General features: G+C 37.4%; 1 protein-coding gene across 1 annotated transcript; it reads right to left on the bottom strand.

The window, feature by feature from the left end:
* Positions 1 to 25635: 25635 nt before the first annotated feature.
* On the bottom strand, positions 25636 to 56336 carry LOC141421434 (uncharacterized). The gene is made up of 3 exons (XM_074066990.1): positions 56079 to 56336; positions 27508 to 27811; positions 25636 to 27312 (listed from the first exon to the last, which is right to left on the bottom strand). The coding sequence occupies exons 1-3, from the start codon at positions 56334 to 56336 to the stop codon at positions 25664 to 25666; spliced, it is 2211 nt and encodes a 736-aa protein (XP_073923091.1). The 3' UTR covers positions 25636 to 25663.
* Between the last annotated feature and the right edge of the window lie 15753 nt (positions 56337 to 72089).

Raw genomic sequence — 72089 nt, forward strand, 5'->3', positions numbered from 1 at the left:
AGGTGGGACAAGCTTAAGGGAAATAGCAGTTAGTTGAAGGTATGTGAACAGAAGTATCTATTGAAATATGAGGAAAGAGAAGAAAAAACAAAACAAAAAACAGCATTAAAAGAATCTGGAACAACTTAGTAATAACAACTGGAATACCAGAAAAAGAATAAAAGCAAATAGAAAAAAAGGTACTTGTGTGTTATTTAATCACAGGAATATATTCTGAGAATTGTATCACTACACAGTTTTGTCACTGTGCCAACATCATGGCACACTTACCTAAAATTAACACTGTTCACTACATGATTTAATTTCATGGGACCACTGCTAACCAAAATCTCGTTATGTGGCACATGATTTTCTTAAATTATTGAAATAATTAAAGAGATCTTTCCAAATGGATGATAGATATAAAATCACAAATTCAGAAAGATCAGATAAACCAAGCAGCAGAAATAATACCACCAACAAAATCTAGATCTCAATGCATCATATTCAAACTGCACAAAGCCAAAGGGAAAAAGTCTTTAAAGAATAAAAGGGAGTGAAACCACATTGTCTATAAAAAAAGAAAACTCATTGTTATAACAGGATTCTAGAAAGAAAATAAGGAGGACGTTGAATAAAATATTTAAAGTGTTAAAGGAGAGAGAAATACCCAGAATAGTTTGAGTGAACCAATCGTTTCAAATATGAAGGAAAAATAAAAAGATAAAAACAAAAAAGCTAAGGCGATCCACTGGCATCAGACTGGCTTTACAAAAAATGTTAACAGAATTTCTATAAGGAAAAAGAAAATGTTATGAATGAAAAATTTGGAGACATGTAGGAAAGGGAGTACGTGAAAGTAAAATATTTTATTTTTCTTATTCTTAACCGAAAGACAATAACAGAACACTTGAATATAACAAAGGTAATAATAGTATCAATATGTTAGGTGAACATAGCATGTGGATAAGTTAAATAAATAGAAGCAATCTCACAGAGGATAGGAACAAAAATTGAGAACTGTGTCATAAAGCATTTGCACTATGAGCCAATCAACTCATTCTAACACCAGTGTTGTAGATGGCTTAAACGTTTGTACTATAAATTACGGAAACCACTGCATGTTTTTTAAGAAAGTCATATTATTGATTTTAAAAGAGGAAATAAGATGGAATAATATATTCAGTTGCAGCCAAAGAAATCAGAAAAGAGGAGGAAAAAGAAAGAGGGTACAGACACCTTGAAAAGAAAACAATTACAAGCATAGTGGCTATGAATCAAACTTTATGAAAAATCACTTTATACATGAATTACCTAAGTATACAATTAAAAAACAGAGATCATCAAGTCTATAAAAATATCACTTAATTCTACCTGGTCTATAAGCAGCTCACTTTATCTATAAAGACAGAGATGTGCCATATTAACACCAATCAAAGTAAAGCTGGAGTCATCTTATTATTTTTATAGAAAGAGTTTAGAGGAAAAGAAATTTTGAGTTTAAAGACAGTCATTACATAATCATAATGGAGTCACTTAAAAACATAATATTCTGTTAGAGACAACCAACAGAAAAGAGTGCACCACCCCCTCCCAAAATTCTATTCAAAAGTCAAGAGAAATGAAACCATACACACACATCAAGAAGGTATTATTACAACAAGAAGATTGTATTTCATATATATCAGAACAGCTAAAAAAAAAAAAAAAACAGCTGGCTTGCTCACAAAAAATTCTCATTTATTTTTTCCTGGTGGGAATGAAAAAGGCTATGCCTTCTTTGAAAGGCATTTCTGTAGTTCCTTACAAAGCTAGATATATTTTCTAGCAATACCCCAAAGTATTTATCTAAATTATTTAAACAAATCAAGCTCACATAAAAATCTGCACGCAAAATCTGTTAAAAAGCTTTATTCATAATGGCCCCAAAGTAATCAAGATGTTCTGCAGTAAGCAAATGGGTGTAAAATAAAGTCCAGACACAATATTCCTCAAGAAAATGAAATGAGGAACCAGACATTAAAAAAAACAGATGAATCTTAAATTCAGGGTGCTAAGTTTATGAAGTTCATAGGGTTTAAGACTAATAGAGGAAAAAGATGTTCATAAGAGATAGCAATGCATAAGAAGCTTTTTAGTGAAACTTGGACAGGTTTTCATGAATATTGAACTCTGTCACACCATGAGACTTTTCAGAAACTCACTTTCTGGCCACTATCCAGAGTGGAGAAGGTTGGAGGAACGCCTGGAGCATGGGGCAATCAGGGTGGGTCACTTGGCAACACAGCAGAGTCTCTGGGTGAGAGACCTCAAAACACAGCAGCAGTTTGGGGCCTTTTAATTCTAAGGCCCCAACCTGTTTCCATATGAAACAGCTGTTGAATGAAGTTTCATGAGTATGCAAAGCAAGCAGGCTGTCAGTGTTTATCATTCAGGTTACTTAGGCTATTTAAAAACATTGACTGTATAAAAATTTGAGTGTGGTGCTGGTAAACTTTAGGGCTTAGGAGTTTTAGCCTGCATTGAAGAAATAAACACACTAAGGGCCAATACACAGAGGCCGTCTTTGGCTCATTTGCATAGTATCAAGTTAAAGAAACCAGTCTTTATTTTATTTTTATGTGAATATATTTGTTGTAGAGGGGGTTCATTGTGACAATTCTAAATAGTCTTATATTGTATATTGGTTAGATCATCCCCCACACTCTCCTCCCAACCCCTCCCTGCCCCACCTTCAGTGATTGCAAGAGGTTTCATCATTCTATTTCTTATATGTATATGAAACCCATCAACCATATTCCTTCACTTTTGTCTCCACCATTTATCCTTCCCCCTTCTACAAGTACCCCCCTCCCAGACACTGCACCTATTTTACAGTCCTGCCTTTCATTATTAATTCCAAAGTCAGTGTTCAAATGGGTTTCTCAATGTATCCCCACTGTGAATGTACTTTACTTTGATCAGTTCAACCCCTTCCATTGCTCTCTCTTACCCCTTTACCTCCTACCTACACTATTCCACAGCTCTCAGTAAATATCATTATGTCCTCTATCTGCACAGGAGCCAGTCTTAAAAGGCTACTTACTGCATGAACTCAATTACATGACATTCTGTTAAAGGTAAAAATCGTAGAGGTTGTCAGTGCTACATGGTTGCCACAGGTATGGGGAGAGAGAAAAGAGATGACTAGGAATTTTTAAGACAGAGAAATTTCACATATGGTTCTGTGGATACATGACACTGTATTTGTCAAAAACCCACACATTTTATAGTACAAAGAATAAACTTTAATGAATGAAAATGAAAAAGAAATCAGGGGATCAGTTATTGCAAGATGGAATACAGAATGTGACAAAGCAATTTAGTTATTGTAAATGTAAAAAAAAACCCAATTGAGGAAGGAAAAAAAGTTACTGACTTAAGTAATTAAAAATGAATATATATAATTATATATATGTGATATATACATATGTGTGTATATGGATTGTGGAGATATATATATACATATATATGTATGTATGTGTATTGAATGCGGATTGTGGGAAATGTTGCCACTGTTGGTAAAGGAAGGTACATTGAAAGGAAAAGGAAGAAGCTAAAATGACTCTTGTAGTAAGAGATTAGCAGTGAGAATGTTGTTATGAATTCATCATATTTGATATAGTCTCAGGTGGCTACATTTATAAATATCCATTGGTGTGTGCAAATATAGCAGATGGGACACATCAATTATTTCTTTGCTATGTTATCTGGGAGATAGCAATGGGTTTGTCACCTACTATGCAGATCTTGCTTTTTAATACCATTTTATAATAAAATGCCTGATTCTGGAACCAGAATAGGAAATATAGTAGATAAGTCTAGAAGAAGGTACATAATAATAGAAAGTTAGGCAGCTTTGTGCTGTTATAACAGGCTACCCAAGCTATAACTAGAAAATTTATAAAGAATGGAAAGTTATTTCTCACAGATGTATTCTGGGAAATCCAAGATCAAGATTGGGCTGTCATTGGTTATGGTGACGATTAGCTTGCTAAATACTGACAGGTCAGAATGCAGCACTGCAAGCTAGCAGAATGCCCTGCAAAACCTCTTTTAAAAGATCTTACTCTCATCAATGGGGAAGAAGCCTTCACAACTGTAATCACCTTTAAAAGGCCCACTTCTTAACACTATCACATTGGCAACACTGAATGTTCAAGGAGACATATTCAAACAATAGCATTCAAATTTTGTCTAATGTCGTAAGGAGTCTGTTCCTTCATTAATCAGATTTAGACCCTAATAAAAGAGGCTCCACAAAGCACTCAGTTCTCTAGCTTGCTTTTTGCTTTCCACCATGTGAGGACACAGTAAGAAGGATATCACCAGACCAAATGTTGGCACCTTGATCTTTGGATTTCCCAGCCTCCAGAACTATGAGAAATAGATTTCTATTTTTTATAAATTACCCCATCTCAGGAATTCTGTTATAATAGCTCCAAATATACCAGAGGAAAATATTTTAAATCATGCAAACATATGCTCAAGAACCAGCAGAAAGATTTCCCAATTGACAATGCTAGAGATATTAATAAATAAATATCATTTGGTTATTATTCAAAGTATAAAAGGAATATCCATTATTTTACAGTGATTGAATATCTGCTATTTTACAGTGATTGAAGTAAATGACATAGCAAACAAATAAACGAGTAATGAAAGAAAGAAGGAGGGAAATAAAGGATAGAAAGAGTGAAAGAAAGAAAGAAAATATAAAGGAAGGAAGGAGAAAGAAGGAAGGAAGGAAAGAAAGAAAGAAAGAAATCCCTTGTGATGATGAATCCCAAATACTTGTGGTAGACATTTCAAGATTATGGATCATTTCTTAAGGAGGTATCCTTAAGAAATTAAAAGAATCAAGGACATAGTATCTTCCTTACAAAGAGCACAGTATGAAAAGAATATGAAATAGTAATTGTGCAATGGAAAATGCTGACAAATACTCATTTAGCCAGCTGATCATGGTCAACGTTAGCAGTGATAATTCATGTTAAAGGTTCATGTTCTTGGTATAATGTGATAAAAATGGTGTATGGTTTTTCTGATCTTCCTCACCAAAACATGTAATTCCAATATATGCAATCATATGTAATGTAAGCATTAGGCCAATCCTAACTGAGGAATATTTAAAAAACAAAAATATTTTCATCCAATGTACAAAAATGAATACTGAATTAAAAACACCTGTTTTTTGAGGAGATGAATTTTATATAGACACTGCATTGTAAGGAGGTCTACGTAATAAGGGTTAACCAAAATTTGAAATATGTTAATTTACTGGCTTTTTTTTTTTTAAGGTCCAGTTCTTTTTTTTTTTCCTTTTATTATTCATATGTGCATACAAGGCTTGGGTCATTTCCCCCCCCTGCCCCCACCCCCTCCCTTACCACCCACTCCGCCCCCCCCCTCCCCCCAACCTCCTCAATACCCAGCAGAAACTATTTTGCCCTTATTTCTAATTTTGTTGTAGAGAGAGTATAAGCAATAATAGGAAGGAACAAGGGTTTTTGCTGGTTGAGATAAGGATAGCTATACAGGGCATTGACTCACATTGATTTCCTATACGTGTGTGTTACCTTCTAGGTTAATTCTTTTTGATCTAACCTTTTCTCTAGTTCCCCTTTTCCTATTGGCCTCAGTTGCTTTTAAGGTATCTGCTTTAGTTTCTCTGCATTAAGGGCAACAAATGCTAGCTAGTTTTTTAGGTGTCTTACCTATCCTCACCCCTTCCTTGTGTGCTCTTGCTTTTATCATGTGCTCAAAGTCCAATCCCATTGTTGTGTTTGCCCTTGACTATCTGATCACAATGTAGTAAAAGTAGAACTCAACAATAAAAGTAAAAACAAAAAATTTACTGGCGTTTGTATTTGAATCATGTTGACTCTGCAACAGATTGCAGGGCAAGCTGACACCTAAGTGAATTGTGACACCTAAGTGAATTGGTGGAGATGTGTAAGATGCAAACTGAAACAAGGTGTTTCTATATGAAAGAATATTATGTAGTGAAAAAAATGGTGTACCAAGCATGCTACAAGAATGAACATTGACAATATTGTGATAAATAAAAGAAGCTAGTCACAAAAGAACAAATATTGTATGATTTTATTTACAATAAAGGTCCACAGTGGACAAATCTATAGAGACAAGAAGAAGTTAAGGATGTGCTATTTCAAATTGATATATGTATTATTTTAAGCTGAAATTGCTTGCAGAATTATCAATTCAGAAAAGGCCACTTGGCTTGTCTTTTCTGAAAGCCATAAAAATTCTTTCGGGTGGAATGCCCTTCACAAATCTAACCTAAAAGATAGCCTGGATCATCAAAGACTAGTAATTACAACTATATTAAACCCAAATATGCAAAATAGTTGGAGCAACTGTTATTTTCCATTAGCTTTTATGTTCACCCCCACCATCATAAATCTCTAAGTAACATCTCTAGAGTTTACAGTCCTGATACAAATATGCCCTTGTCCTGTCAGTTTAGCTAAAACATATGAAAGCATCATGCTTGGGGGATTTCTTTAGACTTTTCTCTTAGGAAGCCCTGCACGTGCATGCAAATTAATAAACTTTCCATGTCTTCTGTTTGTTTATTAGCAATTCTATTAATTGTGTCTCTAGATCCACCCAAAGATTCACATAAGAATTGAGAATATGAAAGTGTATTGGAGAGGTTCCCGTCACTGACAAAATACATGAGAAAAACAATATGTAAGATGGAGAAGGAAAGGTTCGTTTTGGTTCACAGTTTCGGAGGCTTTGGTCTTGTGGTTGCTGGATCTTGTGGCAGCACAGCACATCAGGGTGAGAGTGTGTGGAAAAGAAGGCATGATCACCTCAGGGTGGCTGAGAAGAAAAATGAGAGACAGGAAGGGATCTAGGTCCCAATTCCCTTTAAAGTCACACTCCCAATGACTGAAGTTCCTTCCACCAGGCTCCACCTCCTAGAAGTTCCACCACCTCCCATTCCGCCACAGGTTGGTGACCAAGCTACATGGGCCACATGGGCATTTCCAAATCCATAGCAAGTGGTGACAAATAGAGGTTGCCTAGGGCTGGGACGTTGGACAATGGAGGATTACTTTGTCAAGTAATTGATTTTTTTGACTCTAAACTTATTATGTTCAGTCTTCTCGATATTCTCATTTTTCTTTTTCTCTTTTGTCTTTTATAGTAATAAAAGTTCTAAACCAAGTTCTGTGTTTTATCTCTGTAATCCTGTAGTCCCTGTGCAATATCTTGCTTTATCCATTGTGATGTAGTTTCATAAGCTCTGCTTCCAAGATGCTTATTTAAATCCTGTTACAGTAACTTCAAGAGAAGCTCAAAGCTTTTCACTCAGTTAATATATTTTGACTACAGTTAAATAAATGTCAGAACCAAAAATCTTATTAGACATTTTTATCCTAATCTTTAGAAAATTAGTATCTAGTGATGATTTAAAAGTGTTCTTAGCTTTCTAAAATCCATACTTCTTATAAATCCAGACATCTGAATACTAAATAAGCTGATGATTCACACCCTATACAAAATTATTTTCTTCCTGCCCAGCTACTCACAAATTTCCTCCTGTGAGTACCTCTTAAGCCCATAAGATTTTGCCAAACTTTAATCTCATTGGTTTATATTATAAAAAGAATGGCTTTTACATGGTCTTCAAAATATTAAAACATTGGATGCATTCCCCCCAAATAACAGTTTCTAAACATATCATCCAATTCACCTCACCAGTAATTGTTCTTATGGCATCTTTCACATATTTACTCATGTCATACAAACACTTTTTCTTATTTTAAAGAAAAGTATTATAAACCCTGCTCTGGACCTTTGTTCGTTTTGGTTATGTTTTGTGGTATTTTATTTGAGTTTTTGAGACAGAGTCTCTGACTTAACCATCTTCCTACCTCTACCTCCAGAGTGCTGGGATTACCAGTATGCACCACCTAGCCTGGCTTGTTGTTGTTTTTTTCACCTAAATGTATTTTAAAAATTAACTATGACATTTTATTATCTTTTCAAAGTCCACTTTGTGAATACATCACATATCATAGAACTAGCTTTCTACTGATAGCCATTTACAATAATTCCAATGTTTTCCTGTTTCAAGCAGTATGATGAAAAATATCATTGGTGTTACATGTTTTTAAATGATTCCTGTGATATCTTCCAACAACAGCAACAACAATAACAAAAAAAGCCCCGCATGAACAAAAGCCTTTTTGAACTGGGTGAGCTCCTATGAGGTAAAAATAAAGCCAGTCTTGCAAATGAGGTCTTCCAGTTGAGCAGTGAAATAAAAGTTGTATGAGAATGAGGCTTCAAAAAAGTCACAGTCATATTTTGTCCCCACAGCTGACTACCAGGTGGCAGCTTTGCAGGATTGCTAGGCTGTGGGTTTTTCAAGGGGAGAGGGTAGGAATAGGCCAAGTTAAAATGTTAAAAAACTTGTCCTCACCAAGATTCACTTGCTTTTTTAAAAGAACAATCTGGGTTTAATTTCCAGGGTCTGAAAATGTTGGTGCTGACAATTTCTTGCTAAGGTTTGTTTTGCTTCCATGGAGAAGAGTTTCCCAATTCCTCCCTTGGCGCTTTCGCTGACACTTGAGAATAAATTGATGTTTATATTGACTTTGCATCCTGTGTTCTCACTATCAACTATTACTTTTACTAGCTGTTTCATAGTTTCTTAGTATGTTTTACACTGGCAATCATTTCATCTGCAAGTAAGGACATTGTACTTCTGTTGTGCCAATCTGCAATCCATCATGTCTCCTTTTTGCATAATTGCAATGGCTGGGACCTCTAGTATAGTGTTAACTGGACATAATAAGGGAAAGCAACATGGTCTTTCCCCAAACTTAGGAGGAATGCTTTGTCTTTCACTGTTAAGTATATTTCAAGATGCAGTTTTTCTTCAATGCTGATTATCAGGGCAATAGAGTTCCTTTTGATACCAGGTTTTCTCAGTTTTATGTTTAGCATGAATAGTCATTAAAGCCAAAAGCTTTTCGCCACATTTATTTAAACCAGGAAACAGCACACTGTAAGGTACAGATAGAAAACATTTCCAGGCCATAAACTCTGTTGTAGCAACACTATTATTGTAACACAAATGTGAGTGTTGGGCTAAATTTGACCCACACTTTGGTTGGCCAACCTAAGATAAAGATGATTGATTTTTTCTTTTTAATCTGTTCTTTTAATAGGCGAATTCCACTGAATTATTTTCAAGTGTCAAATTAGTCTTTATTCTTGGTATGAATACCACTTGGTAATGATATGCAATCATTATTTCGTTATAGCTGGATGAGATGTGACCCTATATTTGTATTTTTGCAACGTCACAAATTATTTTTCCTTCTCATATTTGCCTTTCTATCTCTTTTCTCCAACAAGGATATTTATAATCTTTCTTAAACCTAAAATGCATGTAAAATAGTTTTGATTTGCTGTACCTATATTATTACCAACTATACACTTTAGAAATTAATAAGTTAAAATCAACAAATAACTTGGCATGTACCAAAGATCATGCCTAATGACCCAATAGTTTTATTCATCTGAAAAATAATCACTGGAGCACTTTTCCTAACTTCCTAAGTGATGAAATAGTGACAAAGGCACATGTTACACTTTGACATGGCTTCATTTAATGCATCTTTTTTTCTGCTGAGCTATTAGTGAATAAAGCTAGATTAGTCTAATAGGAATGATACTTCCCAAAAAATGCTTTTTTGGTGTACTTACAGAAAAAAGAACAAAGATATTCACACACATATGAAACAAAACGTAGAAACTTTTGGTTCACCTAGTTTCTGTTTAATTAATACTGCCAAATGAACAAATCTCATTGTCTTAATTAAGTTGCTATAAAATTATTCTGTAACATATTATTAAGCCTAAATTTATTCTAATTTTCATAAATACCTAGCACTAAATCAGCAAATATGACTATCCTATTAATAGTTTAGATGCTTTTGTTGTATTTGGCTTCTAATAATCTTAGTAAGGGATTCAACCTAACCACTGAGCTTACACTCTCTGGAAATCATGCTTGCAGGTGTTTCTCACAGAGATACAGAATGGTGCACATCCTTTAGCTTTGCTTTAGTAGAGAACCCATTTGTAACAATGAATTTCACTAACTCTCTTCAAAATTAATTACATTAGAAAATAAAATGGAGACATGCACAGCCTAGTGATGTTTTGCTCAATGGTGTACCACGTGCACGATGGATCCTTTAAGATTACATGAAGTTGAAAATGTTCTATCCCTAGTGATGTCATAGGACAACACATTACTTATGTCTGGTGATGTTGGTGCAAACAAATCTGTTGCAAACCAACCCTATAAAAGTGCAGCATATGCAGTTAAGTGCATTAAATAATTCTTGATAATAATAGGCAATGGCTGTGTTACTAGTTTATGTGTTTAATACACTGTCTTTTTCTCTTTTTTTTTTTTTTCGGGGTACTGAGTATGAAATTAGAGCCTCAAGCTTTCTAGGCAGGCGCTTTACTACTTGAGCATTCCACCAGCCCCTCTCCTTATGGTTATTTTAGAGTGTGCTCCTTCTACTTTTGAAGAGATAAGTTTACTGTAAGACGGACAGTGTGCTATGTCATGTGAGCAGCAGCCACATACGCTTCCTATGGAATTGAGGGTTCACATCCAGTCATTTGCCAATGCCATCTTGGTTGGCATAGTGCACTCCATGATGCCTGCGCAAGGACAAAATTATACAATAACACATCTCAGAATGTAGCCCTGCCATTAAGTGACAAGTGACTATAATTGTTCTTTTTGGCAGTATTGGAAGTTAAAGTCACGGTCTCCTGCTTGCTAGGCAGGAACTTCACCATTCCAGCCACTCTGCCAACCTAGTGACTGTAATTGCTTAATTATGGTAATTATGTTAGTTTTCTTTGGACGAGAGAGAGAGAGAGAGAGAGAGAGAGAGAGAAAGGAGAGAGGTGGTGTATAGCACCAAAATTTATTCCTTCCATCTAACTGGCTTTTGGCACCTTTATCTAACCCCCTACCTTTCCCCAGTACCCCACCTGCTCTCCATCTTTCCCATCCTCCAGGAATCAGTAGTCCATTTTCAGGACAACTTCTTTAAACTTCCACAAGAGAGAACGTGTTAACGTGTATACTTCTCTTTCTGTGGCTGGCTTATTTCATATAATATAATGTCCTCCAGTTCTGGCTTATTTCATATAATATAATGTCCTCCAGTTCTGTCCATTTTGCTGCAAATGACAATATTTCATTCTTTTTATGCTAAATGAAATCACACACATACACACTGTTCTTTACTCTGTTGTTTGTTTCCTTTGCTGTGCAGAAGCTTTCAGTTTGATATACATTTTTCTATTTTAGTTTTTATTTCATGTGCTTCTGAGGTCTTATCAAGAAGCCCTTCCCTATAGCAATGCCTTCTAGTAGTTTACCAATTTTCTTCTAGTGGTTTCATAATTTCAGTCATACATTTAGGTTTTTGATACATGTTTAATTGATTTTTTGAATATATTGAGAGAATAGGGTCTAGTTTCAATTTTCTACCTAGGAATATCCAATTTTCCCCAATCACTTATTGAAGAGGCTGTTCTTTCTCTAATGTTTGTTTTTATGCATTTTTGAGAATTAATTGGCTATAGATACATGGTTTTATTTAGGGAACTGTGAGATCTCAGTTTTGTTCCATTGGTCTGTGTGTCTGTTTTTATACCAGAACAATGTTATTTTGGCTACTACAGCTTTGTGGTATGTCTTATTTGAAATCCCGTATTGGGTTGTCACCAGGTATATTCTACTTGTACAAGATTTTGTGCTTTATCACTAATTTTGTGATGGGTTTTTCTAGTTTTGTGAAGAATGCCCTTGGTGTTTTGATGGAAATGGGATTGAATCTGTAAATTACTTCAGATAGTATGTACATTTTAACAATGTTAATTTTTATAATACATGAATATAAAAATTTTTTGTGTGTGTGTCTTCTTGAATTTCTTTAAACAAGTTTTTGGAATTTTCATTGTCATGGTCCTTCCTTCACTTCCTTGGTTAAACTTATTCCTACAGTTTGAGTTTGTTTTTTTTTTTTTTTTTTTGGAGGGGTAGATTGAGATCAATATTACTTTCATGACTTATTCCTCATAAATTTTGTCATTGGTGTATAAAAATGCTACTAACATTTATATGTTGATTTTATATTCTGCCATTTTTTTTCTGAATTTACTAATAGTCTTGGTGGAGTTCTTAGGTTTTTCTTTATATAGAATTGTATCATCCACAAGCAGAAATAATTTGATTTCCTTGCATTCTTTTTGTAAACGATTTATGTCCCTCTCCTACATAATTACTCTGGCAGAAAATGCCAGTACTATATTAAAAAGATAAGTGAGTGGTGAACACCCTTGTTTAGCTCCAGATCTTAGAGGAAATGTTTTCCATTTTTCTTCCTTTAGTATTATGTTTCACGGGGTTTATCATATATAGCTTTTATTATGATAAAATCTCAGGGATTTTATCAGGAAGGGATTTGAGCTTTATCAAATACATTTTTTCCATCATTTGATTTTTATTCTTCATTTTGTTGATGTGATATGTTAAATTTATTGACCCATGTTTACATCTCTGGGATAACCTTCACTTCATCATGGTGAATAGTCTTTTTAATGTGCTACTGGGTTTGATTTCTTAGTAATTTATTGAATTTTACCTCTGCATTTCTTGAGGGTAAAGTTCTAGAGTTTTCTTTTTTATTTTATTTTATTTATTTATTTTTATCATTGTGTCCTTGTTTGGTTTTTGTATTAGAGTAAGCTGTCCTCATAGAAAGATTTCTCTCCCTTTCAGTTTTTTTGGAATAGTTTGAGAAGGATTGCTGTACTTCCATAAAAGCTGTCAGAACTCAGCAATGAAGCTATCCAGTCTTGGCTTTCTTTATTGGGAGACTATTTTTTTTATTGCTGATTCAATGTCATTACTGATTATTGGTCTGTTCAGGTTCTTTATGTCTTCATGATTCAATTGTGACATGTTATATGTGTCCAGAAATTTATGTATTTCTTTTAAATTGTCTAATTTGTTTGTAAATAGCTGTCCATGATAGTCCTCAATTATCCTTCATGTTTCTGTGTTATAAGTCACAATATCTCCCTTTTCCACCTTTAATTTTATTAATTTGGGTTCTCTCTCTTCCTTCCTTTCCTTTCTTTCTTTCTTTTTATTTTTTGTTGCTCTAGCTAAATGTTTGTCAACTTTATTTTTTCAAAAAAATAACTCTTTGTTTCATTGGTCTTTTACATTATATTTTTAGTCTGCTTTTTCTCTGTTTTGATCTTTACTTCTTCCAATTTTGAAGTTAGTTTGTTCTTACTTTTGCAAGAGCTTCATTTTAGGTATTTAAGTTATGATTAATCTTATCAAAAACTGTTATTTTTTTAAAGAATTTCCAAATAGTGACCCACTATTCTTTTGTTGTTGTTGTTAGCATTGTTGTACTGGGTGTACATTGTGACATTTACCAAAGTTCTCACAATCTATCATAGTTGAATTCACCCCTTCATCATTCTACTTTGTCTCTCCTCTCCCCATTCCTGGAATAGTTTCAATAGGTGACCCATTATTCTTTATTCTTAACCACTGTCATGGTCTGAATGTGTTACCCCAAATTCACATGTTGAAACTTTATTGTCAATGTGATAGTAATAAGAAATGAGACCTTAAAGCAGTGATTAAATCATAAGGGTGGGAGTATCACGAATGAGATTAATACTTTATAAAGGGCCTTGAAGGGGTGGATCCCTTCCTCTTTCCCATACACTATGTGAGGACTATATTGTTTGTCTCCTCCAAAGGACGCAGCAAAAAGGAACCACTTTGGTAGCAGAGAGCATCCCTCACCTAGCACCAAATCTGCCTGGACATTGGTCTTGAGCTTCCAAGTCTCCAGAACTGTGAGAAATAAATTTGCATTATTTATAAATTGTTCAGCCAGTTATACATTGTTGAAACAACACAAATGACTAGGACAATGACCTTTCAGTTTAAAACTTCTTTATCGGTCTAATTCTTATCTTATCTCAACTCAGGATTTTGACCTTAGGTACAGTAAATACAATTCTTTGTATATTAATTTAGAGGGTATTTTTCAGGGATAATGTCTTACCTCTATGAATTTTCAATTGATAATTTTTAGGTTTGAGAGAAAAATTTTGAGTCAAAAAAGCCCCAATATTTTAATAAAAGGCCTTAACTTTAAAAACTCCTATGTTGTACTCACATAAATCCATCGTGACTTTTGCACATGTAGTTCTATTATATTCACAATCCTTTTATGAGCCAGGAGGATGTTGCCAGTGGTATTTTACAATAATTAAAAACAGGTAATAGACTAGTTCAGTTTTAAATCATAGAGTTTTTGCTTATTTTTATGGTGTGTGTTCCCACATTTTATCATCTGTAGCTGAGTGTAAATTTACATCAGTGTCTGAAACAAATTGTCAGCTGGACAACGCTTATGCAGTTTTGTTTTTTTTTTTTTTGCAGTGCTAGGATTTGAACTCAGGGTTTACTCCTTGAGCCATTCCACCAGCCCTATTTTTACGATAGGTTTTTTTCTAGATAGGGTCTCGCAAACTACTTGCCAGGACTGGCTTCAAACTGTGATCCTCCTGATCTCTGCCTCCTTAGTAACTAGAGTTAAAGGCGTGAGCCACCACACCCAGCCTGTGCAATATTTCTTGATGCATGTACATGTGAAAATTTGGAAAGAAATGCCTACACTGTTATTAATTTTGAGAACTATGTATGAGTAGTTGTACAAGCATTTGGCTTAATTGTAATTTAATGTGTTAAATTATAATAAAATTCAACATTGGACTAAGGTAAATATGGAAAGAATGCAGAATCTAAACAAAACATATAAGCAATTAATTTAATAAATATCCATCATATGATCACAAATATATACTGATGGTAGATCAAAACTCAAATGCTGTAAAGGACCTAAGAAAATATGTTCCAGTAATAATATTATGTACTGTTATGAAAATATTGCAAAAAATAGCCTATTATATTATATCAGATATAAATGAAAGCAGGAAAAAATTGACAAATTATTTATAATAGATATAAGAAATCCATTGCAAGGAAAGACTTGTGTGATTGAATCACACATGATGTAGTACTGTTTTTAAAGCATTGAACATTAATATTTTAGAAATTTCCTATCTATTTTGACTAGAAACTATTTAATTTCTAATGAGAGTTAAATCTAGGAAAAATAAAATACACAGTTTTTGACATGCCTTAACATTTTTATGTCAGTGCTCCAAAGATCTAAATCATGAATGCCAATTACAAAAAGCAGCCTGTCGTTGCAAAGTTATACAAAGTTGCTGGTCACTTGTGGGGAACAGATTATGAGAAGCCTGTGAGAATCTGACATAAGCACAACTGTGCCCAATAATGAGCAGTCTGAGTTTGGCATGGCCCCAGCTGCAGAAGAGTGCAGGATGCAGCACAGCTGCTTTTCCTAAGTTGTTCAGAGAAGCAGGAACACAGGCTTCTCTTATTACAATGTCATGCCCCCCCCCCCAAGAACTGCTGCTCCACCTCCTTTTCTTCCACTGGATGTAAAAGTCTGGCTGAAAGAGGACCTGAGGTTTTTGGATGGGGGTTTTTGATTGGCTGCTGCTGCCACTGGTTGTAGCTCCACAAGAACAGCTTTGTGCGCTGAGACCTTTATACATAGGCTTTAGAAAAGCTAAGCTAAAGAAAAGCTAAAGAGAACATGGGACAGTGCAAGTCTGAGGACTGAGGCTTTAAGAAAACTAAACAGAGAACATGGGACAGTGCAAGCATAAGCACCAAGACTTTAAGTTATGCTAATACAGTTTTTAGATACAGCTGCTGTTTGTCTCCAAGACTGAGGGCAAAGACTTTAAGAGAGATTATGCTAAAAAACGTTAAGAGAAAACATGGGACATGGGACAGAGCGAGTCTAAGGAAAGAGACTTTAATGAACAGAAAAGATTTTAGAAGCAAGATTTTAAAGAAAGACTTTAGAAGCAAGGTATTAAAGAATAAAGATAGAGGGCTGGGATGTAGCTCGGTGGTACAAAACTTGCCTAGCATGCGCAAGGCCCTGGGTTTGATCCCAGCACCAAAAAAGAAAAGGTTAAAAAAAAAAAAAGAATAAAGATAGAGAAAAGAAGCAGAGTAAAGAGAAGAGAAGTAAAAAGCACTGAGGCTGTTGTGTGTCTCCATCAGAGCACCCAGTACCCTGGCCCAGCATTATGCATGTTTGTCTATCATTTGTCTTTTTTTGCATCTCCCTTCACCCCTAGTTAGCCCAGTTAGGTAGGGAGAACAAGGGAGCAAGAAAAAGCTTGCTCCAGTCGCTAACAGTTCCTTGCATATTTGATTTTAACTTGTAAATTAGATCAAAAAGAATTAATTAACCTAGAAGGTAACACCCACGCACAGGAAATCAATGTGAGTCAATGCCCTGTATAGCTATCCTTATCTCAACCAGCAAAAACCCTTGTTCCTTCCTATTATTGCTTATACGCTCTCTACAACAAAATTAGAAATAAGGGCAAAATAGTTTCTGCTGGGTATTGAGGCGGGGAGAGGGAGGGGGCGGAGTGGGTGGTAAGGGAGGGGGTGGGGGCAGGGGGGAGAAATGACCCAAGCCTTGTATGCACATATGAATAATAAAAGAAAAATGAAAAAAAAAAACAAAAACAATTCCTAAGAAGGAAATCTTCCTCAATTACTTTCTTACTGTTATGCATGCTCTTAAACTTGAATGTGTGTCAGGTAAGTAGAAGGACAACTGGCTAAAAGTTACATAGAAAGGAGACCATCAAACTTTATATAAGCTACCTAGTATTTTGGTTCTAAATGCAGTTCATGGATATGCATCTGAGAAGCTGAAAAATGAGTGAAATGAAAAAGCCTGGTGAATTGGTTCTGCTTCTGGTGACTTATGTGGCCAGAGAGCTGCTAGGCATACCAGTTAACAGAACTGTGTTAGTCAGCTTTCAGTCATTATGACAAAATACCTGAATTAATCAAATTATAAGGTAGAGGGGTTTATTTTGATTCATAGTTTCAGAAGTTTCAATCCATGGTGGCTTGGCCTCATTGCCTTTGGTAGGAAATGTGGTTTTCTGGGTTGAATATGAAATATGTCCCCAAAACCCATTTACTAAAGGCTTAGTAAATGCAGTGTTCAGAGGTGGAACTTTTTGGGAACTAAATGGATCTTGAGGGTTCTGATCTAATTAAGGGTTAATGTGTAGCTAGATTCTTCATTTGATGGCATTATTGGGAAGTAGTAGAAATGGGGAGGTGGGGCCTTGCCAACCATCGAGTCCTGTCCCTGAAGGGTATCTGTTGTCTGCTGCCTTTCCCTTTCACTCTGCTTCCTGGCCACTGTGATGTGAGCAGTCCTGCTCCTCCACAAGCTCCTTGTCATGATGCTTTGCATCACAACAGCCCAGGGACAATGGAGCCAAGTGACCAGGGACTGAAACACCTGAAACCATGAGTCAAAATAAATGTTTCCTTTGTAAACTTATTTTCTCAAATATTTTGTAACACTGATGTAAAGTGACTAACATAATAGACATTAATGACTTTGAATTAATGACCTACAGAAATGAGTTGGAGTCTAAAAATCAAGGTGGCATAGCTTGATCATTTTATTTATAATTTCTTTTCATATATTCATACAAGTGATATGAAAAATATCTATGTTTAAATAAGTATACAATTAAGAAAATTCATAAGTATAAAAAAATAAACAAAAATAACAATGTAATTTATATTGTTTTTCTTTTATAACATTTTTATCAGTATATGATAGCAATACATGGGGTTTTGTTGTGATATTTCCTCATATGCATATTTTGTATCCTTGTTTGGTTCATCCCCTCCATTATACTCCTTTTTCTTTCATTCCCCTTCTAGAAATGACTTCAACAGGTTTCAGTGTTCCATATTACATTATTTTTCTTAATAATATCTTAAATAATACTAAATCTTATAATAGATGACATTTTATATTAAACAACATGGTGGTAATATTGCCATCCTTTTGTTATAGGAGATTCTAAAAAATTCATATATTTCAGGAAATATTTTATATTATACCTGAGCATAAAGGAAATGGCACTAAGGGTTTTTTTTGGTATGTGTCATAAAATAATTCCTTAGTTGTAGCATAAGTATCCAATAAAAAAGAGTACAAAAACATAGAAATAGGAATAGACGCATAATAAAGTTAGCCTGTGGCTGCCTGGTTCCTGTGAGTCTTTAAGTAACAAACTGCAGTGTAACTTAGTATATAAATAAGCAGCCTAACTGTGAAGTACATCTGTTTTTAACAACTGGCTGATTCTGTCAATCATAGCAGTTAAGCTCCAGCCCATCACAGGTTATCAACTAGTTATGTCCAATAAGGCAGATGTGGAGCTGTAACAGATCCAGCTGTTCCCGCACCTCACTTCCATTTTCTATATAAATGTGGTCTGCCTCTTTTTGTTCTGAAGAATGCCCAGTTTGCAAATCATTTTTTGCTCAATTAAAATCAGTTAAATTTAATTTGTGAAAGGTTTTTTTTTTTTTTTCTGACATTGGGGTTTCAACTCAGAATCAAGTGCTTTGCCACTGGAGCCACACACCAGCCCTTTCTGTGCTAGTTATTTTTCAGATAGAGTCTTGCACTTTCTGCTCAATGACCTTGACCTTCAATCCTCCCAAATTTTGCCTCCCAAGTAGCTGGGATTATAAGTACAAACCACGTCACCTGGCCCTAAAAGTTGTTCTTTTAAATAAATGTGTCCATGTGTTTGTATCTGTGCTTTTAGAAAGCTGTTAGGCTCCCTACAATAGCTTTTTGTCAGTTTTCTCTCATTTTCACTATTGTTTGAGAGAACACAGGTAAGAACGCACTGTTAAGGAGTGATCTGCATTTCCATAGCATTGCACGATATTTCTCCATTTTATGGCATTAGTTAAAATGTGAGCTGAAAAGGTATTTTTTCCCTCTCTTATGAAATAATTTCTCCCATTCACACAGTTTTTAAATTCAGGTTTAGTGATTGCTCATATCAATTGTTATTTCTGATTTTAAAGAGATAAAGCAAAATGGTGTTTCTACAAATTTGTAAAGTGTTAGTGAAAGTTAAGTGCACATTGTCAGTACCCATTAGGTGTCATTTTTAAAAATACAATAAATAAAAAGTGAGAGAAAATCAATTCTTTTCATAAAGAGCTTATGTTCTTGGACTGCTACCTTGGCTGCAAGTGGATTTTATGAGAAAAAAATCTTTATACCAAGTGTTACCAGCTTCTTGCTTCCTGTTTGTGAATCCACTCTACATTTATAAAAAGCCTACAATGTAGTAGGTGCCCTACTGGGTACAGAAGACACAGAGATGAGCAAAACATAATTGCTATACCCAAGGGGTTTAGGCATGCTCTCAACACAAACATTATTAATAAATAATTACACTGCACTGCATATTAAGATATACTTATTAATACAAATATGTTATTGTTAGGACCCGGAATCCTATTCCCCCGAGAGACAGAGAGCCAGGCGAGAATGCAATCAACAAAGCAGAGTTTATTGGGCTGGCTAGCCAGGGTCGAGCTCCCACACGGACACGCAGGACCGGTTAGGAAAACACGACCCTGAGCCTCTTTAGGGGAAATCTTATATAGACTGCGGTGGCATGCATATTTTCGTTATCAACATTGGGCAAGCAGGCAGAGCACATCTTGCGCGTACTTCACATCTTGCACGTACTTCACATCTTGCATGTACCCCCCACTCACATTCCCCACATTCTATATGCCCTAACTGAGCCCTGCCGCATTGCTTATCTTATCTACATGGGATGTTTGGTACTGGTTTCTCCAACAAGGGGGTTGGAGCCCGCTGAGACCTCCTATTCCTTTCATTCCCCCCTTTTCTTACGGCCTAAATTGAGGAATCATTCTCAAGGGGATGAAGAGCCTGATATTGTTGGCGGAGGACCAGAAGTTGGATGGTATTAATTCGACTTTTGACAAAAGTCATAAGTCGGTTTAGAATCCAGGGTCCTATGGTAACAAGTAATAGGATGATTATTATTGGCCCTGCCAATGCAGATAAAAGGGTAGCCAACCATGGGGACTGGTTAAACCAAGACTCGAACCAGCTTTCCCCGGCCTCTCTTTCTCGTTTTCTTTGTTCCAGGCTCTTTCGAAGTTTAGACATGGAGTCACGAACAACTCCGGTATGGTCAGCGTAAAAACAACATTCTTCCCCTAGAGCAACACATAGTCCCCCCTTTTGGAGGAACAACAAGTCCAGACCTCGTCGGTTTTGAAGTACTACCTCAGACAGGGAAGTGAGGGATTTTTCTAGGTGGCTAATGGAGGTTTCTATTCTCTCTATATCTTCGTCTATGGCTGCACGCAGCGAAGACATCCCTTTCTGCTGGGTGGCCAAAGAAGCTATGCCGGTTCCTGCTCCCGCTAACCCTAGGCTGAGTAGGGTAGCAATAGTTACTGTGGAAATAGGTTCTCTCTTTTTCCTTTTTTCAACCATTTTTGTATTCCAGTATGAATATAGACTCTCTTCCGAATGATAGAGGATGCGGGGCAGCACAGTCACTATAACACAGAATTCTTTAGAGCTGTTAAACACCTTAGTTGATAGGCACGGGGTGAGTCCAGACCGCGAGCATAGCCACCACCCATTGTCCTTTGGAATTACCCATTTAATAGCATTTTCCCAGGTAGAACTGGCATTAATAACAGTACATAAGTCCCGTCTGTTCTTTGGCACTTTTCCTAAGCAAGTTCCTTGTCCGCTTACCTGCTGTATGGTCAGACCTCTCTTACGGTCTCCCCAGGAACATTGAGTAGGGTTTTCCTCAGATGAGGTATCGTGAGTGGTGTTTAGCCCTATTGCCTCATAGAATGGGGGCCTCACATCATAACATAACCAACAGGAGTTAGTCATGTTAGGGTTGGTGTGGTTTAACGTCAGGAAGGCAGCACCCACTAGCTCCCAGAGGGGGTCTTTAGATGCGGTCATGAGACTGGGCCTCACCAGGGGAGGGCTGGTTTCTGATGGTCTTGGAGTTGTAACATTAGCCCGGGCTATGGTTGAGGGAAGGTGATGAGCTGTGGGAGGTTGGGGAGGTGGCTTTACATAGGGTGGCCTAAGTACCTTATTAGGGCCTATTGTTAGAGTAGAGACTGGTTGTTGCACACGCCGCAAAGTAAAAAGGGCTCCTGGATGATTTGTTTTGTAGAGTCTGACTCCCCAGGATTTACCCAATTCCCAATTCGTTGCCTTTTTTCCTAAATCAGTGAAATTTATCATAATGGGATTACAATTGGGGGGAGTTGGGCATCCCTTATTTATAGGTCTAGGTTGGTGGTATGTAATGCCAGATTGAGAGACTCTACTTAATTGAATAAGGTCCCCCTGTTCGGGGGGTGGCCACCATATATCCCCTGAGCTCTCACAACCCCATGACTTACAATAATAGTCTGCGATTCCTCCACATTTTTTTCTGTGGTTGGGTTGGGGAGCGGGGCAGACATAGAAGTAACTTTGGCGCAAATCCCATTGTCCCCTGCCAGTGAATAAGGCCCTTAAGTCAAAGTATAATTCTGGGAACCAGGTGCTGGGAGGGGTCACCTTGGAGGTCTGGTTAAGAATGTCTCCTGTGGACACATCTACAATCATCCAGGTCAGGTTAAAAGGTTGATGTGGATTTGTATGCCCCCAGCAAGTGGTGGACAGGGTTAGAAAAAGGAATAAAGTTACCGAGGTCCAGTATGAAGTTTGAGTTTGAAAAAATTTTCCTTGTGGTGGGACACCCTTCTTGTTGGCAGGAAGCCTTTCTTCATAGCTACCGGATCTGCCGATCTGATGTGGGTGTAGTGGACCCAGGTGATAATCCCATTCTAGGAGGGCTGCAGAGCATCTGGAGTGTTCTCGTTTTTCGGAGCATCCCGTATCAGCCGGAGCTTGAGTGGGTTTGTTGGGTGCTTCCGTGCGGACCAATTTTCCTGTTTTTTCTCTGGAGGGTGAGCCCGTCTTACATGGGAATGGTGTACCCATGCTGCAATCCCGTCGACCTTGAGGGCGGTAGGGGTAGTAAACAGTACAACATAAGGTCCTTTCCATCTAGCCTCTAGGGTTTTGGACTGATGCCTTTTAACCCATACCATGTCACCTGGGACTATGCCATGTTCCGGAGCCGGGTCCCTCTTAACAGCGTGGTATGCTTGAATTAAGGGCCAAATCCGTTGTTGCACTTTAGCTAAAGCCTGCAACATGGTCAGGTAATTTGGGGCCAGATCACCTAGTTCTGGGCTTAAGGTCCTCTGAATGATGGGGGGTGGAGCCCCATACAGGATCTCAAAGGGAGTTAGCCCATGGACATAGGGGGAGTTCCGGACTCGGAAGATGGCCAAGGGAAGGAGCGTCACCCAATCACCACCAGTCTCCAGGGCCAATTTGGCTAAAGTCTCCTTTAGTGTCCTATTCATCCTTTCTACTTGCCCTGAGCTCTGGGGGTTATATTCACAATGTAGCTTCCAATTGGCCCCCATAGTCTGGGCTAGTCCCTGCAGGACTTTACTAACAAAAGCCGGACCGTTATCTGACCCAATTGCCTCGGGCACCCCATATCTGGGTATGATTTCCTCTAGCAAAGCCTTTGCCACTACCTGACTCGTCTCCTTCTTTGTAGGAAAAGCCTCCACCCAGCCTGAAAAGGTATCTATGAATACCAGCAAATATTTGTACCCAAACTTTCCCAGTTTTACCTCAGTAAAATCCACTTCCCAACTTCTTCCCGGAGCCCTCCCCCGTTCCCGAGTACCTGTATGGTGCCCCTCCCTTCGTCCTGGTTTCATGATTGTGCAGCTGGCACAATCTTCCACAATTTGGCGGACTGCTATGGTCTGGTTCGGAAATCGGAGCTGCGCAGATGTCAACAAGTCTAGTAATTTTCTCCGCCCCAAATGGGTGGACTTATGTAAGTTAGCCAACAGGAATCGTCCGAGTTTTTCAGGCAGAATTAACTTGCCTTCCAAGTCGCTTTTCCATCCGTCTTCCCCTTCTCTAAAGGGGGAGTGGGCTCTCATCCAAGTGAAATCCTCTGTGGAGTATTCTGGTCGGGGGGGTAGCGGAGGGAGCTCTGGGACCGGCACGTCTATCGCCGCAACCGTGGAAGGTTGCCCTGTCTCCATGGGAGGACTCACCATTGCTACTCTCTTTGCTTCTTGATCTGCTCTGTTGTTACCGACAGCTTCCGGCGTCTTGGCAGACTGGTGGCCTGGGTCATACATCACTGCCACTGCCTTCGGTTTTTCCACTGCCATTAATAGACGCTGGACTTTGGCTAGGTTCTTTAGATGTTTTCCTTCTGCTGTGCGGAATCCTCTTTCGCGATAGATGGCCCCGTGGACATGGATGGTACTGAAAGCATAGCGGCTATCGGTGTAGATATTGACTCGCTTTCCTTTTGCCCTCTCCAGGGCCTCTGCCAAGGCAATTAATTCCGCTTTTTGGGCTGATGTTCTGGGTGGGAGGGCGCTGCTCCATACCGTATTTCCTTCTTGGTCGACTACAGCTGCCCCTGCCCTTCGGGCTCCATCTTGGAAAAAACTGCTTCCATCCGTGTACCAGTTTAATTTGCAGCCGGACAGGGGGGTATCCTTTAGGTCAGCCCGTACCTGTGTAACTTCGGAGAGGAATTCTTTGCAGTTATGGACAGGTGTCTGCAGTTCCGGGTTAGGCAACAAGGTGGCAGGGTTCAGGATTACGGGATCTGTGAATGTGATCCGAGGGGAATCCAACAAGAGCCCCTGGTAATGGGTGAGCCTGGCATTCGTCATCCATTTCCCAGGGGGTTGTTTAAGGATTCCCTCCACCGGGTGAGGGGCCGTTACCCAGAGGGCCTGTCCAAAGGTTAGTTTATCGGCTTCTCTCACCAGCATGGCAATGGCCGCTATGATGCGGAGGCAGGGGGGCCATCCTGCCGCTACTGCGTCTAATTTCTTGGAAAAGTATGCCACTGGTCTCTTCCAGGGACCTAGCTGTTGGGTCAAGACTCCTTTGGCTACCCCCTTTTTCTCATCTACAAACAGAGTGAATGGTCTTGTAGGATCTGGCAAGGCTAAGGCAGGGGCCTGCAAAAGAGCGTCTTTTAGCTGATCAAAGGCCTGTTGTTCTCTCTCTCCCCAACTCCAATCTGGAGCTTCTTTGGTGGCCTCATATAGGGGTCTGGCTATTTCCGCAAATCCTGGAATCCAGAGTCTACAGAACCCCGCGGAGCCCAGGAATTCTCTCACCCCCCTAGTGGATGTCGGGGATGGGATAGCCAGAATAGTCTGTTTCATGGCATCAGTCAGCCATCTTGCCTCATCTGCAATCCGATAACCCAAATATGTCACTGACCTTTTACAGATGTGAGTTTTCTTGGCACTTGCCCGATACCCCAGCTCACCTAATTCCGTTAGCAGGTGTTCAGTAGCCTTGATGCACTCCTCTCGGGTTTCTGCCGCTAACAGTAAGTCATCAACATACTGTAATAGAGTGACTCGTGGGTGGCTCCGACGAAAAGGTTCCAGGTCCTGGCTCAGGGCCTCATTAAACAGGGTGGGAGAATTTTTAAATCCTTGCGGCAGTCTGGTCCAAGTGAGCTGTCCGGATTGGCCCCCATCTTCTTGCCATTCGAAAGCAAATAGCGGCTGACTAATTTCTGACAATGGAATGCTGAAGAAAGCATCTTTCAAATCAAGGGTTGTATACCATACTTGCGAGGGGGGTAGGTGGCTGAGCAAGGTATAGGGATTCGGAACGGTGGGATGAATGTCCTCCGTCCGCTCGTTTACCTTTCGTAGGTCTTGCACAGGCCTATAGTCCCCACTTCCCGGCTTTCGGACGGGGAGCAGAGGAGTATTCCAGGCAGACTGACAAGGTCGCAGTACTCCTTCCTTTATTAGCCTGTGGATATGAGGGGCTATGCCTCTTCGGGCCTCCTCAGGCATAGGATACTGTTTCACCCGAATGGGGAGAGCAGAAGCCTTCAATTGTATAACTACGGGCGGGAGGTGTTTGGCGAGGCCGGTTCCCGCAGTCTCCGCCCAGGCCGTGGGAAATCTTTTTACCCAATGAGTCATGTCCCCTCCTGGTTCCTGTTGACTCTCAAACAGACGATGCTCGTCAGCCAATGATAGGGACAAGACATGAATCGGGCTCCCTTCTCGATCAGTCACAATTATTCCATCTGGTTCAAAATGGATATGGGCCCCTATTTTGGTGAGTAGGTCCCGTCCGAGCAGGGGAGCGGGGCTCTCAGGGACGACCAAGAAGGAGTGTGTGACCTGGTGTTTTCCTAAGTTCACCTTTCTTTTGGTAGTCCATGTACATAACTGCGTACCGGTGGCCCCCTGAACAACACTTGTTCGTGCCTTGTTCAAAGGTCCATGTGCCTTGTTTAAAACCGAATATTGGGCGCCGGTATCCACCATGAACCCCATCGGCTTCCCCTCCACATGCATTGTTACCCAGGACTCGGGGAGGGGGTCTGAGCCCTGTCTCCTTCAGTCCTCTTCTCCGGCTAGAAGGACTCTGGCCTGCTCTACTGCTCGTTCCCTTTCCCTGTTTTCCCCCAGTCTCCTTCCAAACCCTCTTCTTCCCTTTAACTTAGGACATTCTCTCTTCCAATGCCCCGTTTCCTTACAGTAAAAACAGTGTTCCTTATCCGGGGTCCTGGCGTGGCCCCCTCCCCTGGGTTGGTCCCGGACACCCGCTAGGAAAATACGAGCCATTTCTCTCTGTTGCTTTCGGTTTTCCTTAGCCTGGAACTCCCGGTCCTCCTTTCTCAATTTCTCCTGGGCCTCCCTGTCTTCCTTTCTCTGTCTTTCCTCCCTTTCTTCTGGAGTTTCCCTAGCGGTAAAGACCTTTTCTGCTACCTGCAGCATTTCCCTTATAGTCATCTCCCCTAAGTTTTCCTGTTTATTGAGTTTTCTCCTAATGTCTGGAGCTGCCTGATTAATGAATGAGAGTACCACAGCAGACCGGTGGAGGTCCGCCTCAGGGTCAATAGGGGTGTACTGACGGTATGCCTCATAGAGGCGCTCTAAGAAACCGGCTGGGCTTTCGTTTTCCCTTTGAACGACTGCTTTCACTTTTGCAAAATTGGTGGGCCTTCTGGCGGCCGCTCGGAGACCGGCCATAAGAGTCTGGCGGTAGATCCGAAGACGCTCCCTACCTTCTGCGGTCCCGAAATCCCAATCAGGGCGGCGTAGGGGAAAAGCCTCGTCTATGGCCGGTTGGAGAGTTGTGGGTCTCCCATTATCCCCCAAGACGTTCTTCCTCGCTTCGTTGAGGATGCGCTCTCGTTCCTCCGTCGTAAAAAGAGTATTGAGCAGCTGATGACAGTCATCCCAAGTGGGGCGGTGTGTATGCATGATGGACTCCAGGAGATCTATGAGACACTTGGGGTCTTCAGAAAAGGGCGGGTTCTGCGTCCTCCAGTTATATAGATCACTGGAGGAGAAGGGCCAGTACTGAAACTGTTGCCCTCCTCCCGGTCCCCCTTGGCCCACCATCCGGACTGGAAGTGTAGGGACAGTTTCCTCCCCCTGTGTTGATGAGGGGGGCCCGTCTTCCCCCTCCCTTTCCCGGATCCCTCGGGGGCGAAGTCTTCGACCCATTCCTCCTCCTGCTGCCAGTCCTGTTGAGGAGGATGAGGAAATTTCCTCCTCCGGGGCACTGGCTTGGCCAGGGGGAGTCACGTATGGAGGCGGCCGATCTTCCTCTGCCCCTGCGAGGGATGGGTAAAGGGGGGAACTCTCTGGTAAGACCGGAGATGGTGAAGGAGATGCCCTAATTTGAGGACCGGTCAAGGTGGGAAGAGGAAGTTTTTCCTCCTCCTTTATGACCAAGGCGGGCGTGACTGGGGTTTTAGCCCCGGGGGCCGAACTGGAGGGGTGGGTCAGAAAAACTGTTAACCAAGGGGGAGGGTTCCTCACCAGATCCTCCCAAACCAAAATGTAAGGAACTTGGTCTGGATGGCCTCGATTGTCTGGCTGAAAAATGACTGCTTTAACCTTAGTGATCAGGTCTAGGGAGAGGGAACCTTGAATGGGCCACCCGACTCCAAAGGTGGGCCACTCTGCAGAACAAAAGGTGTCGAACTTACCTTTCTTGATGACCAGACCTGCATTTAAGGCCCTTTCTTTAACTTCTGGAAAGTGAGAAAGGATCAGAGACTTTGGGGTTGTTTGTCCCTGTCCCATTGTGGAAGGAGACTCAAACACCAAGAGAGATAGAACAAAAAGGGTAAAGGCAACAATAATTCCACACACACACAACACTCTCCAGCACTCGCTCGGACCGGTCCTTCTCTCACACTGGTGCGCACCCCATTCAACCTCCTCACCGTCCAACTGGGATATCAGGCCGAAAGGCGTCCACTTGACGGGTGGTCGGTCGACTAGCTCAATTAGTTCTTCACCTGGCGCCAGGGTTCCTAAAATGCTCGAGCCCAAATGAGAGGAAAGCCTCTCCCAATAGGACCCTGTGGTCCTCCTTGCGAGATTCCCAGAATGAATCTCCCTGGGGATTGGCCGAATCCCCGCCGCGGCCCAAATGGAACACTCAAGTTCCTCCAAATGAGGGTCTGGGATCCCCTCCCAACGCCTAGGACTTGGGATCGCCCCTGCTTTGTCGCAGGCAGGTTCTGTCTCTCGAGAAAATGAAATCTCGGTGGAACCTCCAAATGTTAGGACCCGGAATCCTATTCCCCCGAGAGACAGAGAGCCAGGCGAGAATGCAATCAACAAAGCAGAGTTTATTGGGCTGGCTAGCCAGGGTCGAGCTCCCACACGGACACGCAGGACCGGTTAGGAATACACGACCCTGAGCCTCTTTAGGGGAAATCTTATATAGACTGCGGTGGCATGCATATTTTCGTTATCAACATTGGGCAAGCAGGCAGAGCACATCTTGCGCGTACCTCACATCTTGCACGTACTTCACATCTTGCATGTACCCCCCACTCACATTCCCCACATTCTATATGCCCTAACTGAGCCCTGCCGCATTGCTTATCTTATCTACATGGGATGTTTGGTACTGGTTTCTCCAACAAGGGGGTTGGGGCCCGCTGAGACCTCCTATTCCTTTCAGTTATGACATGCACTGATGGTATACCTAGTAGAAATATTATTTGCATGTATTAGACAGTGTTAAATGCTTTCCATACATTAAAATACTTTCTCCCAACAGAATCTGATGAGGTAGTTGTCACATTATTTTCACCATATTCTGATGAAGAAATTGAAACAGATTGATAACTTTATTGGCTTAAGCTAACACCGTTGTTCTGGAGTTTGAACTCAGAAAGTCTACCTCCAGAATAAGAATAGTTATTGTAATAGGATAAACAAGGTTATAAAGAATGACTCCACTTCAGGAAATTGGAAATGGCATAATAAGGAAACCAAAATTAAGAATAAAAAGAAATCTACACATATTCATTTTCCCAGTTATGAGACTGTACTATAGATCAGAGCTTCACACATATTGCCTGGAAGCAATATTAATTTAAGATCCCAGCTAACTCTGTTAACATCCTTGTGCTCCCAGAATGGTTACTGTGAAGTATCTACTAGCACTTTATGTGTTAAAAATGGTTACTAAACAATAGCATGCAAACGAACACTTTCAATTCTGTGCTTCATATGCTTCTATGCTAGCATTTTATAGTTATGGTTACCATATGTCTGAGGTTTAAGAAATATTACTACTTCAAATATCCATTTTGTTACTCCTCTTAATATTGTAAACTATTAATCACATGCAACATTTTGAGCTATATGTTAAATACATGATCATTATAGCTATGTATCTGTAAGGGTGGAGCATCACATGCTATCTTGCCTCCCACAGGGCAATTTAACACTCAGAATTCTTTCTTACTCACTTGCATGGTGACCTATTATCACAGGGCCTTTGGTTCAGCCCAGGGTTTTCATGATCATCTTCGAAAGTAAAGTTGCCTTTTTGTACTGGAAGTGTTCCCTTTCTATTTCTATAAATAGATGCCTCTGAAGGCAGAACTCTCACATTACATGTCCTTATTTCAGAATTTCAACTGAGTAGGCCTCACTTCCAATACTTATCCAAAAAATTCTGGGAAAGTCAAGACACTTCTCCGTAAACTGATTATAAGTCGCATTTCTTCTTTAAAATAATAAGATTACAAGAGTAAACCATAAATGTATGTGATTTGACTCTCCACGGCTTTGTGAGAATGTGGTGGAACAAGAGTGCATTGAAATCACATAATTTAAACTTAATCAAAATCCCCACGAGACAGAGGGTAAAAGAAGGAAGTTAGGAAGGTGAATATGGTTTATGTACTTTCTCTTCAACAATGAATGTATAATTTTTAAACCTGTTGAAATCACTATAAGACAGGGAGTAAAGGAGAGAGGATGTACCAATTTGGGTTATAATACCTATATGCATGAAATTGTCACAACGAAATGCCTTATAAAATAGCTATCTTAAACAAAAATGTCTTTTTTTTTTTTTTTAACAAAAATGGAGAACAGGCAGGCAAAACAGGTCCTGTCTGGGATTTTGATACTGTTGGAGGGAGAATGTAAGGAAAGTGTATATAGTGGAAATATTATGTACACATGTAGGAAAATGAAAAAAAATGAAACCTATTGAAATTACTCGGGAATGGGGGAGGGGAGATAAAGGAGAATGTTAGAGGAGGTGAACTTAACTATGGTATATTGTAAAACTCTTGTAAATGTCACATTGTACTCCCAGTGCAGCAATAATAATAAAAAAGAATGGATGGAGTCATGGGGTCAAGGTCATTGGTCACTGTAGTAGCTTAAAACATCACTATTGACCTAAAAAAAACACACTGTAGAAAGAAAAAGGGATAGAATCTTTGTATTTCAGCAACAGATCTGATTGAATCTGGTGTGAATTCGGGATGCTTCTGTTACTTACTAAAGATAACAGAATAGAAAATTGTGTGCTTTGCTTTTTAAATTTCAAAATGTGGCAGCAGCCCTGACTGGCTTGATAATTATTTAAGAATTCTAAGTTGCTGGACAGCAAAACAAAATTATCTTATAAACGTACTAAACTGAGCTAAAATTCTTGACCAGTATGCATTAGATCAAAAGTTCCCGAGTCCTTTGGCTAGTTTAAATATTAACTCCTACACAGATTGGCAATGGGAATGGCTTCCCACCCTCCCTCCAGTTGATAATGACTGGACCCTGAGGCTTTGGTTAGTAAAACTGAGGCAGAATGAGGCTCAGTATTGGGCAGTGTTAAAGAAGGAAAAAATGGCTGAGCAATGAAAGGCAGACTCCCTATGCTGTGCTTGTCACCATGACCCTCACCTCATCCTTGTATTGTCCTAGTGTACAACCAATTTTCTCCATTGATTTGAAGGAAAAAAAAACCTATTGAAAAGATTTTTTTCCCCTGTGGAAGAGAATTAAATACGACAATCGATGTCTGTAAGAAAACATTCTCTTAGGAGAAAACAAATGTCATGTTTTTTCTCATTTAAAATAAAACAATTGGAGTTGGGGTGAGGATCAAATGGTAGGCCACCTGCCTGGCAAGTTTAAGACCCTGAGTTCAACCTCCCATACTGCCCATACAAATAAAGTAACAAATACATAAATAAATATAATGAAGCAGGTGTATGAATAAATAGAAACTCTGCAGTGTCATATGCATAGGGTGATTTGATTTTGGATTTTCAGTCACAGGGAAATGAAAGCCATCAAGCAAAGGCACTTCCCATGTATTTACCTTGGTTTCCCTTTTCTAGTTTACAGTGTAACAATATTTGGATGAGCAGAATTTTTCTCCCAACTTGAGTTTCTTAAATTGGATTTAATATCAGAAGATTAGATGTGAATACGCCTGTTACATAAGGAATGGAAAATGATGCTCTAATAATCTGGTAATTTGAATGATCTGAAAGATCAAATGTTTAAGAAAAGATAAGGGTGGATTTTTTTCCTTCAAAATATAATTCTCACCGAAGGTATTGCTCAAGCAGTAGAGCAGATGCCTAGCAAGAGTGAGACCCTGGGTTCAAACTGCAGGAGTGCCAAAAGAAAGAAAAGAAGGACAATAATTCTCAAACTGCTGTCAAATGCAACAAAAGACAGTGAAAATGTGGCCATCACATTCAGAGGCTCACCTTACCCAGCATTAGCTCATGGCTCTCAAGCTACCTTTTGTAGATACTGTACCTAGAGAAGAGGGAAGACAAGGTTACTCTTAGCAGAGTGAATCACATGCATCACAACTGGTTATAAAATATATGCTTTAAAACTTACTTATTTTATAAAATGATATATACATTTTATCATTTATACATTCAAACAATTATTGAATTGGGGAAAATGTTGTTGTAAAAAGTTACACAATGTACAAAATTGAACTGTGTCAACAGAGAACACAGATGAAACTGTTTTTAATTCATAAGAAAATGGAATGATGACCAGAAGTAACCCCAACTACTTCTTACTGAAGAGTGAACACAGCTAAAAATATAGCTTCTCTCAGCAACCTCTGAAAGATTTGCAAAATTTACATAAATTCAGCAGGTGACCACACAAGTGTGTTTCAGTCAACAGAAGTGTCCTGTATTTTATGGCTTTCTCTGATGTAAATATGTTCCTTGGCAGATACATTTGAAGTTATATGAATCCTAAGAAGTACAGTGCCATTTAAATATCAGAGGTGAATGCACAACTCTATCTATAGATTATACTTTTTTCAGCTTTATATTTTATTTACTTTAAAATAAATACTACTTTTCAAATAATTTATAACAAAGACAGTTTATTATTTTTTCAAGTAAGTAGAAATTCCACAACATTAATTGCAGTAATTTATTCAACTAATATCTCAGGGGAATGTCCTTGAATGTAAGGAAAGGAGATCCTACTTTGTTTTTGCTTAAACAATGAGGGAATCAATTGTCTCTTAAACAAGCACTAGATGTAGACCTGCTTCTGTAACAGTAGGACCAAGCTCCACATCCTCTTCTCTGCATATTTGATCAGTTCCATCTGATATGACCCTAAGTTTCAAGCAAGAAGACTTTTGGAGTTCCAAGCACCAAGTCCATTGACAATGCAGGAAGCATGGCGAATGGTGTTAATAGCATCCCTAGGAGATCTTCTTATAGGCTTGAGTCATTCCTTACCCTGACAATATTCAGAGGAAATGAATGATGAAGAAAGGGTCAATGTGAGGATAGCATAGATGTTGAGAAGCCAAACTTCATAACTTGAACAAGTGAGATTGGAGCACCTCTTAGGAGAAACCAGGGGCTATGAACATACTAGAAATTTAATAATCACTGAAGACATGCTTTGTTTTTAAACTATTAATTACTTAAAATAAAGCATTCTCTTTTCCAAAAAAATGGAAACACCAAATTTATATCAGTAGTAAGCAGTAGAGTTTCAAAGACAAAAGTACATTTCCATACTCTGGACTCATTTCGTAAAGCCTACACTCCAAGGCATTGAATACATTGTGTAAGACATGTCTTTATTTACGTGTGTATTGTAATAGTCAGTATAATCAACTGCTAACAAAGTCATTACATTTTGCCCTGCTATATATTTGTATCACTCCATGTAGAACACATACTCTCAGGTTTTGAGACAGTGAACAGGGAAGTTTTAGAAAGTGAACAAAATGTAATTAAAAGACTTCTTCATCATAATATTGCTTGTAATAAAAGTATGATATAAAAATATTCAGGGTACAGAGTTTTTAATCAAATAGCTTATGAGATTCCACCTGTGTCAACAGAGAAACAATCAGGGATTAACCTTTTTCTTAATTCATGAAAAAAAAGAATAATGATGACCTGAATGTTCTGAACTATTCCTTCCTCAACAGTGAACACAGCTGAAAACACAATTTTCCTCAGGCATCTTTGAAAGATTTGTGAAATTTACAGAAATTCTGCAGGGAATCATATCAAGTTTGTTTCAGTCAAAAGGAATCTTCTGTATTTTATCATTTTCTCCTATGCAAATATATTTCTCAGAAGGTATATTTTAAGTTAGGCAAATGATTTTTTAAAAATACAACTTCCATGTATGTATTAGAGTTGAGGGTGACTGCATGAAAAATTGATTATAATTTTAAAGGAAACCATGCATTGACAGCCATGTTCCTCCCTTTTATGGGAAGTAATGAGCCTTGATTATAACTGAGGATTTGATTTACACATCCTTCTTGCCTTTTAGTATTGAAGCAATATTTCCAACCTGTCACCTGAGGAGCAAAACCAGAAAAAAAATGAAAGAATGAAAATAAGAAAGATATTTGTTGTATGTGATAGGGACAGAAATCTGTATGACAGGATGTATGGCATGGCACAAAGCAATGATTTTAAAAACAAACACCAATGTTGCTGGACCGTATGCAACATCCAGCACTTTTAATTTAGTGGCAGCAGTAAGAGTAGAAGAAAAGAAATAGAAGGCAAAAGTCATCTCAAATTTGGTGTTGGAATCCTGAAGAGGTTAGCAGATGATTTAATGGTCTTAAATTAAATGCAGCAATGTACAGTTCCTATCAATGCACTGGCTTGGATCATTGTTTTCCTATCAACCTGGCTTTCAAATTACAGGCCACCCTTGGAATCCTTGGGATTTACAAGTAGTTTGTCTGGGAGATGAAACATTGCAGAGTTCTGCTTTAGCTTTCTGGAGTGTAACTAATGATGCTGGGAAGATCCAAATGCCTTAAAATTCTTCCTTGCTAAAGGGCACTGAATGGGAAAATTTGCAGCAAGCATTTCTGGTGGCGTACACCTTGATCCAAACATCTCTACCCAAAAATGTTGAAATATATTAAAAGTTCACTATGTGTTTGCATATTTAATACTTTGCAAATTTAGTTTCTAACACAAAGTCCATTGACAATTGTGTCTTCAGTAAATGAACCTCCTATTACTAGGTTTGGGAAGAAATAGATTCTGGGTCTGCAAACTGATTTAAAAGGGCTACTGCTTTCAAACATATGTGTTAATACTATAAAGTCCCTGTAAGAAAACTTTGAACTTGGGGACAATTAAGCTTTCTTAAAAAGACACACAAAAACATAGGCATAAATGAAATAAATAATAAATCAAACTTCATTCAATTTACAATCTGCTTAACAAAAAGCACTATTGAGAAAATGAAAAGGTAAGCCACACTCTGTGGGAAGATACTTACATACCTATAAAAACAAAGTTGTATCAACAATGAAAAATAAAAACCTTATAAAATGATAAAATACAAAATAAGAACAATAAAAGAGCAAATAACTAGAGCAGACACCCTACAAGCAAAACTATAGTATGGCCAGTTACACCTGAGTTCAGGACAATTAGTGAGAAAATACAAGTTAAACCCACAGTACAGTACTGTGAAGTGGAGGAACCCAAGTAAGAGGACAATGGTTAAATATGACATGCTCACAGAGCGATCGGAAGCCAAGCATTACTGATAGGGATGGTTTCATAATTTCTTTGTTTTGTTAAAACACAATCTCATTACATAGCCCAAGCTGGACCTGAACTCAAGATGGTCCTTCCTCTACCTTCTGGGATTATATTTGTGTTGCTATGCCCAGAAGTGTCAAACCTTTTTCAAAAAGGGGTTGATATCCACCACCAGATGACAAAGGTAGTCTCCAGCACACAGGGCACTACAGACAGCTCTGCAGGCACCAAAGACACATGCTTCCAGAGCCAGGCTGTGCCATGGGGAAGCCCTACTCTATGCAGTCCACCACAGTGTCAAGAACCATCAACCTAAAACTGCATTACTTCTATTTTTTGTCCACAATTTTTTCAATAACTGTTAAATCAAATCAATGATCAGAAAGCTCTATAGTTAAGGATGGATTTTAAATCACTATACAAATGAACGTTTTATAAAAGTAGCTTCCTGCCAGGAGTGACCATTTATGCTTCTAATCCAAGCTCAGGGGAGTCTAAGAGATGACAATTATGAGTTTAATGCCAGCCTGGGATACCCAGCAAGGTCCTGTATCCCAAAATTAACTTACTAACTAACTTAATTAATTAATTATAGTAGTTTTCTAAGTACACCAATAAAACTTTTCATACAAAATATACCTAGATAGATCCTTAGAAACTACTGAAATAAATTAATACTTTATAAGATAGAGTGAATATTATATTATTTATGTCTTCAATGTCAAGCTTATTTCTGTAACTACCTGCTGAAGTTCTTAATTTTGAGTGCCATGTTTGAAATTCCACACATTCCATAGAGAAATTGGATAATACATATTGAAAAGAGATGCATATCTCAGCATATCACCTATAGACTTGCCCTCTTGCCGAATTTCTTTTTTGTTAGTAGTGTTGTCTATTTCTTATTTCTGGTACCTTCACCTGCTACTAAATGTTCTTGACATTTAAATTGAGCTTACCCTTACATTTATAAAATGAGATAAAAGTATATTAACTCATGTGGTTTTAATGAGGATTATAACCTGACTGATGAATAAAAATATCCATAGGAAACAGCATATAAGTACATTCCTAGAAATTGCTACCTTTTATTATTTCTAGACTCATGCAACCACCCCACCTCACATGACATCCATCATAGACATAGATCTTCTATGCGATTAAATTCTAATAAGAACTCCTTGTTGCTGTTGAAACAAGAAAATCTTTTTCTATAAAAGGCAGTTAATATATGCCACAAGTAGGTGAAGAACTTGCTCTTAAAATAAGAATCAATCAAAGTATCTAAAAAAAACTCTGTGCTTCATAAATTCAAGATTCTCTGACAGAAAAGGAAAAAGTAAATTCCATGAAAAAATCAGAAACTGATGAATAAGAGCAAATGTTAGACAAGAAAATTTGCTACAAAAACAACCAAGTGAGCACTTAGAAATTAAGCAGTAAGCAATAAAGTATAAATTGTACAATAAATTTGAAATTGCCTAAGAAAAATTACCAGAATGTTGTCCCCCCCAAAATGGGGAATTAGAAAGCAAGATTTGGATATCATAGGAAGTTAAGATTTAGAGACTAAGGAGGAGAAATTAAGAAAACTGAAAACAGACTGAATGCATGAATTTAATGAAGTTTCTTAACAAAAGAAAACAGAGAATATAGTGAATAGGCAATATTTTAAGGCTGTTTTGAGTAGTGTCTGCAGAGACTGAGGCATGAATTCTCATATTGAAATATGCTTTGGAATAATTACCAAGATATATTAAAGATGAAAATGAAATGTGTACTTAGGCAAGCGGAAGGCAGTCTACTGAAAAAAATGTAAAGAGTTAGGTTGGGTTGACTGAAGTCCCGATATACACAGCAGGTGATAAATCAAACAGGATTTACTTATCTCCAGGAAGCTGAAGAAAGCCGGCATTTTAAGGATTTATACCAGGAAGTGAAAAAAATTATTCTAGAGAGAGAACAAGCTTCCAGAATGTAAAATGTGTACAAGTTACAGAGTTTTGAGAGAAAATGCTTAGTGACCAGTTGTCAACCTAGACTATCAGAGAGTTCAGTAATGCCTCTCAAGGCACAGCCATGTTACACACACACACACACACATATACACACACATGTGCACACACGTACACACACGCACACATGTATACACGTACACATATACACATATACATATATGTACACGTGTACACATATACACACATACACACATGTACACACATACCACAAGCACACACACACGTACACTTACACACACACAGTGACTTGAACATGTCTGTGAGTAGGCTTGTCTGCAGATGTCCAGGGGAGCTCTTGTGACTTCATTGACTTTGAAAGTAGGCAAGAAAAAGATAACTACAGAGAATATTACCGAACAGGTTTACAGGTAGAGGCAGTCCTCATGCATCATTGTCAGCTTTAACTGTTCTCATAGATATAAATAAGCCCAATCCTTAATTTAGACTAGAATCAAATGCCCACCATCTCTGTGAGATTGTGGCTATTGGATGCCTGAAAATAACACACTGAAAGTACAGAATTTGATCATTAAAAGCATAAAACACTAACCATTCAGGGTCAATTGGAATAAGAGCACTTGCTTCACAACTGATAAAATGCCAAAAGACATTATAATAATATCTTTAAAATGTGAAGGGGTTGGGGATTTAGCTCAGTGGAAGAGCGCTTGCCTGGCAAGTGTAAGGCCCTGAGTTCGGTCCCCAGCACCGGAAAAAAAAAAAAAAAAAAAAAAAAAAAAAAAAAAAAAAGGAAATGTGAAGTGAAAACTGCAATCTATTTAAGATGATATACTAATATTTTTGCCAAACAAAAATTCAAAAGTAAAACTAAAATAAAGGCACTTTTAGAAATTAAAGAGCAAAGAAAACTATGTATATAACATTCACCAACAGAATCACTAGCTCAAGGTTAATAAAGCAAAGCAAAGATCATACCAGAAAAAAAATAGGAGTAAAACATCGTTAAAGCATTCCCCAAATGTTAAAAAATGCTGAAAATAATTGCAGTAACACCAGCAATTATGTATGCATATTTATTTTAAAAATAGGACTGTAGAAAATATATCATAGAAGCTGAAAGAAGTAATCATTAAAAGGCTGTTTCGTATTTTAAAAGAAAACAAAGCTACAGATTAATGTAAGGTTAAATGAAAATTATTTATCTAAATACATAGTAAATATTTGCAGATAACAACTTTCCAAATGCATAGTATAATATTCAAATCTGTGGAATAAAAAGAAGTACCTCTAATCAAAACCAGCAAAGCTTTAGATCTTGCTTTTTCATTTGCCATTTATTTGAAATTATAGTTCAAGTTTCTCACACATGTGATACATTGATTTATGGCATTAAAGGGAATAAGTTATAAACAACTTTTAAATATTTTATTATTTTGTAAATCTTTAGTATAGTCTGAAAATTAACTTAATCTTCATAATATTTTCATAAATTTTAAGGCACCAAGATTTGAATTTCCTTTTACTAACTATATTGATTAAGAAAAATGTTTTTCATTTTATTTACTGTTTAAAGTATTTTTAATTAATACACAAAACTATAACAATTATACACATTCATGAAGCACCATGGAATGTTTTGACACATATACTCAGTGTGTAGTATTCACCTCAGGTTAAACATAGTCTCCTCAAATACTTATTTTTATGGTGAATATACTCAAAATCCCTTCTCTAACTTCTTGAAATGCATGCATGGCACGCGGTTGTTTTTACAGTCACCCCTCTGTGCAACAGTGCATTAGAACCTCTCACTTCCGGGCTCTCATCCATCAAACTTTACCCATACCCCTTCCTGCTACTGTCCATTGCCTCCAGCTAACCACCACTCTACTCTCCACTTCCAGGATATCAACCCCCTCGTAATCCACATAAAGTGATCCACATAAAGTGAGTTCACACAGCACTTGTCTTTCTGTGGGGAATGTGATCTTTGGGAATCTGCCAATTTTGTAGTGCTTTGTCTCCAGCAACTCATGAACTGATCTCTGGGTGACTCACTAAGAAGACAAGAAAAGCAATCTCCCTGAAACCTGCCCAGAGTCTTGTCACAAAAAAAGTCCTACCCTGAACTGGAGGTGTGACTCTGGACTTGCATAATGTCTGCCTTGCAAGTGAAAATCCCCAAGTTCAAATTCCAGTCCTCTCTCTGCGCCTTTCCACAAAAGTCCCATCCTGCAGGAGAACTACTACCTTTCTTTAAATCTGGCAAAAGCATTTCTCAAAGTCTAGCCACTCTTGCCTTACTGTCTCACATAAAGAGAGAAAAAAAAAGTCTGTATCAGAGGAGAAACATGAGGGAAAGTTAGAGCCCAGTGCCCCGAACCCATGGAGAAACAGACATTTAGTCATGGATTAATCTTTTCCTCTCTCACACCTAACCACACCACCAAGAGGCTCCCAAACAGTAATTGTGGTCACAGCTGAAAGGGCTGCAAGGTGAACTCTAATCCACATGCAGCACAATGAAGTTAGGCTCCCCACCTCACAGTTGGGAGTTTATCTATATATAAACTCAAAATAACTAATGGACTTAAGAGTAAGTGACAAAAACATGATAATTTTGGTGTAAGATATAAAAAAAAATACATGACCTTAGCTAAAGTGGTGGCTTCTTAGATGTAAGGCTGAAAGCCCAGTAATGAAAGAAAAAAATAGGCAAACTGAACTACTCGAAGTTAAAAACTTTGTGCTGCAAGTAATTTTATTAAGAAAATGAGCAGATAAACCATAGATGAAAGTAAATATTTACAAATCTTATGTTTGATACGGCTGTATCTCTTGAATATATAAAAAAACTTGTACAAATTAATAATAAAAGACAAATAACCAAACTTTAAAAAAAAAGAAGAAAATAGACATTTCGCAAAATAAGATAAACAGGCAATCATGAACTCATGGAAAAAACAGATAGATAGCACCATTATTCATGGAAAAAATGCAAATCAAATCCATAGTGAGATTCTGCTTTTAACTACAAGAGTGGTAACAGCTAAGAAAACATACATAGTAAGTGTTGGCTACCACAGGAGAAAATGAGAACTCTTATACCTTGCTAGTGGTGATGGAAAATGATGAAGTCACATGAAAAACATGTGAGCAACTCCACAAACTCTTAAATAGTTAGCATATGATTCAACAATTCTTCATACATATATACTCCCAAATAATAACAATTACATGCAAAACTCATACATAAAGGTTCACAGCAGTATGTTTTATAATAATCCCCAAGTGGAAACAGCCATAAAGTTCAACAATTGATAAATGAATAAACACACTGTAATGTAGTCACATCAATAAAAATATGAAATACTAATACATGATACCACAGGGACAATTTTTGATAGAAGTTGGTTCCAATAGACTACACATTGAATAATTCCAATTTCAGAAAACATAGAGTAGGCAAATCACTGGTGACAGAAAGTAGGTCTGTTGTTGCTTAAGTCAAGATGTTGAGGATAAAATGAGAATTCACTTCTAATAAGAATTCCTTTAGGTTCATAATTTTCTAAAATTAGATTATGGTGATGAATGCACAACTCTGTGATCATACTAAAGTCTGTTAAATTACATACTAACAATGCAATAAAACTCCATTGACTATTTCGCCAATGTTAGGAATTTTTGTACTGGTAAAGTGCTGCAATTTCTTTTTGAGTTTGTTTGCTTTTTATGTGTGTAATTTATGTATCAAATTTGTAGCAATTGTGCAAAAGTAGCTAATGCTCAAGGGTGAAGTCAGCTCTTTTGAGTATCCTGGTGAATTTCTTTTTCTAGTCTAAGCTACTTCCTAGGTTATCAAGAATGATAGAGATATTAAAAGTGAAGTTATTGAGAGCCATAAGCAAACTACCGACCAAACTTTCTTTTCAGTCTGAAACTCTATTCATTTAATAACTATGAAGTTGATAAAATTCCCATCAATCACTAAAAAAAATATGGATACATCACAAATCAATACACAGTTCTTATTGGTTTAATTTTTTTCTAGCTATGAGATATTGTTAACCAGTGGATGCCTATATTTGTTAATAATTTTCCTAGACAGATATTTTAAATCACAAAATATTATATTCAACATAAGTATACATAGGTATAAGATTGTTGTAAAACCTAAGTTATTGGGAGCAAAGTTGCAGATTATTTTTGCAAATAATTAAATATAATTCTGGATGTGCAAAACCTTTTCTTCAAGCGTTCCTTATGGAACATCTTGTAAACTATAATTAACTAATCCTCTGTCTTTGGATCATAATTCTAAATGTTTGGAATTACACTGTTACTTTCTGCAGTATAATTGCAAATTCCTTACACTAAATGTATATTTTAATTTTGAGAATTAGAGGCAAGACAGAAAGGGAGATCCCACAATTCTTGCATTATAGTCACTAAAATGAGATGCAGAAAAAAAAAAGAAATGACAAGGGATGAATACTATTACGTAGATATGTTTTGCAAGTGAAAAAATAATCTAAATAGGAGAATTAAGTTATTTTGAGAAAATGAATTATTTAAAAAGCTTTTTTTTGATGGCATTGGAGTTTGAACTCAGTGCCTGCTTCACACTTGCTAGACAGGCACTCTACTGCTTGAGTCACTCTGCCAGTATTTTTTGTGCTGAATTTTTCAAGATAGAGTTTCAGGAACTATTTGCAAGTTCTGGCCTCGAACCCAAAGATCCTCCTGATCTCTGCCTCCTGAGTAGCTAGGATTACAGGTGTGAGCCATAAGCACCTGGCTATTTGTTTTAATTTTGGAAAAAAAATGACAAAACTGAAAACACTATTATCACTGTTCTTTTTCTGCTTCTATCTAGGAAGAAGAAGAAAGAAAAGGCAAGGAAAGCTGTTACTTTAATTACTCCCTACAATCAAATAATGATGGAGAATTGTCCATTTTTGACCAAAAGTAAGATGTAAAGCATTTGAATAGTGACTGGCACATAGGGAGATTTTTATGGTAGTGTGGTTTTGTTATTTACTATTAAAAACTTTATTATCTTTACAAGCATAATTAAACAATATTATCATGCTTATTGTTTTCATTATTATTGTTGTTACTTGATAGATGCAATGAAGATGCAGGATTTTTTCTCCCTGTACTACTGGAGTTTGAACACTCGGAGCCTGGCATTTGCTAAGTAGTCACTCTACCACTTGAGCTACATACTAAGCCCAAGATGCAGAAAATGTTGAAAAACTTCTAATATGTAAGTTAAACTATGCATCAGTTTTAGAAAACCTACAAATTAATAATGTAGAAGTTTCCATTTAAACAAATGGTTGCTGAACCTTGTTCTAACATACATATGATATATTGATGCTCTTACTTGGAGTTATAAGTAGTTTCATTGTTTAGACATTAAGAAGGTTCAAGGACTTTTGTTAGCTATGCTTCAAATAACATGGAGTCAAAAGAAACAGTTCAGAGTATTAGTAATCTTTGTCTTCAATAATACATTTTATTTTTCTACTATCTTTCTTCTGCAGCTTTTAACACTAGCAAATATACATATACATTTATGGAGCAGAGTGAAGGAGAGAGACTAGATTTAAAGGGGAGAAGAATCATCTATGTTTATTTAATAAATTTGGAAATAAAGAAAATATAAACATAGATCCATAATCTCATAAAACAAACTAATTATTCCAATATAAATACACTTAGTTCTGTATTATCATAGGTCCTGAATTTGCTGTTTGTTTCTATTTTGATATTCCATAAATCAGAATTAATATTTTTGTAAGACCATTTTCATAGTTATGGATGAAGTTATTGAATTAAAGTCCTGGATAACTCTCAAAATCACATAGGATGTTAAGTGGTGGAGCAAGGACTAAATAGCAAGAATGGTTTTAAATTAATGTTTTTAACCACTCTATCTTACTTCATGTCTTCCTATCACACATCACTCACACACACACACACACACACACACACACACACACACACACGCCCATGTGGCTTTATTTAACTTTGTTTAATGTTCATCCTTCTCTAAAACAGGTAGCAATCAAATCTTTTCCTTTCCTTTCTCTTAGATAATATCCCACGGGGTCTCTGGTATACCGTGATGTTTGGTGAAATGACTCAATACAATTAAAATTATTGAATGACAGGTCTGTCCTTAGAGATCTTCTGTTAATTTGGAGTGAACCAAAGAAAGACAGTACTTTACAGTGGCCATAAATAAGCCACGAACCACATCAGTTTGTGTACCAGCTTAAAACTCTCCACAAATACTGGTGTGTACTTTACTATTGTGGCCATTTTACTAAACTTACTCAACTTAGCAAGTTTGATCAAACAGTTATTAATAAGGACAGCCTCACATTCAGGCATGACAATTCTTGGACACTTTGGTATCAAGGCAATAGTCAAGACCTGAGTTAAAAATTCATGTTCATGGCATCAAGCATTTTGATAATAGGTGAAACCAAAGAAAAATACCAACTTTCTCAAGGAAAGCAAAAAAACTAAGAACAAGCATGGAATATATAAGCATTGAAGACATAGGTGGAAAAAGAAACAGAAGGAAAATGTGCGAGGTAGGGTATATTAAGCTATGGGTGCTTGCAGCAGGGATGGAGTAGCCCACAGCCGAAGGGTTGCCACCTGCAGTTTCAGAATGGAAGGTGAGGTATTGCCAAATTTGTAACTATGAGTTTCAGTGAGGAAATTAGGCCTTGAATTGAATGCAAGCACCCATGGAAATCTAGAATAGTATTAGCAAAGTTTTGGACTTGGGAAATAAATTTTAGAGGTAGAGGTTTGAGGAGGAATTCTGTATAATGAAATGGAGATAGTGGTATAAAACTTTTTGATATATATAAAGTTGGAAAAATAAAAAGAATAACTTTCAAGTGTGAGACAAGGTCAAAAGTATTTTTTTCCTCCATTGGACTGACAGAAAAGTAAGAACTTTATATCTAGAGGTGAAAAGTTCTAGTCAAGAGAATGAGGTTAAAAATAGAAGTGAGAAAAATGAAGTATCACTACTAGAAGGAATTATTGGGAGACATAATAAAAAATAACAAAATACAAAATAATGTATTTTTGGAAACTGCATTGTTAACTATTGAGTAAGAAACTTGACACACACACGTGCGCACTCTCACTGAGAACAATTAGAAAAGGCAGTAAGATGCCAGAAGTTGTTTGAAAGAAATTAGAAAATTTCTACCATATCTAGGACTTAAAAGGTGAGATCCCAAGGAAAAGGATGGCTTACACAGGAGAGTGTGAGTTTATGAATGCCACATTTCCCCTTAAGTATTTCCCTATTTTTAGTTACAGGAAATTATAACAAGCAGACAGAGGACAGATGCTAACAGGAAGAGAAATCAGCAAACTTTGAGCAATCTCATAGTAGGAAGAATAAAATATTAGAATATGTAGGTCAAGATGATCAAGAGGAAAGGGGTCAAGATCTTAAAGAATAGGGTGGAACACAGATATGAAAGTAATATTTACATCTTCTGTCCCATCAACCTATATAGTGAGCAGCATGACAGTAATCTACATAGTGAAGCGAATAATAAGCAAAACAAAAGATGAATTGTTAGAAGTCCAAATAGTAGCATTCTTTGGGATGAGTAATGAGCAGATGGGGATACAGGAAGGATTTATAAAGACATTTGGGGGTCATCTCTTTGATGCAAATCACATCCTTATAGCCTACCTTTATTTTCTTTCATTAATTCCTGTGTATAAATTCTTGCTAACAATCCTTTGTCTTAAACTCTGCCTTTTGAAGAAACTGAAGCTAATCTTATTGGTACTTTTGGGAAAAGTTTCTCAGGATAGATTCTGGAATAGGACCACTGATCAATTAGAAGAAAATCAAATATTACTGCAGATGAAATTAGAGTATTGATAATCACTCAATGTATAATAACATTACAGTTCCTAAAAGCTGACCAGTGGTTGACTATGACAAGGTAGAAATTTAAAATGAAGCATTGGTTTAAGCACTAGTGTGGCATGTGATTGTTAAGATGGCCTAACAATTATCTGGCTTTGTTCAAGATTTTATAATCATTGAAGAAGATAATAGCACACCCAGATTAACCAACTATCAACTCAATTCACCCTAGGAAAAAACAAAGATCTCCCACAGCAACATTTAAAGGGACTTATATCTTGCAACTAGAGGACAGAATGTACTAAAAACGAGATCCAGAATATAATTGTAAGAGGAGCCAAGTACAAGTAGAGGTAAAAGCCTGCTTTAATAGGCCTCCTATGGCAATATTAGAGAACTGATAAATTTGCACAAGCTAGGCAATAGTGCTTAATGACAGAAACAAGATGGGTGCAATGACAGCTCTAAGGGATGCAGGTGCTCTGGACTAAACATTTGTGTCCATCACTCCAAATTCACATTTGAAGTCCTAAATCCCACAGTGATGGTATTCTGAATAGACTAAGACATCAAGTGATCAAAGTAAGCAAATATGGTATTACTTGACTTGCCCAGAGGAAAATAAGATCAGCTTTAAAGCAAAAAATTTAATTGAACAAAAACAATGGAAAGATGCAATTCTTCCCCCACCTGTCAAATTTAAGCCAGTACACTGACCAGACACTTAAAAGAAAAAGGACCAAAATAATCCCATATGGGAAAAGATCTTAAAAAGCACTTTGCATATTCACAATGAATATCATCCCAATCTTTACCAAAGGGAACTAAAGCCATTTTCCAGAATATAAAGCAATATAAAATGTTGGCTCTATTCACCAATGTTCAGAGATTGAACATTGTCAATGTGTGTGTCAAACCAATGATCAGAGGAAGCACTCACAAAATGCTTGTTGGAAGGCAGGACGGTATCTCCTGTAGATGATAAGGGTAGCTCTTCAAGTTAGTCATTCCATGCCTGCACCTTGGCCTTTCCAATAGAGTGGTCAGAACAACAGTGTAGAGCCTATAACTGGTCCAAAAGTATGGACACCATCAATACAAACTAATTGCTATGGGACCTAGACTATTGTAATTTGTTCATAGAGAAAAACAAATTTAAGGAGTTATGGAAAATGCTTAAAATATGCACTTGACTTTCAGATTGGGGGCCATGGGAGTTGCTGGTAGGAGATGAGTATGCAAGAAAATACAGCTGATGGCAGGAGGTCATAGACTTTGTAATAAAGCAGTAAAATTAAGTGACCACACAGCTCAATGTCAATTAATTAATGTAGACCTCTCCTCTGAACCAATTCCATCTTCAAACACCGGAGGCTGTACATTTTCCTAGGGTTGTTGCACAATCACTGTAAATGCCAAGAGTCCAAAACTAAATTCATCGTCTTCCCCCAGCATATTCCTGAGATATTTTTTGCTTCTTAAAATCTCCCCACCATCTACACAGAAATCAGAAATATCTGAACCACAAAAAATAAGTCTTCTAATTTTTATGTGGTATCCACTCCTATAACTCCATATACTCCCTTCTTCAAATTCAATCAAACTGTTCATTTTAAAAGCAAATTCGATGCAATGGCCCCACCTTCCTCTTGCTTCCTTCAGTTTCCACTCCACTGGGATGAAATATTTTCTTTTAGGATGAAGTCAAATTACTTATTACAATATCTCCGAAGTACAACCGGACTTTTTGCCTCTCAGAGATGCTCTCATTCCTGGGTCTTTTGACATTGTATTAATCAACTTTCTGCCACTGTGTGAGAGCACTTCTAAGGAGAAAGGGTTTATTTTTTCTCACAGTCTCAGAGGTTTCAATTCATGGTTTCCTGGCCTTCTTTCTTTGACCCTGTCACGAAGCAGTATATCATGGAAGAAGAAGTGGATGATAGAGGAAGTCTGTTCACCTCATAATATCCAGGAAACTGAGAGAAAAAGAGGAGGAGCCAGGATCCCAATGTCTCCTTCAAAGGCACGCTCTCAGTGAACTAACGTCTATCCACCAGGCCCCACTTCCTAAATGTTCCACCACCTCCTCATACTACTACAGGCCCAGGACCAAGCCCTCAGTACATAGGCCTTTAGTGGACATTCAAGATCCAAACTATAGCAGAGATGCTATTTTTTCTGCCTTACGGATTTTTCACCAACTCTGATTCACTAACTCATTTTCTGTACCTGAGGTCCAATGTTACCCTCTAAGGGGTGTTTTCATGAACTTAGATTGATGTCTATTGCTGTGGATCCCTATACTTCTCCATTTGTAGAAAGCATAGTTATAGTGAATAGTTGTTCAATATTTGTATAATATATTGAAAAGTAGATCCTTTGAGGAAAAAAAATCTTTCATTCATTATTGTCTGGTTCAAGATTTGTTAAATGGATTCAAGACTTGTGTTGTCTCCCACAGCCCCCTTCTGCTGCTCCATAATCTTCTAATCTGGTGAGCTGGGTTGGAAAAACAGATGGAAACCTCAGTGACTGAAATCTTTATACCAAAAAAATATGAATTTTCAAAATCCATAAGTAAGCGCTACAAATAAGTTATTGTGGGGATACATGAATGTAGTGATTATGCAGGGTACTGCTTCAGGGACGATCTAAGTGTTGAGATAGGTTTTATAGAAGGAGAGAAACTTGATCTGACAGGAAGAATTAGGATCAGAAAATCCCCCAAAGAAAAAAATTTTCAGACTCATACACTCAGCAAACATAGTTACAGGCATACAAAGATAAATATCCTTAAGCTCTTCTATCGGATGCTAAAAACACACAGGAGGGAAGAAACAACACATCACACTAATGAAATGTGAGCAGCTCTCTGCACACAGTTTTACACTGTATTATACTGCATTTGGCTGAATACCTGCATAAAAAGGCCAAAGCTACAAGGGTTCATTTCTTCCTTGTAATGAGAAATCTAGGCTAGATGAGTCTGGAGCTATTTAGAGAGTCAACGTCAAAGGTTTCAATCTGCCACCATGTGATTTTATACGCTTTTGGGTCCTGATTGTACAAACACAGCAGCAATGCTAGGAGTTTTTTCTGACATAAAAATGCCCACAATGTGCATGCCTCTTGTGGCTCGTGTATGTTGGGCAGGTAGGGTGAGAGGTGCAAAGGTTTGCTAGGAGTCTCTGATTAACATGGAGTAACACAGTCATGCTTCAGTGTGGAGCAGACTGTGAAGGTAACTGGCATTTCCTACCCTGAGAACTGGCGAACCTCTATAAGCAAAGAAATGCAACACCCATGGGTGCTGAGGTCTATCAAGAGTGTGTGAAAATTCATATATCCCACTTTTATTATTAGCTCTGGTTGAACAAGGAGCACCAACAATTTGCTATGAAACACAAAGCTGTTCCTGGAACTGGGAAACACTGAATAGAATGATGGAAAAATAAACACAGTATATGTATTATATATATATCACATTTATATATATAACTCCATTTTGTATATGTAAATACATATATATGTGTGTGTGTATATATATATATATATATATATATATACACACACACATATATATACTCACCCATAAGAAAGAATGAAACTATGTGGTTTGAAAGTAAATGGATACAATTGGAGGACATCATGTTAAATGAAGTAAGCCAGGCTCAGAAAAACAAAGGCCTCATTTTTTCTCTCACATGTGGAAAACAGATCCAAAAGATAAACATATGCACAAAAACAAACATGATCGTAAGCAAACTTATATGATGAATATGTTTGTAGTAGTGGAGCTATTCTATGGAGCTCGGGGAAGGAGGGAAAGGGAAAAGAAATGATAGTACATCAGTAATATAATATATAACATCTGTGAAGGCAGAGGATATAACAGTATGTACTGAAGGCTGGTGAATAATGGTGGTAGGGAGGGAAGGGTGAGGGAGAGTAAGGGAAGGAGTTGACCTGACCACAGTAAAGTACACCCACAGTGGGGATACATCAAGAAACCCCTTTGAACATCAACTTAGAGATTAATAACGAAAGCCACTGTACAGCGTGAGGAGGTACTTGTGGGAGAGGAGAGGGTGAACAAAGGAGATTAAGATGAGGGAGTATGACTGATGGACTTCATATACCTATACAAAATAGAATAATGAAGCCTCTTGGAATTGCTTTGAGTGGGGTGAGAGGCGATTGGGGAGGAGATTATGGGGGCAATCTAATCAATGTACAATGTGAGGCTCTCCAGAATTGTCACAATGAATCCCTCCTATACAGCAAATATATCCTTTAAAAAAGTCAAGCAACAGTTTGAGGTTAATAAACTTAATGTTTATAGCTCTTAAGAAAACTATTCCAAGTCTACCTGGACAGTGCAGACTAGCCATAAAATGTGTGTTCATATTCAAGGCCCTCTACATATTGAACTTTACCATCTCCTGTTCCATTTCCCATTATTTTGCAGCTATCAATACATTGTTTACATATTTAAACATAATTTTATTTCACATTATTTACTCAAAATTTGAACTCCCCAGTGCCCTGTCAACCTATGAAATTATCTTCTAATCAAAAGGAAACATGCCTTCTATGATGGTTTGAATAATAGCACCTAGTTATAAAGCTATACTAACCAGGAAGAAAGAAAAACAATAAATAACTAACTTTTATTAACATAGAAGCAAAATTGTAAATAAAATGCTAGCAAATTGACAATTTTTAACGTAATAATGTACCACAATTGAGTAACTTTGTTTTAAGAAAAAATATTTACAATGACAAGTTTCACTAAAGGAATACATTCAAAAATAGCAAAGGAGAAAAGCTTTATTTACTCGATTGTGCCTGAAATGGCATTTGAGATAATACATTTCTTGCTAAATATCTATAGTAAGCACAAAAAGGAAGTTTAATTAAAAGAAAATGTCTTTAAAAAGCCATCAATATTATGCATAACAATAAAGTCAACATAAGACTTATTTTCACATAACATAAATGTCAGCATGAAAAAAACCAAGTTCCTTGCATGTACCTCCAAGAGCAGCACTGCATTACTGTGACTTTTTCAGAACATACTCTTATGGAAAAGCCATTTTTTTCCTCTTTGCATCATCTGTACCGTTATGGGAAAGAGGCCAAGGAAAGACACCAGACAAAGTAGGAAGACATAGTAAAGGAAGTCCCTATTAAATAAGCAGAGAAAGGAAATGCTGTGCCTTCCTCTTGCAAAGGACTGTGGGAAGGAGATGCAAGCAGCAGAGAGAGTCCAAGGCTGAAATTGTGGGTTTTAACCTCCTCCTGTCTGTGGGACTGTAATGAAGAGGAAGGGCGAGAACAATGAAATAGGAGATGTCTAAGTAGGAAGAAGGAACTGTGGTTCACTTTCTATTTGGACATAAGGTTACGTCACTTCATTTCACAAATGTTACTTAGTTTTTAACAGATTTTAGGTCTTTACAGGTGAGCAAAAATTGAAGCATGAAACATCAGAAAACCTTCTCCATCAGCAGCTCTGCACAGCCCCTCGGTTGGAGTGGAGGTTACCCATATTTTAAAGAAATACAATCCACTCTGTTCTGGTGGGATCCTAGCAATTTGAAGTCCAAGGTGAAATTACTGTGTGCCAAGTGCACCTCATGTACCAGACAGAAGTTTTCTTTCCTCACTTATTTGGCATTTTCTTAAAAGTATCTTTTTGATTATAACCATCGATTCACATTTTGCCCCAGGCTCCCAGCTCTTATCTGTAAAACTACTTTGTTAGGAGAGACAGGAGCATTGTGGCCTCAGTATCTGTAGCATGATTATGTAGAGGGCCTCTCAACGCTTTCCCTTCTCTTTATCATACCCATTGGGAAGCACAGTGGAGAGTCTGTGTGGGCTGGCACTCTACGTGAAATGCCCCTTCACTCCTGTGTGGCAAAGGAAAAAGCCAAAGCTTGCCCAAAGTTCAAAGAGGGAATGAGCAAGGAACATGATAGGAAAAAGGTGCCAAAATGGGAAGAAATTAGCCAGTAACCCCCTACTCGAAATTAAGGTAGACTATCCATAAAAGACCTGCCCATGGATACAGGAACCCATCACTCTACTACCCACGTGTCCGGTCTCTCACACACTCAGGTCATCCTAAAGAAGATGGAAAAACACAAAAACCATCCTGTTTTCCCTCCTAATTGGCAAATCATCCAAAAGAAAGTGTTTTAGTTGACAGAAACTGAGATAATACTGAAATGATATGAAATAGACACCTTTTCTTTAAAAATTTTAGGAGCTTTTAAAATAATGTGGCTAAACAAAAATTTAATATATTAAATTGTTTTTCTACACAACATAGAAAATAAAGACACTCATCATGTGTGCATATAACCCTACTATTAAACGTATCAACTTTCCAAACAATAGCCTACAAATCAATCAAGAGCAGAAAAATATTAAGTAGGAGAAACTCAGTAATTTTTAATTCCAGCTACTGAGGAGGTGGAGGCAGCTAGATCACAAGTTCAAGGCCAGGCTGGGCAAAGTTAGTGAGATCCTATCTCAAAAACAAAAAGCGTAGTTCAAGTGGGAGAGCACTTGTGAGCTTGGATTCAATCTCCATTACCAAGAAAAAAAATTAAAACCTCTTACCATGGCATGTCCACAGCAGCCAAGTTATGGACTCAATCTAGGTATTCATCAATGAGTAAAGGAAAAGTGGTATATGTGCACAGCACAGCATTATTAGACATAGAGAAGTGCAAGATCACGCAGTTCTCAGGGAAATATGTGGGCCTAGAGAGCATTGTGTTAGGAAAAATAGCTAAATTAAGAAAGAAAAATACCATGTTTCCTCTCATAGGTGGAATTTGTAGGTTTTTTTTAATAAAGAAGACATGAAAGTAGAAATTAGAAGGTAGACTGTTTGGAAAGAGAAAGAAGTCTAGGGGGAGGAGAGAGAGGGAGGACAAGAACTGGTAATGGAGGATGATAGGATCAATGTACATTATATGTATGTATGAAAATGTCATAATGAAATCCATTACTTTGTACAATTAATTTATACTAACTTTGAAATTATATTTTTGTCTAAAAAAAGAAGTAAATCCTCAATAATTTCTCATGTTCATCTAAATACATAAAATTTATAGGTTATTAGGAAAGTGTATATTTTAAGATACAATAAATAATTCAATAAGTATAAAAAAGGAGGTTATTAACCTTTCTATAGATGGGTAGATAAAGTTAGAGAAGGATAGTTAATATTATGCGGGAAATAATTTTTAAAGAGGTTTTATATATTTCTTTTGAGATACTGGGGTTTGAACTCAGAGCTTTGAGCTTGCTAAGCAAATGCTCTACTGATTAAACAATGTCTCCAACCATAAGGAGTTTTTAAATTTATCTGTTGGAGACATTAAATGGAAATCTCACTAAACACAGAATTTTGCTTGCATTTACCTCTGCTTATATTGTGTGTGTAGCAAGAGTAGCTGTGTACACAGATTTTTAGCACTACGCATGTGCACACAATAGAAAATGTCAAGCTGTAAGTTATTTTTACTCATTTGGTGATCCAGTAACACTTTGTTTCTGTTATGGAATTGTACCATTGCCTTATATTTCTTTCTATGTACACATACAATTCTCACTTGGGTATTATCTACATAGTGTTTATTCATCTTCCTCATTTTTATTATTATAATTTAACCCAATTTAGTGAATACTTCTTTGCTTTGATAAACCTGTGCAGGCGTTTAACTGTCAACACCAGATATAGAACAACTGCAAAGCCAAAACACATTGCCTTTTGCTTTTTGTTGTCAAGCCCTCCCCACTCCTCCAGCCCCCGGCAGCCATGGGTATGTTTCCCCTCGCTATAGTTTTGCATTGAAAGAATGTCATATGTGTGGTACAGCAAAAGGAGCTGGAGGTATATGGAGCCTATTGCTTCTACAGCCACATTGAAAAAACAACAGGAGCTCAAATCAAGAGAGAGAAAATGATACAATCAAGAAATGTGGTAGATATGAGATGCACTGGGCATGTTGCTTTAGAGTCAACAGTTTTTTAACAAGCAGAAAGGGACACTGCAATAATAAAAGTATAGTATGATACTATTCATGGTAACACAGTCATTGTTATTTTGTAATGTACAAATTGCATGTGCTATCCTTTTATAGGACCGGAAATGCAGCAAGCTTATTGACACGAGCATCATTGTAAACGTGAGTGATGCATGGGACATGATGACAGCTGTGTTGACACTAGGTAACAGGAATTTTCCAGCTTCATTATCATCTTATGGGACCACTGTCCACCATTTTATATGCAGTTCGTCCTTGACTAAAACCTCTTTACATAGCATATTGAGCCCTGAGAGCATTCCTCTAGCTCATAATTACCACGCTTGTAAGAATATATAACCGAGAACAAATAAAAAAGAAGTGATTCCTGATCTCTGAGGATGAGGGAGGTATATTCCTCTAGAAGGGAAGAATAATCTGTATAAAATGTAATCATGTTCATTCCAAAAATGCTCTCTGCTGTCTGGCAGGGAGAGGTTTGCAAATAAGCTGCCTTTAGGAAAATGGTTTTTGTCTTCAATATAGATTTAAGCACAGTGACAGTGAAAATTCTGCTTTGTCCTCCTAGAGGCTCTTGTCTGTGTGTGTACCGCTTTTGGTTCAAGGAGGGCCACAGACTGGACAGTGAATTTGAAGACAACCTTCCTTTCTCTCCAGTGCCCAAACTTTGAAAAGAGCCACTTGACACTATGCTGTTTCTCTTAGACTGTTTTATTCATCCTTCTTTCCCATCCCACTCAAAACACTGATTTTTCTGAAATTACCAATTTAGAAATCTAGGAGTATCTCAAGGTGAGGAAAAGAAGGGAACCTAAGATGAAACTGACCTCTGTGGTTGGGGTGGGGGGTGGGTCACAACTCCCCACATTTAAGGAAAGGGGTTCTGCCCATGCTTGTGACCTTGTGTGTTGTAAATGTTGCCAGTTTTATGTGGTCACTGAGCACTCTTAGATTCTGCTTTCAAACTCATTAACGCCAGGAGTGTGTTTTCAACTAGTTCTTTAAAAACAGGGCATGCATTTTCTGAGTCTCTCCAGACCTGAGAGAATTATTCTATTGACTTCAATCACCACACACAAATTGCAGGGAACAGTCTGGACTTCTCACCCCTCTCTAAAGCCTTTGGATTAGTTTTGATGGAAGCCTGTGTGGGCTGACTTCACTGACAAATCTATGTACCCTTTGTTCAGAATATACAGCTCTATTTTCAGGGCAGAAATGCTTTCAATAATATCTGTTGTGTTGTTGCTTCAGCTTCATCTGTCAAAATATCTCCTCAGATCCACTCCTCCTTTTAATTTTGCTTCGATTCTATTTCTTGTACAAGGCCTTTCCCCCCTGGTTTTGATAAGGGTTTCCTGGGCATTGCTCCTGTCGTTCACTGGCAGGCTGTCAGTCACAATGGACCAATGGTGTACCTGGAACATGCTGTATGCCCTTCCTTGGACATTCTAAGCCATCAGTCGACTCTTTCTCCACTGCCCTTTACCTATGGAGAGTCCATGTTCAAGTTCTTTAGTTTTGCTCTGTTTGCAGAGCGCACTACAATGACTGAACAAATCTTGGGGCTCCTGAGCTAAAACATAAGTGTTTAATAATATACCTAAGATCCACATAAATAAGAAAAACCAAAATACACATTCATTTCGGGGTTCAGAAACTTAATTTTCTCTTTAATGGTCAGTGGAATTAGGTACATAACACATATCCTGCAAACCGGCTTACTTGACCTGTCGCAAAGCAAGGAGGGAAGTCATTATCCTTCTATTGTCTGTCTAGACTCAGACATCTAAGAAAGATTTTAATCAGAAACCTAAGCAGGCATCTCCTTCCTGTGCCTTGGCAGCAGTTTCAAGGCACTGGCGTCCTTTTTTCCTCTAGTCCTCCCCTTTTACATCCTTACAGGCCAAACTCCTCCTGAGAGCAGCTAAAGCACAAGTTAGTTATCTCCTGAACTCATTTCTCTGGATGTGAATGAAATAAAGACCTCTGATCCATATTATTCCCCATAGCACATATCAATTAATTTATTCTTTTAGAGCACTCTTCCATGATCTTACACCTCTGCTCATTCTGTTTCTGCTCTTTCTTCCTTCCTTCAAATAAGTTGCTGCCTGAACCTATGTTTCAGAGACATCTGTTAATACCTACTTAGTCCCATCCAAATTCAAGGATGTGAGAAAGACATGGTTCCTTTTTACTGATCTCATTCCTAAACCATTTCCAACAATAAATCAAGCAGATGAAATTAGCCTCTTAGAAGATTTTTCTAGACATACCCTTTCTGAAATATGACAGTCAGAACTTGCTTACTATATTGAGGTTTTGAACATTTATTGAGCTCATTTAATTATAAATTCTTAATACTGCTTAGTAAAGTAATATACTTCTACTCTAAAATATGCATTTCCATGTATCAGGCTAGTCAGTTACTTTTGTATGTTCAGATGCATAAATGTACCATTTTATGAGAATTTATATTAATTTTCTCAATTGTCAATGGCTCATGCTTGTCATTAAAATATCTTTTTTCTTACTTCACATTTATAAAGTTTCAGGTTTTGTTAGGGCAGGTATCTTTTGTTCTAAGTTTAGAATAGTGTTGTAAAGTATGAGTTTAATAATTCATGAATAAATGAATGTTCAGACAGTAGTCAGGAAATGTCATGGCCATTTTTCAGGTTGTTTAAATTTATTCTCAATGGTTAATGAATTAAGTCTTGTCCTTGAAATGTCTTATTTTATTTTCATGTTCTTAAATGAAATATTTATTAGTGAATTCACTTGGGCTATCACTTTAGATTGGAAACTTGGAAACAATAACAGTGAGATGCAACAGTTCTTTTATTGTGCTGGTGACTGTAGAGTGACCATGTAATTATGTAATGCTTATCTGAAAAGTTTAAGCAATTAAAATAGACAGCTAGAATTTCCTGCTAAGAGATTGATGACTAACCAATAGTGATGGCATTTTCTAGAGAGATAAAGCACTATTATAATAGAATGACTGGATCATTTGCAAAAATACCCCGATTTACCAAAGATAAGGAGAATAATTTAATGATGTTTCTTTGTTTAATGTCCATGGACAATCTTTTCAGGGGATCATGCTTCTCTTTAGACAGACCCATCAATAATGACTCTTTAATTAAAGGCACTTTATCAGTTCATTGAATAGTTTCAGACTATTCCGAGGTAAATGGAGAAATCGGAAAGTTAGGAACTCAACAGAAGAATAAGCTGTCATCCCAAGAAGTCAGATGTCCAATAACATGTGAAAACTTTGAGTTGCAATGGGACATGTTTATTATGCAGCTTTGAAATGATTAGGAACAATGATTTGGACTTTTGCAAACTTCCCCTTCGCTTCCAGAATGTGATGTCTTACAAGCTGCTTCTCTCATGGGAGATATTGATGTCTTACAAGCTGCTTCTCTCATGGGAGATATTGACCTGACCACTGACCTTCAAATGAGATCTCAGGCTGCAAGGTCCATTGTCTCTCTGAATGCAGGGCTCAGACTTTAACCTTAGAGCATATTCCCCAAAGCCCCACAGGGCACACTTGACCACCTCTAGCATGAAGGATGTCATGCATCCCAAAGAATCCTCAGAGGGTGGCCGTGCAGCATGAGAACTGTACCTGTCCAGGTCTACCACAGTGTTAACTGTGCTTTCTGTCCAAAGGGCCTGCTTCCATCCCAGCAGCTGGACTTTAATCATTTTGGAACTTACATACTGTTAATATACCTGTCTACAGAGTCATTCACTGTGAAGCTAGTTCTCTTTATTCTCACCTTCTTAAAGCATTGTAAAGCTAAGAAAAAAATCTCTTTGTGTGGCAATAGAATATGTGATTCATGAACTCATGCTTTGGAAATCTCCTTATTTCCCCATATCCAACAAAGTAGAATGGCCAAAATGAAAATGCTTAATAATCAGGCACTCTAGTTTCAACGGACTATAATAAATACTCAAAGAGAAGCTAGTATGCATTAGGCACTGGGGGGTAGGGACACAGAGACGAATACAACACTGGCCAGTTTTGCTTCAGGAAGCTTCCAGTGACCTAGAGAGAAGAGATATGGATATCAGTGAATGCCCTCTCCCAAGAAAGAATTTAAGGTGGACACACTGAGGAGTTTTGACAAAGCAGATTTATTTAAGCAAAAGCTAGATTTTATTAAAGCAGAAATGATTATTCAGCAATAGTACCCCACCCCCGCCAAAGGAAACTGGGGGTAGTTTGACCAAAAAATCAAGTGAAGAGCCCTCAGTCTTTGACATTTTTATGGATGGAGTTGAATGATTATGCTAAGGATATGAACCTAATTGTGGAGTTTTCTAAGAAATGGGAAGGCACCTAGTAAGGTGGCCTCAGAGCCAAGATGCTAACTTAAAGGGGGAGTTGTGCATGGAACTGCAATTTTAATGAGATGTAAATGAGGCCTCTGATCTCTAGAGTTGGGAAAGTCCCCATTAGGGACTTGGTGCTGGGGACCTTTGGTCAATATACCAAGAAGTAGCTTCAATCATACTCAATCTTTTCCTTTAGGCAATTATGGAGCAAGGTGTTTGACAAAATGTACCCAGATACAGTTCTGTACCTGTTCCATGGTGACTTTGTGTTGTAATTTTTCTCTTTCTCCTTGCCTATCCCATTTTAGGATAAATGAGGCACTTTGTTAGCAATGGTGACTCCCTGTGGAACGCAGTCACTTTAACCACTGAGACCCTGTCTTTACCCCCCAAGGTAATGACAGAATCTAGAAAGTGCAGCCATAGTTTTCCAGAAATAAGGGGAAAGCTCAACCACAGGGATCTCTCAGCCACCTTGTACCCATCCAAGCATTGGAATGCCTCTCTTTCTTTGTTGCTCTAGACGTCTCATCGTTTATTGAGTTGATGTCAGTTATAGCCATCAAAAGAGAACCAGCCCTTGAAAATAGACTGAAATGCAAGTCCTTTTCTTACTCCCTTCCCTGAAGTCATTAGCCAGATTGAACCCAGGACAGCCAGAAAGTACCCCACATGTGCCTGACCAAAAGATTAAAGTATGGCATATTAATGGGTGAAGTATCATGGAAAACCCTTTTGAACAATGAATATATATTTTTAAAATGAAGGACAGGAATGTAAAACAGGTCCTGTTATGGGGTGGGCACAAATGGGAAAGAGAAGATGAATGGAGAGAGTAAAAGAGGGTGAATATGATCAATGTACTTTATATACTTGTATGAAAACACAACAGTCAAACCTGCTGAAATAGTTTTAAGTAGGGGGAAGGGAATGAAGGAGAGTGTTGATGGGAGATGAACCTAACCAAGGTACATTGTGGGCAAATATGAAAATGTCACTATGAAACTCCCTGTACCATTTAAATATATGATAATAAAATATTAACCACAAAATAAAAAGAAACAGAGGTTATAATGCCAAAGAATCTTGTGTATATTTAGCCTTTAGATAGCATCCAGAAAAACAAGTGATGCCTGAGGCTTGTTGATTTGCATTCCCCTTTTCCATTTGTTGGTGTAAGATGGAGAAAGTTATTTATCCCCTTTTGTACTTGCATAATCTACATGATGGATATATTAGTAATATCAGTTTTCTATAGTTACTATTAGGATTAAATGAGATAAACACCAAATTATATATTATGTTACCTTGCATCCAGCTGATAATTTATATGTGCTTGAATAATTTTCCATAAGTAGTTCCCCTGTGCTTTAAACAGGTGTCATTACATGTGATATAAAATCAATCATTTTAAAAGTGTGTACCTTAGAACCTGGGTCCTCTGAAGTGGGAGAGGGGAAGCTGACATACAACATTAGCCATTAGTCGCCTGTGGCAGTTCTGAAACAGTGGCATCTGGCTGCCAGTGTTTAAAACTCTTCTAAGTTATTACATCTTTTGGAATTATGGACATCTGAACATTCTTATAATCCCTGCACTGCAAAAGCGTTGACTTTTCTTGAGAATTTATGTCAAAATGTATGTATCTAGAGTTTACTCAACTTTATATTATGAAATAATTCTTGCATATAGCTAATCTCATTAAATATTGCAAAATCCCGTGGAGCATTCTATGATCATTTTGTAGGTGGAGAATTCAGAATCAAAGAGAATACATTCTTACTGTCCCATTGCTTGCTGATGTGCCAGAGTTCAAATATATATTTATTGATTCCATATCCAAAGCAATGTTTTATTTTACATTAAAATGCTTCACTCTGAAATACTTGCAGATTAACATAGAATTGTGAGAAATAATACAGAGACATCTCTATACACTTACCCAGTTTCCCCCATGTTAACATCTTACAAAGCACAAAGGCGAGAGTAGGACATTCATATTGGCACAGTAACAGCTTTCTTCCTGGTTTCTTCATGCTACCCTTTATGGACACAGCCGGTCTCCCTGCCACAATTCTCCTCACATGTGTTCACTGACAACAGCCAGTCAATTTCCCATTGCTACATTCTAGCATTTCATGAATGCTTGCTAAACAAATATAAACTCACAGAGTTTATAACTTTGGGGACATTCATGCTTTCTCTCAGTATAATTCTCTGGAAATGTATTTAGGTTTTCACATGCATTGACACTGTTCATTTTCATTGCTGAGTAATTCCATGGTATGGTTGTAGAACAGTTCCTTTATCAATGTTGAAAACATGTTAAAAAGATGTGATTTTTGCAGTCATAATAAAAAGTAGATATTTTTTCTGCCTGAAACCATAGTACATATTTTGATTAGAATCATGTATAGGTTCAATTTTTTTTTTTCAGTTCTGGGGCTTGAACTCAGAGCCAACACCTTTAGTCACTACCCCAGCCCTATTCGTGATGTGTTTTTTCGAGATAAGGGTCTCACAAACTACTTGCCTGGGCTGGCTTTGAACCTTAGTCCTACTGATCTCTGCCTCCTGAGTAGCTAGGATTATAGACGTGAGCCACCGGTGCCCGGCTGAGTTCAACTTTTTAACAAGTATCACAAATAAGATTTTGTCCTACATGTTTTAATATTTGGCCTCTAATTTACCGGAATTGTAATAAAATTCAAAATCCCATTAATCTCACAATTAAAAGTTCTTTTTTATTCCCAACTAAAAATTTTTTCATTCCCCGTTTGACTCTTTGTTAGCTAAGAAAAACTTTTCTAAGTTTATTTCCATGTTTTGAGAGCTATATAAGACTGGTGTAATCACCAGTGCTTTAATTAAAAGAATTGGGCAGAGAGGAAAGACCTTATCCCAAATCTCAAAATTTTTGATCAAATATATCGCCTAATATTTTTATTGAACCTATATTAAACTTTTTAATATCTAAGTTTAAGTTATGAGCTCTTTTTTCTGATTATAGTAAAGTGGTTTATAGTTTTCTTTCATGGGAAGAAAATATGCAAGAAGGCTTCAGCAACTCTTACCTAAGCAAATCTCACAATAATGTTTTCTCTCCTAGTGACCATTGGCAAATGTTGCCCTAAAAACTTACAATGAACTTTGGAGTTTTCAAAATACCACCCAATGGGTTCATTGAAAGATAAACATGGAGTAACTGTTGTGCTCCAAACGTAATGGTGGGTACTAGGATATACCTATTACTAGTGTAGTGTCACCTGAGCTTTAAGCCACACATAGTCCAGTAGGTGAGTGGACCAAGGCTTAACAACAGGGCTCAATGTTATGAGAACTACCTGTCATTCTCAGTGCAGGGTCTTATCTATCTCACCCAAAAGCACAACTCCAGCAACTAGCACAGAAATAAGCACACTTGTAGACTCTGAAAACATTTGTTAGACTGATTGATTGAATAGATAAATTATGGACGTAAAAGGGCTCATGAAATCCTTTAAATTTTAATATAAAATTACATAGATTAGGTGGATAGCCTATACTAATAAATAAATGTTCTTATATTTTTTATAAAAATGAGAGCAATAAATGCACATGTTGGGTTATTTAAACAACTTAATGCAAAACTAGACAAAATGTGCCATCTGTATTCTCAGAATTCAGACATGTAATAAAATTCGTGATGTATTCTCTTCCAGGTATATGAAGTGAGATTTCTCAAACAAAATTAGTATCAAACAAAACTGTATTTAAACTTCTCCCCTTTTAATTAACATTATATAGTGAATAATTTCTTAGTGGCTTAAATTCTATGTTAAAGCTCTGTGATGTCTTATTCTGCATATCACTATATGAATTATTGATAATTTCTTCAGTACACAAGTAGATTATTCTCAGTTTGTACCATTAGTAATACTGTTATAGAGAAAAATATTGTTCAGTGTGTTTCTTATTATCTCCCAACTGCATTTTGTTTGGCTTGTTCTTGTTTTTCTTTTATCAGTCTACTGTTAAAAAACTGCCGACATTTTTTAAAGACTAAAATGGAAGGATTAAAGATCAATATAAAAAGTTTTAGTTGCTCATAGAAAGGATATTGTTGTTTCTGAATAATAGAGTGCTATGACAAGAAAAAAAGGCTCATTCATATTAGAGATCACTGAAGCAAATTTTTATTCAATTTCATCAACTCTTGATTATTTTCAATAATTATGGGACCCAAGCAAAGTAGCTGGAGTTGTCAACAAAAATTGATAAATATAATAACACTGATGAACACTATTAAACATGAGACAAGGAGAAAAAGTAGTGCGATTTACCAAACACTAAGGATCTAGAACAGAAGCTCCTTGGTATCCATGGGTCCATGGTTCCAAGCAGACTGCTGTTTTGAAAGAAACAAAACAAAACAAATCACATACTCAGGATACATAGAGTCCGGTGATGCTTGATTCTTCATGCACAATGCCACCCAGTAAAAACATGTCGCCCTTCAACAAATCTAAAATTTCCCTTTTTCACTTCAATTAAATACATTCTTTTTTACCTTGCTTCTGGGTCACCATTTGCTTTTGGGAGGCAGATTTTTCACAACGTTAAGGACAGAGAAACATCAGCAGATCTCATAATGGTTTAAACTGATGATATCCACATTTATGGAGCTGTTTAATGCACATGCAGATTTTAAAACTCCTGTCTCCAAATTCCTTTTATGCTTTTCTTTTTTTCTTTTTTCTACACTTGATCAAATCCTCATGTAATAAAGCCATGAATAAGACGGGCTTACTGTGCTGAGGTGTGCTATGAAATGACTACCTACAGAAGACAGATGCTCCAGAGGCCAAGCTGGGCGACTGCTGTGGGGCAGGCCCAAGGCATTCCTACAAATACCTCTCCTCTCTGCTCTTTTAAGGATCCATATGAGGAGTTTAAAATCACAAACAGTAGCTGGGCACTGTGCCTGGTCAAGAACTATGGAAGACAAACAAAGACTGTTCCATTCTCCAGGCATTTTCAGACCAGCATTGCAGTTAGTTAAGTGCACAAATGACTGCTGAGCAGGGTTATGGCTGTACAAATAACACACACACACACACACACACACACACACCCAAAAAAACCCCAAAAAAACAGAGGGTTTATTCATACTGGGGAATCCAAGTATAACTTGTGGGCAGCAGATAACTTAATTCAACATCTTTCCAACAAATATTTCTTGAGTGTTTATTATATTTTCTAGACAAAAAAACTTATCAGTGAACTCAATGAAAATCTTAATCTCGTATAGTTTATGCACCAGAGGAGTAAGACAAACTAAAAACAAATAACAGTAGAAACAGAATTATCGTTTACTGAGATGAGCAAGACAAACAGAGGCCTACCTGGTGGGACAGTTTAACAGAAGCTTAGTTTAGCTCAGGTTAAGTTTAAAACTAGAAAGCAAAGAATAGTCAAGAGAGTAAGAGAGAAGATTCATATTAAAGGAGACTCTTGCAATCAATTTTCATGACTTTGGAATCCTATCCCAAACTGAAAACGGCCAGAAGATTTCTTAAAGAATGAAAAGCACTTTGTCAACTATCTCATATTCTCCAACCAATGGCAGTGGTCTTTGCTGGGAGTTGGTGACTCGTGTTCCTGGTGAGGCTTGGTTTTTCCAGGGAGCACCTTGTTCTCACAAGACTGCTGTTCTTAAAATGTGTGTTACTAAAGTACTAAGTTTTGACTTTTCTGTGCTTTTGTGAAAGACAAGAGGCTGACCTTCATTTGCTTTTCTCTCCCTTTCTTGGGTGACAGTGACTTTCCATGTAGTGTTCCTGGGCTGTGGGTGTAAAGACATAGAAACATGTTCTTTCTTTGCTCACCTGTAGCAACCAAAACACAGTGAGATATCACTTCATTCTCACTAGGGTGATAATTAAGGAAGGAAAGAAGGAAAAAAGGAAGGCAAGAAGGAAGAAGGAAGGAAGGAAGGAAGGTAAAGGAAAATAGCCAGTGTTGGAAAAGATTTGAAGAAATTACAGCTCTCATACATTCTGATGAGAATTTAAAATGGTGCAGCAACTACTGTGAAAAAGTTTGTGGTTTTTCAAAATATTAAATATAGAAACACCATATGATCCACCCACTCCATTCCTAAGTATATATCCAAAAGAAATCAAAACTAACACTCAAACAAATACATGTACATGCATGTTTGCAGCAGCACTATTCACAACAGCCAAAAGGTGGAAATAATTCTGATGTCAACCAATGGATAACAAATTGCAGCCTATAAATATTCAATGAAATATTATTTATCCACAAAAGGAATGGCATACTCACATGTGCTACACAGTGATAAACTTCAAAAACCTTATGCTTCGTGAATGAAGTATAAAACATCACATAATATCTGATAATATTTACATAAAATATTGAGAATAAATTCATACAGTGAGAATTCATATTGGTAGTTAAGAGGGGGTGGAACATGGAGAAATGGAGAGCATCCGCTTAGTAGTCCTTGGTGTCCTTTTAGGATGACACAAGTGTTTTTGAAACTAGATGGATGCAAAAGATGTACAACATTGCATTAAATGTCTCTTGTCTATTTGTTTCTCATAAAATGGTCAATTCAATGTTATGTGAATTTCACATCGATTAAAAATGTAATGTAAACAAATTCAGTATAATTGAATAGATTGGTAAATTTTTAAAAAAGAAAAATGAATAATACAAGTTAAATACATATAAAAGCACCACTAGTATTGATGACATGGGGTATTTCCAAGAAAATAAAATAAATAATAAGGAATAATGAAAGTAAGCCTGACAAAAAAACTCTAATTAGGATAATCTTTGTCATAACATTGTACTAAGAAAATTAGTATATTACCCATAATGTAGGTGTTAAATGTTAAAATATGAAAGAGGTATCATATTGTGCAGTACAGAAAAAGATTTTAAATTCTTTATAGAACTATTAAGTCAATTTTATGAGCTCTTCAACTACATGAGTGCAGACTTGAAGTGGCCATGTCAGTCGCTTCACTAAGTCATCTCATACTGTAGACACAAGTTGTACATAAATGTCCATATACTCAATTTACCCTCTTCAAAGTTCAGAGAATAAAAGACTTTTCAAAGATGGATGCTAAATAATCCCCAGATTCATATAAAGATGCCTTTTCTAATTAATAGAATTAATAGTGATTACCATTTCTAATGAATATTTAATTTACTCTTTGGGAAGCCACTTATGATTACAACTCATTAACAAGTAATTGCATGCTGTGTACTGATTTGTGTCATGCTGTTAAGTCATTATGGTAAAAGGGACATTTTCAAACTTAAATTCTAACCTTCTATGTAAATACAATATATTCCTTGTTGAAAATAAAATTAATGTCCAACAATGGGCTATTCTGAAATTGTCTGGTGTTTGTTGACAAATCACTGATGTCTTACAGAAGATGTCAGCATTGGGAATTCATTAGGATGAACTTCATTTGGATTACAGTCATTTCATCAGTAGAAGAGCATTCAGTTGGAGCTGAAGACCAGAACTCTGATGACTGTCGTTCAGATCTGACTTGCATGCTATTATTTTCATCAGAGATGATTCTCCCAGGAAAATAGCATTTTGCACTGGGTTCCATAGGAGTCCATCCCTTCCACTTCTAGGAGTCAGTCAACCCAAGGCAGAGGAGCTCCCAGCACACAAAGTTTCTGCCTTGGTTGTCTTGGCAAGGCAGGCAGCAGAGAGCAAGGTGGGTGGAGCATTGAGATCGCTGCAGTGCACCCCTCCAAGTCCAGTGCTTGTGCTTGAATTCTGAACTTAAAGTAGTACACAAGTTTTCTTTTGTATTCACTTTTAATAAATAGTTATAAATAATATTTATATATTATAGTATGTATTAAACATACATATTATGTCATATGAAAAGATATTGTTGATTCATTACCAATGGGATAGGTCTACCACTTGTGTGTAAAAGAGACCTTTTTTTTAGCTCTTTTGTCGGGGTAGATACTAGTGAGAGGTGGGTGAATATAAGGAAAGGATGAATGAGGATGAACATGATGAATGTGCTTTGTATTTGTATATGAAAATAGAAGAATGAAATGTGTTAAAAGTGTTCTAAGAAGGGGAGATGAGGAAGAATGATGAAGGGTGTAAATCTAACTAAAATATATTGTAAGCACATATGTAAATATTGAAATGTATCTATTTCCCTGTGCAACTATTATATGCTAATAAAATAAATTAAAAAAAGAAGACAGGTTTTGTTTTGTTTTGTGGAACCCAGGCCCTTGCACATGCTCCACCACTGAGCCCTAACACATATGTTTAGTTTCTTATTCTGCTACATCCAAACACAGTTTTGGCAGAAGTTATAGACATATAGCAAGTCAGATATTTATCCAGCTGACAAACACAAATGTGTGCATGTGAGCAGGCCTTAGTTCTGAATCTATAGAGAAGTCTTTTAAGAATCCTAGTAGTGCGGACAGTGGAAAACACATGAGAAAAGCTTGACATCTCTAATACTCTAAATTTAGGTGCCATTAGCCCAATGCTTTCAAATGCTATTTGAAAGCATTTGTTTCACAATTGTTTGTAAAATTCTTTCATTCATCCTATAGATATTTTTGAATTCCTACTTTGTCTGGGAGCCTAAAATTCTATAGTTTTTAGAGCTACCACTGAGAAAGCAAGCTTTGTGTCAATTCTACATTTAATCTTGAAAGCGATATTGCAAAATGTCCAGTGTATATTTCTTTGTTTTATAACCTAATTCTGTAATTTCCTGGATATTGGTAACTATGACTCTTTTCTTTACTTAGACTTTTTCTTCCCAGAAATGCAAATGCATTCTATTTGTCATGTAGTTCTGATCACAGTCTGTGCAGCAACCATTATGGGTAGAATATGCAAGGTGTAATCACTCATAATCATTGAAACAGCTGTCGTCTGTAGAATGCTTCCCTTCTGCCAAGCGTTGAGCTCTGTGTCTTATGCAATTTTCATTTAATAACAATAATTTGAGTACTATGCTTGTCCCTATTGAATAAATAAGAAAAGTAAAGCTGCCCCATTATAAGAAGTTTGCTCAAGGAATACAGAGCTTTTTATTGGGGATCTCAGAATGTGAGCATAGGCACTGGACTTGGAGGGGTGCAGTACAGTGATCCTGATGCTCTACCCACCTCACTCTCTGCTGCTCATCCTGCGACAGCAACAAAGGCAATGACCCTGTGTGGTGGGAACTCCTCCATCTCAGCTTGAATGTTTCCCAATGTTGATGTCTTCTTTAAATACAAGTGGTCATCCTATTCCATCTGTGATGTATCAACAATATCTTTTCATATAGTACAATATGTATAGTTTATATAGTATAATATGTGGCATTATATATAATATGTAATATATTATACGAGACATGTTTATACTGTACTATATAACATATAGTATAGAGTATACTATTACTATTTAACACATACTATACTATGTAAATATATAATTGTTTCCTAAAAAGTGATTATAAAAGAAAACAACATATGCTACCTTATTAGCCTTTATCTTGCTATATTAAACTAACATGATGTATCTATTTGTTAAACTAGTAATAGAGGGTTGCTTCTCAAAATTTCATTTATACACTCTCATTCTGAAAAAATGCTCTGGACAGGTTCAAAATAACATGACCAACTCACTGATGTTACTGATGTTATTTAGATTTCTACAAGCAGCTTTGATCAATCTGCTGTCACCCAGAGTGAAAATATAATAACTTTCTAAGGAGTAACTAAATGCCCATGGTGGAAGCCAGTGCATTTAATAAAAATGAATGATGGCACAAAAGAGTGTGAATCATGCATACTTGCTACAGCTCAGCTAGAGCAAAAATATTATGTTGCCCCTCCCCCATATCCTTGTAATCTGTCAAATGCACATCTTACTTTCAAGGAAGAATTTTTATTGAGCACATATGGGAACGTACTGGCTTAAGACACATAAAATTTCAATTCTAAACATACATGATTCTAAAAACTCATACATGATTCTAAAAACTCAGAAGTGATTTAACATATGATTTAAACAAGAAGCCAAATTAACCAATGAAAGCCCACCAAGGTAGGTTTTTACTCCTTGAATTCTTAGTCAGAAAATAGAGATAAGAGAGGAGGAAAAAGAGCTCCAAGACCCATCCAGGGAAAGAAACGGTGGGAATGGTGCATATGACTGCAAGCAAAGGCATTGAGGTGGTTCTCCTTACCCAGCACCAACTACTGACTGTGATCCTCCAAAGCTGTTTCTGATCTATATGATCAGAATCATATCACATATTCTGTTCCACCAGGGTGTTTAGAGGCATTGTTTGTCATTAACATTTCCTTGCTTTCTCTTCATATTCTATTAAAACACTTCCTTTGCCAAGCTGTTCTTATGTTGCACGCAATTCATTTGAGAATGCATTTAAATCTTCTGGGTGTTGATTGAAGCCCATGACAAACTAATCAAAATATGATTAATAACATATATCTTGAATGGTGATGCTTGTCAATGAATCTGGAAACACTAGTTGATTTAACATGGCCATATTTAAATCCAGGCAATGGGTGCTTGGGTAGAAAGAGATTAATGAATTTAAAGATTACAGGTTGCATATTTGCCTTAGACCATATGACACTATTAATTCATATAATCTGTATTGAACTGTGTCTGAGAAGGAAACAGAATCCAGGCCAAGACATTTTAATGTTGAAACTTTAGTTAAGAGACTAGTAATAGATAGTGGTTGTGATTAAGAAAAGGAAAAATTTATGCTGAGATGTCAAAGCAGCAACTCTTTGACACTACAACATGAAGGTACCAAAGAAATGTCCCCTCACCTCTATTTCTTTCTACCTTCCAGGATTCTCCATTACTCTCCTTAGTCATAAACCAGCTGGCACATGCACAGAGGAGAGGTCATGTGAAAATACAAGAAGGTGGCCACACGCAGGAAGAAAGTCTCAGCAGACACCCTTGCAACCTTGATCCTGAACTGTGAGAAATAAGTGCTTGTGGTCTAAGCCACCCAGTCTATGCTGTTCTGTTAGGACAGCCCTTACAAACTGTATTCATTGGATGTCACTGTGATAGAATTACTTGAGAAAATCAGGCTAAAGGAGGAAAGATTTATTTTGGCTCATGGCTTCAGAGGTTTTAGTCCATGGTTACTTGATTCCATTGTTTCCAGGTATATGAGGCAGAGCACCATGGCAGGGTGTATGTAGTAGAGAAAAACTGATCATTTCATGGCAGTGGGAAAATAAAAAGAGTGAGCAAAAGGAGGGACCTGGGACAAAATATATGCTCCAACTAGGCCCCACCTCCTAAAACTTTCTACCATGTCTCAGTAGCCCATTCAGTTATGAATCCATCCATGGATTCATCAGTTGATGATATCAGAGCTCTCATGATATAATTATTTCCCAAAGGCCCCACTTCTGAACACTGCTACCTGAAAAAGGCATCCAACACATGAGCCTTTGGGGGTCATTTTAGTTGTAAACGGTAACATTCCATTCATGATCCCCAAAGGCTTATGTCTCTGTCATATGGCAAAATGGATTGAGTTCATCTCCAAGAGTCCTCAAAGTCTCAACAGTTCTAGCATTGTTGAAAAGTCCAAGTCCAAAAATCTCCTCTGAGACACCTAGCTGAGAACCCCAGTAAAATCAACAAACACATTGTCTAATCCCAAGTAAAATGGCACAGAGTAAACACTCTCATTTCAAAAGGAGGAGCAAGAGAATAGCAAAGAGGGACAAGACCAAAGCAAGCCTGAAATTCAGCAGGGCAAACCTTACACCCTATAGTTCTGTGTCTGGTATCTAGGTCATATGGAGGTGTGACATGCTTCAAAAGGCCCTGAAGCCCACACGGCCACCTCACTTAGCTGGCTCTGTTCACTGCCTATCTCTTTCCTTGCCAGATGGTCCATGTTCCTGGCATTTCTAAGTTTCTGGATCTCCATTGTAGTTTCATGAATCACCATCTCAGGACTCTCTGCAGGAACTTAACCCTAAACCTCATTGCCTGGCCTCCCTGGCCTTCCATTGAAATCTTGGTGAATTCTCCATGATAATCTTTGCATTCTGCACGCCTGCTAAACCAGCATCATGTGGACATTGTCAATGTCTGTCACTGGCTCAATCAGCAGCTGGGCCTATTTGGACACAGCTGCAACAATATCTGAGTGCCTGTACAGGTGAACACAGTGAATAAAACCCTAAGGAAACAATTTCCTAGGTGGCTTTGCAGGAGCAGGATGCCCAGGAGCTCTCTTCTCAAAAGAAGGGCTTATACTTGTCACTCTTGATGCTACCTGTAGGGCTGGGATCTTACAGATTCCTGAGATGTCCTCACAGCATTTTTTATCGTCCTGCTACAAAGTACTGGGCTTCTTTGATATAGTACTGATCACTTTTGCTTTCTTTTTGTTACTGTGTGTATATGTGCATGTGCATGTATGTGTATGTGAGTGTGTGTATGTGCACGATTGTGTGCATGTGTGTATGTGTGCATGTGTTTGTGTTTACTCTGGATCATTTCAAAACTTCTCCCTTGAGCACTTCTATATAGATAGTGTATCCATATTCACCTACTACAATTGTTTGGGTATCAAATGACCACATAATTACCATGGATTATTTAAATGCTATATTCCTTACACAAGTGCAGAAGACATTCAGAGTTCTAAAGAGGTAATGCAATAGTTTCAATATATTCTTGAGATTTCTATTTGCTCTTCAGGCAAGACAATATCACTGTCTCTGTCAGCTTCTTCCATTGTAGGTATACATGCACAGACGAGCTTGTTGGTCAAGTGGACATTGTGACATCTGCTTTCAGAAGTCCTACAGAGCATATTATAATAATTTAGACAGCTGTCTCCATTTTCATGGGAATGAAAAATTGACTTTTAAAGGTTATTGTGTGCTTTAAATAAAACATCACAGATTAATACTTAATGTACTTTGAAAATTAAAAGATTTCCCAATGAAATACAGAGGAAGAATGCAATCTTTAGGCAGGATTAAAAGCAAAACAAAATAACTTGGGAATCACTGACTGAAATATATTGATAACTGATTATTGGATTTTTCTTGGAATTTCACTTAAAAATAGGAATCAGTGTGATCAGATTGGATCTGTGAAACAGAACAGTTTTCATGTGTATCTATCCTATGCTCTATTGTCAGTTTTTCCAAGCTTAATTTTCTGCACATTTTGTAAGTGGGAGTTTTATGAAGGGAATGATGTATAGTGTCACAGAAATACATGTTAGCAATATTTATAAAAAGAAGAACAAAGCTGAGCATAATGGGTCATGTCTGAAATCCCAGCACTCTGGGGGCTGAGACAGGAGGATGGCTAGTTCAAGGCCAACCTTGGCTGCATAGTGAGACCCTGTTTCAATAAAACAAAAACAAAAACAAAAAGACTATGTAGGAACATTCAATGAATAACAACATGCATTCCAATATCATTAATCATAGATGGCTAAGAGAGTTAATGGGACCTCATGGGAACCAGTGTGAGTTAAGATAGTCAAATAAATGTCCAACTAGAGTGACAAGAATTCAAATTGGGAAAAGCCATTGAAAACCACATGCTAAAATTGTTAACAGAAACTTTATTAATAAATTATAATTACTCAGTACTAAAAATCACATATGTTCTGACTTAGAAAAGTTGTGATGAGCACAATGGGATACCACTGATAAGAACTGTAAATTACATGATGGAAAAGGGCCAGAAGAAAGCTGAGACTTGTAGAAAGGCTTTTGTTTGCCTGTGTAGACCTCAGCCAGAGGGGAAATTAATCCCAAATCCATGATTCAGTCATGGACCTGACCCCTCTCTCTGCGGTAAAGAACCGTGACTGGGGAGCAGAAGCAGAAGGGAGTAGATGATGTCCCTGAGTAAGGAGGTTAGAATTTCACCTCCATTTTCCTCATTTTGGATACCATTCCTCGTTCTTCCTTGTTGACACATTTGGTTACAGTAACAGAAAACAGAAACTGTAAAAATAGCTTTCACTTGTGTTATCTACTACTCCTCATTCACTCCTAGACAGTTACCTTTATAATAAATTCCTATGGAAATAACACCATCAGGCCACCAAAAATAAGGATTAATAATCATCTAAAAATGTCAAGTAAGCTGATATATGAACTGTGAATATAAATTTTAGATAAAGTTGTCACATACATAAACTTTTTTTTTGCCTTTTTTTTTTTTTTGCTTTTAGCAGTACTGGGGTTTGAACTCATGTCCTCCTTTGCTAGACAGGCACTCTACCACTTGAACCACACTCTCAGCCCTTTTTTGCTTTTAGTTATGTTTTCAGATTGGGTCTTGCTTTTTACTTATTTATTTTTCCTGCAGATGGACTCAGACCATGGTCCTCCTATCTACACATCCCTCATAGCTGGAATCACAGGCACAGATTGAGGTGGAGGTCTTGCAAACTTTTGCCTGGGTTGGTCTTCAACTTCAATCCACCCAATCTCTGCCTCTTGAGTAGCTAGTAGCCACTGTTCCTGGCCTGTGAACTCTTGATTACTTGAATTAATGAACAGAATTAGATAATGTTTAATAGTCAATAATAAAAAGTATATGTTTGATTTTAGGTTTATAATTACTGCTTGCTTTAGCTATCTTCTTCCTTTAGAAAAGAATCAAGGTGGGAATTAAAGAGATGAATTTATACCGGTCAACAGTGGGAAATTGATAACAATAATAATAACGATGACAATAGTAAACAAAGAATAGCATAGATAAATGATAGGGAGCAAAAAAAGACTAACCCGAAGGCAAAATCAGGAGCTTGATTTTGGTTTGTCCTTTGAGCAAAAGCAAAAGGCTAGTAGCTATAGTTGGTCTCTATTATGGGCAAAAACCTTAGATAAGGGGAAACTAAAATAGATCAGCTACCAGATACCGTCCTCAAGTGACCAAGAAGAATCACAAGCAAGGAAAGACATCAAGACCAAAAGTGGTTGTTGCTTAACACTGAAGTGTTTATCACAATGTGAAGGTCACAGTTTTATGATTTGAGGACAGGGAAGTATAAA

This window comes from Castor canadensis, chromosome 3 (assembly GCF_047511655.1).
Source record: "Castor canadensis chromosome 3, mCasCan1.hap1v2, whole genome shotgun sequence".
Taxonomy (NCBI): Eukaryota; Metazoa; Chordata; class Mammalia; order Rodentia; family Castoridae; genus Castor; species Castor canadensis.

Bases quoted from the DNA above. Each gene is read 5' to 3' on its own strand.
- LOC141421434 (XM_074066990.1), bottom strand. From the start codon at position 56,336: ATGATTAAAGTCCAGCTGCTGGGATGGAAGCAGGCCCTTTGGACAGAA. The intron at 27,812-56,078 runs GTCAGTGGTCAG...TTTTCTCGAGAG, and splicing joins GCCTGAGATCTCATTTGAAG to ACAGAACCTGCCTGCGACAA. The intron at 27,313-27,507 runs GTGAGGAGGTTG...CTCACTTTCCAG, and splicing joins CCTGATATCCCAGTTGGACG to AAGTTAAAGAAAGGGCCTTA.